The sequence below is a fragment of the Coffea eugenioides genome, chromosome 2, assembly GCF_003713205.1.
Source record: "Coffea eugenioides isolate CCC68of chromosome 2, Ceug_1.0, whole genome shotgun sequence".
Lineage (NCBI taxonomy): Eukaryota > Viridiplantae > Streptophyta > Magnoliopsida > Gentianales > Rubiaceae > Coffea > Coffea eugenioides.
This window is the reverse complement of record NC_040036.1, coordinates 12,283,588-12,353,083: the sequence shown is the minus strand read 5'-3', so window position 1 is coordinate 12,353,083 and position 69,496 is coordinate 12,283,588. Positions and strand designations below refer to the sequence as shown.

At 35.6% G+C, this 69,496-nt stretch overlaps 9 protein-coding genes across 12 annotated transcripts in view; 4 read left to right on the top strand and 5 right to left on the bottom strand.

Moving 5' to 3' along the window:
* LOC113761273 (katanin p80 WD40 repeat-containing subunit B1 homolog) overlaps nucleotides 1-1,898 on the top strand; it is an 11,588-nt gene extending 9,690 nt beyond the window's left edge. For all 3 annotated transcript variants that reach the window (XM_027304181.1, XM_027304179.1, XM_027304182.1), the window contains 3 exons: nucleotides 798-914; nucleotides 1,028-1,096; nucleotides 1,386-1,898. In XM_027304181.1, the coding sequence (XP_027159982.1) occupies nucleotides 798-914; nucleotides 1,028-1,096; nucleotides 1,386-1,446 (247 nt within the window). In that variant the 3' untranslated portion in view covers nucleotides 1,447-1,898. The remainder of the gene's footprint in view (nucleotides 1-797; nucleotides 915-1,027; nucleotides 1,097-1,385) is intronic.
* A 471-nt stretch (nucleotides 1,899-2,369) lies between these two features.
* Nucleotides 2,370-4,236, bottom strand: LOC113756623 (pentatricopeptide repeat-containing protein At4g02750-like). The gene is made up of 2 exons (XM_027300257.1): nucleotides 2,688-4,236; nucleotides 2,370-2,545 (listed from the first exon to the last, which is right to left on the bottom strand). The coding sequence occupies exons 1-2, from the start codon at nucleotides 4,234-4,236 to the stop codon at nucleotides 2,370-2,372; spliced, it is 1,725 nt and encodes a 574-aa protein (XP_027156058.1).
* Nucleotides 4,237-6,467: 2,231 nt separating this feature from the next.
* LOC113762153 lies at nucleotides 6,468-12,285 on the top strand. Of its 2 annotated transcripts, XM_027305460.1 has the most exons (5): nucleotides 6,468-7,323; nucleotides 8,972-9,021; nucleotides 9,415-9,492; nucleotides 10,781-11,390; nucleotides 11,497-12,285. In XM_027305460.1, exons 1-5 carry the CDS (start codon nucleotides 7,162-7,164, stop codon nucleotides 12,031-12,033), a joined length of 1,437 nt encoding a protein of 478 aa, XP_027161261.1. In that variant the 5' UTR covers nucleotides 6,468-7,161; the 3' UTR covers nucleotides 12,034-12,285. The 2 variants fall into 2 exon arrangements, with proteins under 2 accessions (XP_027161261.1, XP_027161260.1); XM_027305459.1 differs by lacking the exons at nucleotides 6,468-7,323; nucleotides 8,972-9,021; nucleotides 9,415-9,492 and adding an exon at nucleotides 10,560-10,650.
* A 10,393-nt stretch (nucleotides 12,286-22,678) lies between these two features.
* Nucleotides 22,679-31,639, top strand: LOC113763953. The gene is made up of 16 exons (XM_027307954.1): nucleotides 22,679-23,195; nucleotides 24,440-24,534; nucleotides 24,671-24,778; nucleotides 25,175-25,210; nucleotides 25,346-25,456; nucleotides 25,593-25,676; nucleotides 25,757-25,875; nucleotides 26,423-26,524; nucleotides 27,131-27,247; nucleotides 27,331-27,396; nucleotides 27,568-27,634; nucleotides 28,123-28,176; nucleotides 28,691-28,780; nucleotides 30,885-30,911; nucleotides 31,008-31,034; nucleotides 31,217-31,639. Exons 2-16 carry the CDS (start codon nucleotides 24,475-24,477, stop codon nucleotides 31,361-31,363), a joined length of 1,215 nt encoding a protein of 404 aa, XP_027163755.1. The 5' UTR covers nucleotides 22,679-23,195; nucleotides 24,440-24,474; the 3' UTR covers nucleotides 31,364-31,639.
* A 2,876-nt stretch (nucleotides 31,640-34,515) lies between these two features.
* Nucleotides 34,516-40,903, top strand: LOC113761510 (secretory carrier-associated membrane protein 2). The gene is made up of 13 exons (XM_027304529.1): nucleotides 34,516-34,939; nucleotides 35,908-35,952; nucleotides 36,486-36,596; nucleotides 36,684-36,746; nucleotides 37,571-37,604; nucleotides 38,101-38,223; nucleotides 38,939-39,001; nucleotides 39,100-39,193; nucleotides 39,666-39,711; nucleotides 39,796-39,863; nucleotides 40,129-40,177; nucleotides 40,345-40,410; nucleotides 40,537-40,903. The coding sequence occupies exons 1-13, from the start codon at nucleotides 34,880-34,882 to the stop codon at nucleotides 40,621-40,623; spliced, it is 909 nt and encodes a 302-aa protein (XP_027160330.1). The 5' UTR covers nucleotides 34,516-34,879; the 3' UTR covers nucleotides 40,624-40,903.
* A 3,923-nt stretch (nucleotides 40,904-44,826) lies between these two features.
* On the bottom strand, nucleotides 44,827-45,258 carry LOC113756615 (zinc finger A20 and AN1 domain-containing stress-associated protein 9-like). The gene has a single exon (XM_027300250.1). The coding sequence runs from the start codon at nucleotides 45,256-45,258 to the stop codon at nucleotides 44,827-44,829; it is 432 nt and encodes a 143-aa protein (XP_027156051.1).
* A 666-nt stretch (nucleotides 45,259-45,924) lies between these two features.
* LOC113761188 (glycine-rich cell wall structural protein-like) lies at nucleotides 45,925-46,852 on the bottom strand. The gene has a single exon (XM_027304056.1). The coding sequence runs from the start codon at nucleotides 46,681-46,683 to the stop codon at nucleotides 46,225-46,227; it is 459 nt and encodes a 152-aa protein (XP_027159857.1). The 5' UTR covers nucleotides 46,684-46,852; the 3' UTR covers nucleotides 45,925-46,224.
* A 5,362-nt stretch (nucleotides 46,853-52,214) lies between these two features.
* On the bottom strand, nucleotides 52,215-56,842 carry LOC113760420 (protein ALP1-like). The gene is made up of 5 exons (XM_027302985.1): nucleotides 56,581-56,842; nucleotides 56,406-56,481; nucleotides 53,217-53,723; nucleotides 52,909-53,134; nucleotides 52,215-52,830 (listed from the first exon to the last, which is right to left on the bottom strand). Exons 3-5 carry the CDS (start codon nucleotides 53,706-53,708, stop codon nucleotides 52,274-52,276), a joined length of 1,275 nt encoding a protein of 424 aa, XP_027158786.1. The 5' UTR covers nucleotides 53,709-53,723; nucleotides 56,406-56,481; nucleotides 56,581-56,842; the 3' UTR covers nucleotides 52,215-52,273.
* A 2,902-nt stretch (nucleotides 56,843-59,744) lies between these two features.
* LOC113761609 (PAP-specific phosphatase HAL2-like) lies at nucleotides 59,745-63,539 on the bottom strand. The gene is made up of 3 exons (XM_027304678.1): nucleotides 63,057-63,539; nucleotides 60,300-60,987; nucleotides 59,745-60,208 (listed from the first exon to the last, which is right to left on the bottom strand). The coding sequence occupies exons 1-3, from the start codon at nucleotides 63,457-63,459 to the stop codon at nucleotides 59,905-59,907; spliced, it is 1,395 nt and encodes a 464-aa protein (XP_027160479.1). The 5' UTR covers nucleotides 63,460-63,539; the 3' UTR covers nucleotides 59,745-59,904.
* Between the last annotated feature and the right edge of the window lie 5,957 nt (nucleotides 63,540-69,496).

Sequence of the window (69,496 nt, the reverse complement as noted above, 5' to 3'; positions counted from 1 at the left end):
CAATTAAAAACTGGATAGTCTCATTAAAGTAGAAAGTTCAACTTCTTGCTATGCTTCTATTTTCCTTTTCTCTTGTTCATTTTTCTCCCTTGTAGTACGCTCTTCTTGGTTGAGTTAGCCCCTTTACTATGTTTCTCAGAATGTCAAAACTTGGATGCCAATCTGTTTCCATTTAAGCTGGGTGAAGCCCTGTTTATATTTCTAAATTTTGGAGCTGGTCCACGATATAGCACTGCTTCTGCTGGCTAATGAGTGTCTTAGTACTCTTTGTTGACAATATTGCAGGTTGTTGGCAAAACAATGATCTGAGAATGGGATTCACTCAGATTTTCTTCTTTTAACTAGTTCCTAAGCTGTTAATATAAGAAATAAATTGCTTGCCCAAGAAAAAAGAAAGATTACATATAAGCGTTCTGGAAGGTGATAAATGAAAAGAAACTGATATTTCTACCGGAGAAAGTGATTGACACTAAAATATCTTGGAATAGTGAAGAGTGGTTTCCACAAATGGAATCTTTTATACATTAAGTACGACAAAATGTAGAGGGAAGGATGTCTTTATTGGAGAATAAACTGCTGTCATTACAATTGTCCCTATTTTAGAGAAAGCTTGAATTTTGCTTCTTTTTGTTTTTTTAGTTATTGCTCTTGGAATTGGTGCATTAGATACTCTTACTAGTTAAAATCATCTCTAGATCCTTTGTTAGCTGGGTGAGTCATAGGTCCTTGTTACCTAATTTTGATATATTTTGCAGCTGAGAATTTGAATATTCTTATTCACATGTAATTTCCACTAGGCATGCTAGTGTTTCTCTGGAGATGCTCTTGAAACTCATTGCCGTCTTCGGACCTTTAGTTCATTCAACCGTTTCAGCACCTCGTGCTGTTGGGGTTGATCTTCATGCAGAAGAAAGGTATAATTCTCGACCCTATGCGTCAAATGGAGCTTCAGTTTGCTCTTGGCAAGTTTGCAAGAAAAAACTGAGCATGATTACATGCATCTAATTTATGAATTGTATGATAACAGACGTGAAAGCTGCAAACAGTGTTTTGTCCATCTTCAGAATGTTCAGAAAATTCTTCCGTCACTGGTTCAGTAAGTTTTATGTCTTTTTCTTTGTGTCTTTGTTGGAGTTACACGTTGTAATTCTGCCCTGTTTTATTGTTGTAAAATATGGCCAATGTTGCTTTAATGTTTGCCACATGACATTGTCAAGGATTGTGTCTCTCCTCCTTATCAAGTTTTAACTCTGTAAGGATTCCTTACATTAAATGTAGTTTATATTTCTCCTTTATCCTGTAGTGTCTCTGCTCTATCATCGCATATATTATTGGTCCTAGCCATTAGCTCATCATCTGTGTTCTTATCTGGATCTTGGTTGTAGGAGGGGTGGTGTGGTGGCAAGATGTGCACATGAACTAAGCCTTGTTCTTCGAGAACCGTAATATACTTTTCTATGTGGTATTAACTTCAATGAAGAGGAAATGTCCTGCTTTTTGCTTCCCCTTGGATAAAATTCTTTCAGACCGCCTCTTTTCACACGAGGGAAGCATCACAATTTTGTCATGCTGATGTCTGTCTCTGGCTACCTTTTTTGAGTCCTTTTGGTAGCTATGCATACAAGCTTGATGCTCCATGCGGTAAAAAGCTTGAGGAGGATTTTGTTCAGCTGCAGCCAATTATCCCTGGTTCAAGGTGTTAGTCCTCAATATAAAGGTAGTAAATTTCATTTAGTGATGCCTTGGAAGATGTTGCAGCTGTAGCATACATACATGTATACTTGTGGTCTTACTTAACCTGTAATTACAAGTCAATTTATGTAAATGCGCTTGTAATATTTAATGATATGTATACAGCCTCCATTTATCAATGAAATATATTTCCTATCTTGTAGTCTCACGTGGAAGTGTGATTCTGACCGTCCCTCCCCTCCACATTAAAAGAAAAGACCAAAACAGCTACCTTACACAAGTCCTGCTTGCTTTGACATTTTTCTTGTAGTATTAGGCTAATCTGGTATCACCCAAGGACAATTAATCAAGCCAATGTAATGGGCTTCAACTTTCACCTCTAATACAGTATGAAAGTCTCCAAGATTCATACTTAGTGGAACCTGCTCTTCAAAATTTCCGTCAATCTCAGACCAGTAGTGCGGACTGCGGAAGAGGTTGTACGGGATGGAGTTTCTTGTTTACTATTCATGGGAAGAAAAGCCCTTTCATCCATATCATTTAACAAGAGTCAATGTACAATGCGTTTGCTTTAGCAAAAAAATACAAACAAGTATGTCATGCCTAGTTCAAACCAAAGCAGTAGGCATTGAAAGTCGCAGCTCTCTGACCCGAAATACTTGCATCAGGGATGAAAACTATGGTTTGAGGCTCAGGATGCGTTGCATGGAATACCAGGAAACTGAAGAATGTGTATCAGCTATTAAATGTTTTGTTCTGTCTCCATTGAACAGTAGGGATCTTAAAGCTGGAAAAGAAGATGGAGCTGGAAATCTGATGCGTCTAAGTGAAAACCTCTGCTGCTCGACAGGCCCTGAAACCACAAACACAGCCCTAACTCAAGCTACCACATCCCCTTGTAACTGATTCACAAGAAGCCCAGAAATTAACCCAAATAAACCGGAATTAAAATGTGAAAGGACAGACTAGACAAGTTTAAGATTCAATCCAACTACCAGCCTTCTGTTTCCTAGCACGCTTAACTCTTATCATCTTCTTCATCTGAGCTACAGTATTCCATACTTCATTTTCACCGTGCATCTTGGATAGCATTGCATATACAGCAGGATGGTCTTGTTCCAATTTATAAATTCTGCTGGCAGCAGACTCGCCAATTTCCAAACAAGAATGTAGGCCACAGGCCCCAAGCAATGCCCCCCATACAACCACATCAGGCTCGAAAGGCATTCCCCTAACAAATTCCTCTGCTTTCTTGAGCTGCCCAGCTTTTCCATACAAATCCACTATGCAAGCAAAATGCTGAATCCCTGGTTTTACTCCGTATTTTGAATTCATGGAGTTAAATATCCGTTCACCCTCTTCAACCATTCCTCCATGCCCACAAGCCGAAAGGACATTAATAAACGTAATTTCATCAGGGTTGATTGATTCCTTCACCATTCTCTCGAATTCTTGCAATGCTCTTTTGGCAAGGCCGTGCCTTGCATATCCACCAATTATAGAATTCCAGGAGACCAGATTCTTTTCTGACATGGATTGAAATATATAATACGCTGCCTCAATATCCCCGCACTTTGCATACATGTCAAGAAGGGAAGTCGACAGGATGACATCAAGCACTGTACCAACCTTAAGTATACATGAGTGAACTTGATTGCCTATGAGGAGAGAAGAGCAGCCTGCACAGGCATCTAGCACGCATGAGAATGTGAAGTGATTAGGCCTAGGCCCCGAGTTTAGCATCAAGATAAACAATTCCAAAGCCTCCAAAAAACCTTCCCACTGTACATACCCTTTTATCATTGCAGTCCAACAAACAACATCATTTTCATTCATCGTATCCAAAACAGAGCGGGCTTCACTTAGCATCTTATTCTTGACATATCCATTAATGAGAGTACTCCACGAGAAAGCATTCTTCTCGGGCATCAGATAAAATGCCCTCTTAGCTTCACTGGTTAGCCCAAATTCCATAAAACCAAGAATCAACACGTTCCAAGGCGCCACGTCTTTCACCAAAATCTCATCAAACACTCGACACAACCCTTCTCGATCGCCCAAGTCTAGGTAACCTCTCATCAATGCTGACCCAAGAGAATAATTCAGATTCAATCCCGAAGAAAGCACTCGACAGTGAAGCTGAGGGGTCAAGAAACTGTAACCCGTGTTCAAGAATGCGCTAATCAAGACTGCAAAAGTAAGTTCATTGGGTTTCTCGCCGGCCCTGGTCATTTTCATGAAATACTGGTAAGATTTTTCTGGGTGGTTGGCCTGGCGGAAGCCAGAAAGCATGGTGTTCCATGAAACAACGTCCTTCTGGGGCATTTGGTCGAACAACTCTTCGGCACGTCGCCAACGGTTGTGCCTCATGTATCCAGTAATTATTGAATTCCAGGAGACAATGTTTCTGGACTCAGGATTTTCATCGAAAACTTGGCGGGCAGCGTTTAAATTTCCGTTACGGAGGTAGCCGTTGATTGTATTATTCAAATTCAGTGTGGCACGAGTGGAGAAATGGTAGCGGGAAAGGGTACGAGCGAACATGGCATCCACAAAATCAGCTTAGGGTCCATAGAACTTTACAGAAAAGGTGAAATCGAAATCGTCCTTCTTTTTTCAACAAACGTCCTTCTTTTTTTTTTTTTCTCGAAATCGTCCTTCTGCTCACCCGGATTTTGAACTTGCCTCGTTTCTGCAACTTAAAATATACCAGCAATTTGAATTTTTTTTTTTTTTTTTTACTGTTCTAGAATGAGCTCTTTTCAATTGGTAACATATGTTTGAAATCGTATAAAATACAACCTAGTAAGAGATGAAAATAATCTATGAAACAAATACATATAGCTAATATATTTGGATGTCACTTTATATTGTCTTTTTTTCTGCTTGTTTTGGAAGCTGGAAGATACCTAAAAAAGGAACGGAATAAAGAAGCCAAAGGAAAAATGCATTTTCTTAAAGATATGACCGCATAAAGGCCTCAAGAATACAGGCACGAGTATTATCCACCTTATTAAGTTGTCGTTAAAATTTACGTCTGGGTGAGGTTAACTAGACGTGCATTTTAAGACAGTTTAGTATAGATTTTAAGACAGTTTAGCTCCAGACGTGCATTTACGTCTGGGGATTAATTTATAGATTTCACAAACACGGGAGCGATTTGCTACTGCCACCTAATTACGAAGGGTCAAAATTTATTTAAGCCTAAAATTGCAAGCACGCTGCCAATGACATGGCTTTATATTTTTTGGATTTGGAGCAGCGAACGTGGAAGGCTTGACCCCGTGTGCGCCGTACCAAATAATCGACATCCAAAAGCACGTGCTAATGTCGTTTAGGCTCGAGTTCCACGCAGGAGTTTGCTCCTAATCTTTCATTGGACATGTTAACAGTTAAAATGCGAAAGATATTCTTTTTTTTTATTATACTATGAGAATTGAGAGTTGATTATGCTATGACATATCAAGTCAATGACATAATAGTTGCATTAGGTCAAGGCTCGAAGATTCCATTCAACTATTAGTGTTCAAATCCTTAAAAATGGTGGTTTAGAGTGGTAAACAGAGTATTACTATTTATTTATGTGTAAGTCAAGGAATTTTGTATTCTAATATTCAGACTTTTCTGAAAATATTTTTAGTTGCAACTATCAAGGATGTAAGTATTTGTAATTTGAACTAACTATCGAAGGTGTTGGCTTATGGGTGTCTTAACAAAATAAAAATAAAGTTAGAAAAAATGTTCCACAGAGACTTTCGAGGAATATTAGCCAAATTAATAAAATCTTGGGCCAATTCATTCATTCATTGCAAATAAAATTTGAGATGCAAGTTCGTTTTTTTTTTTGTACACAATTCAAGAGTTTTTTTTAAAAAGTTTTAGACTATGAGAATTGTAGGGCAGAAATTCCAACCGTCTTAATTAAAAATTGGGTTACTTGATTTTGAGATGTTACTTTAGGTCCGTGATAGTTTTAAAATTTTATCACTTAATTATAGTTCACGAGTTTAAGTAACGAAGTTTAGAGCTTTACTATCTCTTTTGTGACAATTAAGAAGGTATGTTTACTCGATTCTTAGTTATTTATTTGCTTTGGATGCTCCATCACTTGTGACACATAAGTCCACGAGTTTAAGCAACGAAGTTTAGCGCTTTACTACTCATCTTTTGTGACAATTAAGTTTCTTTTTATCTTAGAAGATATATTTCTTAGCAGAGAAGTAATTGATTGATAATTAGAAATATTTTTGGAGATGAATTACAATTTCAATATACTACACTTTCTATGTATGTAGCTCCTGTACTTTTTTTTATTTCAGATCTTACATAATTATACCTTAAAATTGAAAGCTGAAAACCCATTAATGATTGCTGCTTCTCACCGTTTTTTTTTTTTAAAAAAAAAAAAATTTCTTGTGTTTTCATTGGATTTTTATTACTACAATTACAACTTTTACGTCTTAACGTCCCCTCCAAGAAAAGAGAGTTAACTATAAAAAAAAAAAAAAAAAGACAGAAAAAATGGTAATTAATTTGCGTCCCTCCTTTTATCTTGAATGGCCAAATATTAATAATATGTGCCACCCTCCCTCCTAGTCGGCAATCTTCTTCATTTGAACTGGGGATATGCATGTCATTAAAGATTATGAGGGGGGACAAATATGGTAAGAGAATCTACATGTAAAAGGCACCATTATTGATTGATTATGCCTCCCTTCCCTCGTACTAGTACTAGAAAAAGACAGAGAGAAAAAAGAGGGGGAAACGAAGAGAATTTCCAGGCTAACCCCAACTCAAAAAAATCACACACCACCACCCTCTTTTCGCACACACACACCCACACCCATCCAACATTTCCTTCATCCATTTCTTGCTTCTCTCGATGCCCATCTCCGCCGATCATTCATTTCGCTATAATAAGTACATCCTTTTCTCCTTCTAGAATTCGTCGTCTCCTTTTCTCCCCATCATTTAAAAGTTTTAATTATTATTACTATATGCTATCTTCTCTTTTCTTTTCTTTTTTTGGAAATCGAGGGAAAAAAAATTCTGGCCGGAAAACCACCTTCCATGACCAAAACAACCATTTCTCTTCTAAACCACCTCCACAAAACCACCCTTAGCACGCTTCACGGTCCTTTTTATGTCCTCAAGTTTGTCGAGAACCAAACGCGCCCTTATCTATCTCCCTGGCTTTTGCCCTTTTAGCCTTTGTAGAATCCTGGAAATTTCGAGGTTGTTTCGTCTCCAGTCTCTGTCTTTTGGCTTCTTTTTTTTTTTTTTTTTTTTAACACCGGAGAGAGAAGGGTGATTACTAACGTGCGCCGGTGGTGCGCATGTTAAGAAGTTGAAATTCGAAAGCTTTTAAGATTTGAGAGTGTGTGTGTGTGTGAGAGAGAGGTGGGTGTGCGTTTTGTTTTGCTTGGGCGGCTAACTTTTGATCGTGGTCGTACACGTGGAGGGCGGGAGATGGGAGCGGAGGCGATGGTGGTGGGCCCCGATAAGAGGTGGGGCACATGGGAGGAGCTTATCCTAGGAGGCGCTGTGTTGAGGCACGGTACCCAAGACTGGAACGTCGTCGCTTCGGAGCTTCGTGCCCGCACCCTCTACCCCTATTGCTTTACCCCTCAGGTCCTTTCATTTTCCCCCACACATTATTCCTTTTTTTAATTTTTTGGCTTCATTTTGATTTTAAGTTATTGAAATGTTAATGATGTTTTTTCTTGTAATCCAGTACAGTAAGTGCGTGTTAAGGAATTAATTATGATATTTACATTTAGTTAAGAAGTTAGTTGCTTGATAGATTTTGTAGGGCCATGTCTTAGCATTTGATAATATGAAATTATTCACTTGGCTATAAAATTATTAGGTAGAGGATAAACATAAGTCGTGATATGCCTTGGGGCTTAAGAAAAGGGGACAGAGATTAATATATTAGCAGAGTATTTATTTATGCTTGCTTGTACCACGTGGACTGAGTCATTTATTGCATATTTCCTTTATAGCCCTCCTGATTTCTTCTTCTTCTTTTTTTTTTTTCTGCCCTTTATGGAGTTTCAAATTTACTCTTTATTTGGTGGTGGTTATGGTTATGTGAGAAATGGGGAGGCAACCCGTAGCTTCCCAAGTCATAAGTCATGAATGATTGGTCAATTTGGAGTCTTAGTTTTATGGAAAGGTCCAATTTGACTCTTGGGCGGTTAGGGAATGAGGATTAAGGAATAACTTATTGCGATTTAGAGTAATCATTAGCTACACATGGTCCAAAGTCTTCTTAGACCACACATAATTAAAGGTAAATGCAATTTGGTCATATTATATTATGTTGCGGATGGTATCAAATGTGAACCTTGTTTTGTGGCAAGGAATAATTAGTAGTTCAAGAATTTGTTGAATAACTAAAATATTCCCCATTAACGTCACCGTTGGCTGTGGTTATGGCTTAAATTTTGTGCCCACCTTTGTAAACAGTGATAATCATATAAATTGTTGTAAATTTTGTGATGAGACTTTTGTTTCGTTTTTGTTCCTTTGTAATTGTTGACGTGGAATTTGTTTTCAAATTTGGATGTGATGTAGTAATCCATTTTGTTGGTGGATGATGTTATTTGAAGAAATTATGGGCCTGATCTTCATCTCGAGCTTGATGATCGATGTGGTTCCACAGAAAATTAATATGTATGTTGACAAATTTTCTGAGACAACATTCTTTTTTTTTGGGGGTGGGTGGGGGAGGAAAAGAAAAGAAAACCCGTTAATGAAGCCATTTATAGCAGAATTGTAGGAGGAAGTGATTGGATAGACTTAGGCTGGTAGACCAATGTCGTGAATGCTTGTACCCTTCTCAAGAGTATCATCAATCGTGCACATGGTAGTATATCCACTTGTAGCTATTGGTTTCTCCAAACAAAGAATTTTTACTTTGAAGAAACTCACAATAACCAGGAAAAGTTTAAAGAGTTTTTGGCTTTTGCGCCATAACCCCTCCTAGAATTAATTATCTCTTAATAATAATTAAACAAAGAATTTTATATGCTCTGATACCAAACACGCATTTATCACAGTTAGTTGCATTTATCATCCCCAATAGATATCAGTTTGATAACTAAAATAATTGTGTATTAGTGGAAGGTTGTTGGCTAAAACTCATTAAATTTGTTGTTCTCATGGGTGTTACTTAGATGCAATGCATTATTTCTTTCAACCTCGTGTACATGTGTACAGTTTAGTATGATCAAGCTTATGGTCGATCTGACAAAAATTTCAATTTGAAATGCAGGCCTGCAAGGCCAAGTATGAGGACCTAAGAAGGCGTTATTCTGGTTCCAAGTAAGTGGGACTCAGCTCTTTTGATTTATTGAATAATGGTGATTCAATTTATTGAATAATGGTAATTCAGTTGTCACACACAGATTTATAACTCTGGAGATTGCTACTAAAGTTTGATTTATTAGAAGTAACTTTTTGGTGTGTGTCCTTGTTTTCCTAGTAAATAGAGGTTTGTTTTTCTGTAAAAACAGGCTCTATTATTCTTGCAACACGTTTAAGCTTCTGGGTGTACGGCATTGAGACTGTTATCTCCCTCCTTTCTTGCTTCCAATCTGTCTCTTACATTTTCACTTTTTTTTTTTTTTTGGGAAAAATAAGAGCAGCTAGGAATATAATGAGATTCATATTCGGGTTTTGATTTATTTCTATTACTTGTTGGGTGTCCTGTATCAGTGCTTGGTTTGATGAGCTACGAAAGAGACGAGTTGCAGAACTGAAGAGAGAATTGGAGAAATCTGAGGACTCAATTGGGTTAGTGAACTTTTTTCTTTCGATTCATGTTGGTGCTGATGAAATTGAAGTCTAGTAACCAAACTACTTTCTAGTCAAGTTTTCGTCAAACAAAATGGGTTACCTATATCCTCTGCTGCACGGCAAGCAACCAACCCCCCCCCCCCCCCCTCTTTTTTTCTCCTGGTGAAAAGATAAAAGAATTGGAAAAGGAAAATTTGGTCAAGTTCATAGACTTCTTGTACTTTTTTATGGTGGCACTTGAATTACATAATAAATATGAACTATTAAGAACTTTTCGGACCAAATTGTGTTTCGTTACTTTCGTACTTTGGTTTGGTATTGGTATTATGAATAGTTAAACACATAGGGCAGGTCATCGAGAAAGAGTGAATACGTGACTCCAACACATAAGTTAAATTTAACTGAAATTAACATGTGGGTCCACTTATTTTGGTATATAATATGAAAAAAGAAGCAACCTTTACTAATAAAGTTCGTGCGAGGAAAATGAAAGTTATTTTGAGAGGAGTTTTAAGACATTTAACTAGAGTTGGAGGCAGTACATCTTGGCAGTCAATGGCGGAGCCAGGATCCTATGGTGAGGAGATGCAATGGTTAACTTTAGCATAAATCATGCTTTGAAATTTATATAAAAAATGTACTTTGTACTTCGATTTGAAAGGCCAAATACTTCTTCCTCATTAAAGCGGTGTCAATGTTTAGTATGGAATAGGTCCAAAATTCATTTTAGAGGTAATAAGTAAAAATCTTATTTTTTAGGTGGTCAATATAGAATAAGGGAGGGAATGTATAGAACTCAAAAGGATCTATCCATGTATAGAAAGGAATTTTCTTAAATCTAAGGAAGGCAATGCAACTAAAGGTAATAATTTTATAAATTTCAGGGGGTGCAAACTTGAAAATTTTAGAGAGTTTCGAGGCCATTATATAATTTTATCAAATTTGAGGGGGGACAATTGCCCTCCCTCAGTTCCATGTGGCTCTGCCACAGCTGGCAGTCCAAGTTGTCATCTTACCTGAATGTTTCGTGTTGATTGGGTGCTTCAAGTTACAAGTAGATTGCTTTACAGAACAGGTGGTGTAAGCAGAGAAACTGCACATCTGTATATGATGTTTGATGTATTTTTACATTTTCAGAAAGCATGTGATGTTCAGGTTTAGTTAGTGTCTAACTGAAAATTGCTCTCTCTCTCTCTCTCTCTCACACACACACACACACTTACACTCGTTATCATCATGTTCATCATTATCATAGTATTAAATTGGCTTTTGTTCTTAACTGCAGATCGCTTGAGACGAAGATTGAAATTCTCAAGGCTGAGAAAAGACACTCCAGCAAAGCTGATTGTGGCTCTAATGGGACTGAATCACCTGCTCCTCTTTTAAGATCAGATGGAAACGAATCTTTTGGCAAGGAGACATCCAAGGATGGACTCTCTGCCAGTAGCTTCACCCAAGATACAAGCATTAGCTGGTCATTGTATCGACAGATTCCAGTCTTAGTATCATGTGCAGGGACAGATATTAAGCAAGAAGTTTCAGTATCTTTGGAGGAACAGAAGGATTTACACACAAATAAGCTGGTAGAGACTGGCAATAGAGAGGGAGGGACTCCGAGGAAAAGAAGAGGTATGAGGAAGAGGAAAGACTGTAACATAGAAGCCAAAGAAGGAAGCATTGGTGAGAGTGACAACCATGGGTCAACTAATGTAGTATCTAGTTCTCGCTGTAAGGAAACTTCTACAAGTGATTGTGATCAGACTATTAGGCTTCCCGGTAGAGATGGTAACACCAAAGGTGCATGCCAGATGAGAAGTGATTGTTTGATCGGCATTTTCAATTCTATTGCGGAGTACAAGGTAGCTTTTGTCTTTAGACATCGGCTTGATAGTCAGGTAATTGCTTTAGTAAATACTCAAACTTTGTTGGTTATGTCCCAAACCCTATTGCGCAAATCTTCTATAATTTTTCAAATGAATTTGTATCTGTGACCCACAACAGAAGAGAGCAAGATACAAGAAAATCATCAGGCAACATATGGATTTTGACATGATAAGATCTAGATTGGTCAGCTGTTCCATCCACTCAGCAAGAGAGCTCTTTCGAGACTTGCTTTTGCTTGCAAATAATGCCCTGGTGTTTTACTCAAAAAGGACACGGGAGTATAAATCGGCAGTGGCGCTGAGAGATATTGTACTGAAAGCATATCGACAGCACTTCAAGGGTTCTTATAACAAAGCTACTTCTGCATCTCTTCCAATGCGATCATTGTATAATCCTCCTGTGAAGCCACGGAGTGCCCGTCGTCGCCCAAGTCAACCCAAACAATCAGCTAAGTTGGACAAAGCCGAGAAATTTGTTGTTAACGCTCCCAAGGTACATCCTAAACCAAGTGATCCTGATGCTAATGTTCCGCTTCAGTCGTTATTGACGGCAAAGAAAGGTGTAAAACGCCCTCTGAAGGTAAAAACTGCATCAGCTAAACCACAATCCAAGACTCCACTGCCGAAGGACAAGAAAGCTGCTCGACAACGGTGAATATGTTTTTAGTATTTTTGTAACATCTTCCCGGTTTTTTGCATTAACTTCTTGCTGTACAGATGCTCTTCTTTTTGCAAATGAGGCTAGGTATGTCAACTAGGTTAACTAGGTTGTATCTGCTGGCCATTCAAGTGAAGAAACACAGTAGATGTGAATGAACTGTTCATAAATAGTTTCAGAGACTCTTCATCATGCGAAGCTCTTGGCAAAATGGTGCTTTAAAACTGGCCTTTGTGAACTGCGCTTTAATGGTTGTCTTGCCTATTTTTGAGCGATTTGTTCCATAACCACAGAGTCCTAGCAACCAGGTGTGCTTCTCTTCCCCCTTTCTTGGCGCTTTCCTTTTGACATCGACATCCCTCGAGAGAGGGCTGAGAAGCTATATGTATATACGGACCTGAGTGGCTGAATACTGTATATCAAATCTCCATGCAAGTTAGTCCATACTTTATCCAAATGTATTTGAGTCTTTATTTATAACAAAAGAAACAACGGATTGTGGAGAATATTTCTGAGTTACAGCAAAATGAAATTCATATTAGAAACATAATTTAGTATAAAACTATTGAACTTGAGGAAACTCTGCGATCTGATTGGAGAACCAATCTCTCAATGTATATGCATCGATAAAGATAGTGATTTTATATTTTAAATATTTGATATTTTTATAATCTAAAAGTTGAGGTCTTGTTTGCATTGTAATATTTCTTCAAAAAATTTCTATAATTTTGACAAACATATTTTTTAATCATTTTTTTATTTACTTCATATGCAAAACATTTTTATAGTTTTTTTTTTTACAAAAATTTTAAAAAATACCAATTCAAATGGACTCTAAAATATTTATTTCACTATTTAACGGTGAATTTAATCTGAGAGTGCTATACCAAAAGGGATTGTAGAATCTCATGAACTTGATTGTGAAAATAATTTTGCAATTTCATTGAATATCTACCATTTGGTTCAAAAAGTTGGGAGTAATTAAAAAAAAAGAAAAAAGAAAAAAAGAACGTCTTGCTCAGTTCAGCTATGGTATAAAAAATCGCCACTGCTTTGGTCTCTCAGTTGGGCTACAGTATAATTGGTGTTGGATTAACTGACAAGCGTGCTGGCCTGTAAATGGTAAGAATCATCAAACCCAGACCGACCATTGAAGCCTGGGTCCAGCAGTTTGCGTGTGGACATGTAGGCCTGGGTAGAATTCCCTTGGGCTCCTAAGGAACTTTTACCTCTTGCATCTTTCGGGGCTGATCTGCACTGTGTGGGCAAGTTAAGTGCTGTTGTCGGCTAGCACCCCTCATGTTTTCAAAATCACACTTAGCAATGACAACTTTGGTATCATTGTCAACCCCTCATTATTTTTGTTCCACTTTTACCCTCCTTGTGAACTCTATTTATGTAGAGTTAATTTCGGAAACCTCCCTTGAGGTTTTCCCTAAATTATGTAAAACTATTCTGTAATTATGTAATATTTTTTGTACAAAGTGTAACTCTAATTGAACTATTTTTTTTTATCTCCGTTCAGATCAATGTAACATTTTTTAAACAATGTGTAATTCTATGTGAATTATTTGTAAAACTTAATAACAGAAACACAATCTATTATAAAGATGTACAAGAAACTTACATAAAATTACAAAATGTTCAAAATATGTTACACTGTTCGGACACGATTTTGTTGTGTTACCAAAGTTGGTGGGATGTGAGTTACATAAATAGAGTTCACAAGGAGGGTAAAAGTGGAACAAATATAATGAGGGGTTGACAATGATACCAAAGTTGTCATTCCAAGGGTGCTAAGTGTGATTTCGAAAACATGAGGGGTGCTAGGTGTGATTAGAAGAAACCTCAAGGGAGGTTTCTGATATTAACCCAAGTTTTATTGCTTTCCAACTTTATTAGCTTCGATTCATCATCTAATTAATTGTCTAACAACGCTATAGTAATAGCAGAATCAATAACTACTCTGTGTGGGGGGAAATTTAGTTTAAATCTTTAAGTTATTGAATGAGGTAATTGTCGAATAGTCTGATCCTACATATGAACCAAATGTGGGCATCTCATTTTAACAGATGGAACATACTCCTGTGTTGTAAAACTATCTACTCAACCCTTACAGAAAATGGAAAGAATAGTAGTGTTCTTACTTGGTACTTGCATCGTATCATTTTCGGTTATGTTAGTTCTATTCTATCATCCGATAGATCCTATTTTACTCTGCAGGGAAAACACTTAAAAAAGATTCTATCAACCCTAACCACTCATAAAATACACCATCATCTTTAGAAAAACACTCGATTTCATGATGCCACGGTTTTTAATGCAAATTTCATTCAGCGTTGAGGCGTAAGAATTTAATTTCATGCTTCACTAAACCGATGCCGATGCTACCGCATAATTCAATGCATGAACTATGCTATTATTTTTTTGAGGGTGGAGGCCATTAGGAACAGGAGGGAGGGTTGAGTTGAGTGGTAAGATGAAAGGAATTATGAGTAGAAGGTTGAATATTTGAAACCTCTCATTTATACGAAAAAGGAGAGAAAGATGGAAGAACTGAACTTTTAATCTTTCCACAGTAACCAGTAGAGAGCATGTATTCTAATGAATACATTGTCTAGTTTAACTATGATTTGTTAGCAGGGGTCTTTGCTATGTCTCTCTAACATCTAGAATCATAAAAGTGATAGTAAAAAATGTATTTGGTTGAAATTGAATGAACAAAATTAGGTACGAGACAAAATGAATGTATTTGGTTTCATATTACCGACTTCTGTCTCATATAGAATGTCATATTTGGCAAAAATGTGTATTTTATAGTATATGTCTTGAGTCATACCATTCCAAAAACATACATAGAACACCTCAAAAAACTTGAGAACATCCCGAGAAAAGTTTCGAAAACTTAAGAACACCTAAAAAATCTCGCATCAAGAAAAGTTTCTTGAAATACATTTACAGTAAAATTGTTAAAAGAGCACAGATCCTTGTCATCTACTTTTATCGTGTCAGTGCGTGCATTATTACGTAGGAATTACAGAAACTGCAAATTCCAGAATTTAAGTGACTTCTTTTGGAGTTGCCGCAACCGAAAACATGAGCCAAGCGGGTTCAATCAGGATCGAGACCTCAACAATGACCCGTAACAGTGCAAATACTACCAAGGGAGGTTTCTAATAGTTACATTCACCTTTTTTTTAAGTTTCGAAAATAATAATACGGACCTCTTTTGAACTTAAAAGCTAATGTAAATACTAATATAAAAACACGTAAAAAAATATAATAAAATTTTCCACTCATTAAAATTTATGTATAAGACTTTGTTATGTTAGTATATATGTATTTATTATTTCAATACCCATATATTTATTGTGCTAGTATTTACGCGTAAAGGCAGAATAATTGCTACTGGTAATTGCAGAGACGTAGCTACCCTTTCCAGATACAAGCCACGTGCCCCAACAAGACACCGGTCTACCGCGTACAACAGCGCAACGGATCTTCTGTCCCACACTCCACTTACTATGTACCATGTACCATATCCCAAGGCCGTAACTGCAGCAAATTTGGCTCTTATTCCGACTTTTTTTTTTTTTACAGGGCATTGGAACTACTTCCCCACCTCCACCAGCGATCTCGTACGAAATACATAAACTAGTCGAGAAGATAATGGAAGAAACGAATAAAGTATAATCGTGAGTGGGATCCAAATGTCACTCAATCGTTTTCGTGGGACAAAGAAATTGCACCAGCTGTGTATACGTTATGTCCAATGGATTGGCATTAAGAACTTCATTTCCATTTAGTGGTATGAGCACCACTAGGATTAGCAATTTAAACCACATATGTATTAATCAAGCCAAGCCAAGCCAAGCCAAGCCAACCACTTCTTTCAAAGCAGATTACTTCTGGGGCATTATTGATGGACCACAAAAGTTAACCTTGTGTGGGCAGGCATGATGAGCCAGAAGCAGTAGTGATTAGTTCAACTAAGCACATACTTGGTTGCCCTACTTTGGGACGATTGATGGCATGAGACGTAACTCTGACCAGTATTGCAACACTTCCGATACTTGGCGTAGTGGTGCTGGTGGCCGCCATAGGATAATTCAAGAATTTAGTGGTCAATACTCAATGCCAATTAGCGGTGCTAATACATTTGGTATGCCTTCTTGTCAAGGTGGCTGACCTAATACATGGACTGGTTTTGGATTCCAACAACTACTGTGCTGAGTTAAGAGTGACTCATTGAAACTCACCATTATGCTTCATTTACATCGAAGAGAAAAACACGAGGGAGAGAGAAGCAGGAGCAATCACTTTTGAAAGTTTAAACAAAAAGATGCAAAAGCAAATTTAGGCCCGCTTGCAAGTGAATTTTTTGGGTATTTGTCCAAAATTTTACTGTAAAAGTTATAAAAAAAATTTTTAAAATGTGTAAATTTTGGATATTTTGAATTGTATAATTTAAAATTTTTGAGAAATTTTTTGAGATTATTATAACTAAAGTTGTTAAAAAACTTGTTTGCAGATAAACTTAGCAAAAAACTTGCTTGCCAAACAAGCCCTTAATCCAATGCAAGGCCATCCGATGCTAAAGGGTTTACAACCCAAAAAAAAAAAAAAAAAAACCCCTTCGTGTAGAATTTATACATGTAACGTATATATACGGTCAGCCGAAAACCCCTTCGTGTAGAATTTGCCTAGCAAAAGAAATGCTTAGGTTGGCCTCTTCCCTTGTGCCAACTGGGGATTTTTGTCGGAGTCCATTTGGTCTTTTGCCAATTGCTGCTATGTGATCTAAGCGGCCGCATGCAAAGAAGCAGCTAAAAAGTATGCCCAAAAGTCACAAGGTTTAACAAGATCACGATCGTAGCTTTCCCCCCAAAAAATGAAAAAGACCATCATGATCGATCGTACACGCAAGGCTTCGGTCGTAGACGTGGGCATTTCACAGGATTTATGCGGACATCTTGTTCTAAGTATACTTTGGACTTCAAATGCGAGATCTACAGATGAGATAGATTTATTACCGCGCCATGCGATCAAGGGCTCTGGTTCCTTCAATCTTTTCAAGTTAATGCCGGTCTAAGAGATCTGTTGCTCACACGGTCGACATGATCATCTTTTTTGCGTCGCTCTTAGTGACTTCAGCTTTATTTATCTTTCCTAGTTTCCTGCCGTCAATGCTCTGGTCAGACAACCTCTTGTTTTAATGGAAAGAAAAAAAGAAAAAAAATTGTAAAAGGATTAAAGAAAGTGTAACGCAGATAGACGTTTAACGACTCATATTGAATCAATTTTTATCATCATACACATTCTTATTAGTAAAGATACATTGGACGCACATAATTTTTTTTTTTATATATATAAAGAATAGTACTCTACATAAATTAGTAACAATATCTTTTATGCCCATATATATATATATAGGTATTAGAGGGTGTTAAATAATTATTTTATAATTATTGTTGAATTTATCGATCCAAAATTGTTAAAGTAAGTTTTTATGCATCGTCAGGATACATTATTATTATTTTTTTTTACATTAGTAGGTTTACATCATTGTCATATGATATGAATTTAAATTTAAAATTCAAATCATCCACATGTGATATACATCCGTAATTATTAGTATAAAAAAATCACCATATTGTCAGTACATAAAAAGTTAATCCAAATTATCAGATGAGTTATAGCGGTGGAGGAGAATTTGTAAAACCATGCGTCCATTTGGTTACATCTTTTTTGAGTTTTGACTAGTTTTTTTCTCTTTTTTTTATGTCGTCGATAAGCAAAAACATTAATCTAACACTTGAGATATTAATTAGAGGCAAAAGAAAGCAGAAGACAAATAAGTTGATAGAATTCACTTTGTTTGATTTTTATATTAATACCAAAATCTGATGGGATTTATAATTTTAGGACGTTTAATTGTATACGTACAAGACAACTTATCCGCTGGCTTTGGTCGATTATGATCACAAAGCTAGTAATAACTTCCTTTTGAAATAGGCCCCAGAAATTTAATTCAAATTTAAATAAAAAAACATCTCAATCTCATAAATGGTTTGGTACTATCATGATTTGATGAGGAGACCCTGGATTTGGCTTGAAGAGACCTTCTCTGCAATTGGTCGGCAAACCTAATATATAGCCTAATAATGAAAATCATTGATCATACAAGGCCAACCTGATTTTTGGCACATTAACTATTGGTGTATGTGCAAAAACTTCCAATGTGCTGTGCCGTGACTGAACAGGCGATGAGCAGCTCATGCATTATCTATTCCTTTCGCGTGCATGATCTAGATTATCCATTTGCTTTTGAGTTTGATAAGACCTACTACTACTAGTTGATTTCTTGTAAGTCGAATTGTCGATTTCTTTCGATTGAAGTGGAAATGAAGACTAGTTCCATTAAGTGGGAAGATTATTGGAAAGTAACTACGGTTAGTTTCTGCTGAATTAAGTGGATTAACCTAATGGAGTCCCACTCCCTTGTGCTTTTTACGTTTGCTGTTCATATTGCGTCAGAAGCCTATCATCCAACAATTATTGGTGTAATGGCCCCTAAAAGGTGTTGTTGCTAAAGTTTACTCTAATCAATTTGGGCAGCTACCGCTAGAAGCTAAACTCTAAATTTGTTTTATTTAACACAAAAGCTCTTGTTTGGGGTGGGGTTACCGAGTGTCTTTCCAATCTTTTATTGCATAAAAAAAAAAAATGTCTTATTTTAGTCGAACCAAAAAAGGTGTATATCTATTTTAAATAAAAACAGAAACCTAACTAAACTTCAGACTATAACAAGAATACGTAAATTATGAATAACGTATTCTTATACGTATTATTTCTAGAAGCAATTTGATAATATAACAACCTTGACGTACTTTTTTCTCCTTTGGTTGATGAAACAAAAAAAGCTTAATCATTAATGTACCAAACGAAACAAAGGTCAAATAACACTTTGCCCCCCTCCCCCACACCCCACGGGAACCATAGCGAAGTCCCACTTTGGCCACCTAAACCAAAAAAGTATACGCTTTACCCTGTATCTTAGTAATTGTTAGATCCTCAAAATATATGAAAATTTTACTTTCAAGTTGTCCTAAGTATTATTCACGCTTGCCCACTTCAACCAAAAGGATTAACACTTGGATTTAATAATTAGTAACTTTGTATATTATATATTGAACTGATACGAAAGTTATAGTATAACTATAATACACCCACCCCCACCCCTTCCCTTTTTTTTTTTTTGTAAGTGGGGTGTCTCGAATTCAAGATCTCTTACTTACATGCCTCCTCCTATCACTCAACCTATTACTCCTCCCCTCCTTTTATAATACATAAAACTAACAAACTTTACTCCAAAATATTATTGATTAAAAATACCCCATATGTGTGTGTGTATATACCTATATATGTTGATAGTAAAGTGATTGCATATATAGGGTATAGTTATAACCTATATAGCCTAGTCTGATGTGCCGTAATATCTTTTGAAATATGTAACAAAACTTTCAAATCTTTAACCTCAAAAAAAAAAAAAAAGAGTTATGTAAAAGTTTAATAAATTTGATATGAATAAAATACGTATACCATTTCTTATTCTTGGAGCAAATATTGTAATTTGAAAACATATTTATATCTTTTGGGTTAATTAAGTAAAAGCATGTAATTGTTATTTTTTATCTTTAAACTTGTATTGAACATTATCTTATAGAAAGTTTATTTTGTAGAACTATTATATATATGATATTTTTTCATCAATAATGTTTTAGTAGAAAGTATGTTAGTTTTAAATATTAAAATCATATTATAACTTTTTGACTGATTCAATAAATTATATAAAGAGTTACTAATTATTAAAGCAAAGTGTATGTTTATTTTTAAGTAAATTTTATATACACTGTCAGTTTATACACTATCATGGTTGAATGAATAATGCATGAGCAAATTTTTTATTTTAAATTCAAATTTTGCACATGTGTCATATATCTAACCGTGATAGTGTATACACTGATAATATGTATAAGATTAATCCTTATTTTTTTGGTTGAATAGAGGAACAAAGTGTGAATAATACTAAGCACAAAGTTGAGAAAAAAAAATTACATGTTTTGAAGGCCTAACATTTACTAAGGTAGGGGCCAAAGTGTATACCATTTTTGTTTAGAAGGGCAAAGTGTCATTAACCCTAAAACAAAAAGGGACGTGATAATCACATCGTAAAATATTATTTGCACTCCCATTTTTTGTGATCACATTTCCACTATCATTTTAATCATATAGTATTTATTTATTACACTATATCATAAACCAAATAGTGAGAGTGCACATAACAAAAAATATAGTACATATAATATTTTCCTATTTACATTCCAGAAACTAGAATTATCACTTGGATCTCGACTTTCCTTCAGGTAATAAAATATTAAAATGAAGTGCACATATTATTTGTCAAACAAAAATATGCTTCAACATATTTGGAATTCAACCAACATGTTAGTGCCTCGAACCCAAAATATCTCCAATGGCTTGAAATTTACTCAAGAACATGACCCCCTCAGTACCTACAAAGCCCTGTTAAGTTGTCACTTTGTGATTCTGAGGTGATCCTTACGCCTTCTGTAAACTAAGCTCCCAAGTCCTAAGACGCGATATTGATAATGAACTCTTTTCTGATTGGTCGTTACCGGCTTCACTCCAACTCCTTGCCTTTAGGATAAAGAAACAGACCCAATTATACTAATCAACAGACGATGGATAAAACGATAGATTTTCAGTCTTTGAAGAGTTCTAAAGAGACACGTACACAAAACCGTAATTACTAAACATGCGTACCAAAACGACTTGCTATAACTATAAACTACTGCAACATAAACATATTTGAGAAGTTTAGTTGTTAGTATCAGTCAAATTCCAAAAGGGTAGGTGGATCTGGTGTTTAATTGTCTTGAAAGGCTTTGAATTTTCGATCCAAGGGCATGTGATATGAATTGCTATTTTTAGGAGTTTTTGTAGAAAAATTTACTATAACGACTAGATGTATGTAAGTTAAAAATGCCATTTTCACAAAAAAATATAAATATATTTTTTTTTTTGTAAAAAATCACAATCCAAATAAGAGTACCTCAACTTTGCATGCTTATCCCGGGCAAGCAAAGTAGAAAAAACAATTTGAAAATTAAGCAGAATAGAAAAACCAATCTGAAAATTACATTAAAAATTATTACATTTCTTAAGCTACTAACCAAGTACTAGTAATAACCAAGTGTTATTATTTAAAGATTCCTCATTTTAGAAAAATGAAATCTTAGTTATTTGTGTGAAAAAAAGTAAAGCTACTCAACAGTAATAAGCACTCTTCGGATATTCTCTTTTCCTCTCTGTTATTATTATTATTTTTTTGTTCCACGAAGAACAAGCTTCTATTATGAAACTGACCGCACGAAAATTAGTACTGAATCACCACCACAATAACCAAAATAAAAAGGGAAATGCACTCATCTTGTTAAACACAGATTTAAAAAATAATTTGGATTGCCATTTTTTTAAATTTTTTTTAAAGTTTTTCGTAAATATAATATTTAATTATTTTTTACCTTACATATATCAAACCATTACAATACATCTTTCTATAAAAACATCAAAAAATAGCAATCAAACGGGTTCTAATATACTAATGTAGTAGTACAACACTAAATGTACCTGCAAACCACATAGTACTAAACAAAAATTAAGGTTAGATTAGCTACGTGTACCCGTCGGTGGTACACTGTACTGTAATATACCACTCGGTATTATAATAATGTATAACAGAGAAAAGTAGTCAAATAAAACGTATGCATTATTATACTATAGCACTCATCTTGCTAAACACAGATTTAAAAAATAATTTGGATTGCCATTTTAAAATTTTTTTTTTAAGTTTTTCGTAAATATAATATTTAATTATTTTTTACCTTACATATATCAAACCATTACAATACATCTTTCTATAAAAACATCAAAAAATAGCAATCAAACGGGTTCTAATATACTAATGTAGTAGTACAACACTAAATGTACCTGCAAACCACATAGTACTAAACAAAAATTAAGGTTAGATTAGCTACGTGTACCCGTCGGTGGTACACGGTACTGTAATATACCACTCGGTATTATAATAATGTATAACAGAGAAAAGTAGTCAAATAAAACGTATGCATTATTATACTATAGTATTATTATCCATCTATTAAAAAACGTAGATATACATATTATCCGGGGAAGGGTGCAATTAGGCCAACGGCATGGTGGACCGGTGCCCCCTGCCCCTGGCTCTAAATTCTACCGTTAATAAATATTTTGCTTGTATCATAAATATATTTTTTAATTTACTTTTTTATATTTTTAATTATTTTTTTATTTTATATATATCACATTACAAAAAATATTATAATAATTATTTTAAATAATATTTCAAATAACACTCTGTCCAAACAGATTAATTAAATGTTTTATGGCTCTTTACTCGTTCGTTTTCTAGTACGACGACCAGTTTTCTTTGCTTACGTCGACAGTAGTAAGATTGAGATCGGAGAGACCTCGTCGGCGACGAAACACACACACTCACACACTCACACACTAACGAATGTGCTGACACATAATATTCTCTTTTCTTTTCTTTTTTTGTTTGCTTCTCTTACTGAATACTTCCCGCTTAAAAGGTGGCGATTCCTTCTCCATCCCCTCGTCTTCCTTTTACTCTTTCCTCCTCCCCCTTTTTTTTCTTCCTTCTCGTTCTTTGTCTATATACTTTAACATATTTATTCCCTTTTGTTTAAATTTTTTTTTTGAGGTAGAAAAAAGCCAGTTCTACTTAACTTTAATAGTGAAACTTAAATTTAGTCATTTTCAAGTCTCTCAATTACAAGTACACTAAAACACACGCACTAGTACGACTGAGTGTTAATCCAGTTGAATTGTTGCAATCTGGCTTTTGCCGGCCATCGGAGGAGGAGGAAGAGGAGGAGCTTCTTCAGTTTTCCAGCTGAAAAAAGTTAAAAAGGGGAGAAGGGATTCACTGACACGGTGGTGCAGAACTAGTCACGTGTGGATCGCGCGTTTTCTCGCTCGACCAATTCCATTCTTCTTCCTTTTTTTTTTTAAAGGTATTTATTCGCTATTTTTGTTGGATTATTTTCTTCTGTGATTCATTTTTTCCTTTTTTTCCCCTTTGCCATGGCGTGTTTCTGATATTGGGATGGAAATGTTGATTAAGTTGAGATCCATGGATTAATTTAAGAGGGGGGGGGGGGGGGAGATTAAAGCTATCTCCTTTTTTAGTTTCTTATCAAGTGGGAAATGAAAGGTTTTATCTCTTTTTAGTGTTTATCTTTTTAATGAAATGTTTTCCATCATCTACTTGGTGCTTCCTTTACTGGACGCTAGCTACAAATGTGTTATATACTGATCACTCAAATTTATTAAACGTCTTCATAGAAAGATGGCTTAATATTGAATTTAAACGCTTCATTTTTGCTGCTTTTGTGCTACGTGTTCATTTTTCTTTTCCCTGCTTAATACTAGTTCCCCCTCCTCCTCCTCCGTGGTAGTAGTATCATCTTATTTTATTAGCCGTGTAGGAGGCAAATAATAAAAGGGCAAATATATATCTTTGTTATTTGAAGGTTTTTTTTTTTTCAATTGAAATAGCAAAATTGGAAGTGGTCCGACGAAAGTTGAAAACTTAAGCAATAAAACACAAGATTAAAAACAAGAGAACATAGTCAATTTATTATGTCCCTGCCACGTTTTGATCTTTGAGATCAATACACTTGAACATCCATTTAGGCTGAACAGTTTGGAACATTTTTGCTGCCTCTTGGTAAGTGGTAAAGATAATGCCCGGGGTAATGTATTTCTGCCCTCCCCCCTTTCAAACGTCCATGCGAGCTTGTTGTTCAGCCTGCAGAACAAAGTTGTCTTGCGAACAGTTTGACTAGAATTGCCTCGTGAACATTGAAACACATTGTAGGCTTGGAAAGAAATTTAGATGCAAATTTGGATAATTTTGGGCTCTTTTTGCAGCTTGAATAAATAAAGACATGCAAAGGTAGGGAGGAATAATTAAGGACATTATTCATGTGTTTCTGGTTATTTCTTGAATTGCCATTCCTCCCTTTATGGTTCTTAATTGTTCTAATTTGACTGTAAGCTGTGTTAAAGGGTTTGAGTTTACGTGATATGCCATCTTGCAAATTTGGGCGATTGATTGTTTTGAGAAGTGTAATCGTTTGATGTAGAAGGAGAATGGAATGTCTTTAGCTATTGTAACTGAGTTAAAAGTTGTGCTGTGTTTTTTGGCTTCTATTTTCTTCCATTGATCCTTCAGCTTGATATGCATTTCTTGCAGTTTGTTATGAGATTCTTTAAAAGTAATAGTTGCCTATGAGGGCATCTAAACCATGGTGGTGGCTGCTGAAAAAAAGGCTCGCTATGTTTGATGGGGTTGGTTCTATGATCCATACACTTCTGTTCAATTCACCATAAGCTGTGTAGATGTGATTACAGATTACTTGAGCATTGTGCTTTGATGACCATGTAAGAATATCACAAGTTTTAAACTAATGAAGTGGTGATGCAGGGAACATGTGGAGCAAAGATGAAACCACTGCCATTTATGGTAGTTATCTGTACATTAATGTTGTTCGTGGTGTATAGGACCACTAATTATCAGTACCGACAAACAGAGGTATGTAGAGATGTTGGCTTAAATGATTTTAAACCATCACTGCCATAATTCAAAGCAACCACCCACAGCACAAGCATAATTTGGTGGTGCTATAAGCTCGAGGATGAACCTATGTGAACCTAATCATATTGCAATCTCTAAGTCTCTGTTCTGGATAAAAAAATTAATTGAAAATTTTATGTGAATTAAGAGTTGCAATGATCAACTTCTTGCTCTCCTGTTCATTTCAAATTGCATATTTTGTACCAACCTGGCTGCTAATATTACATACTTTGTTTTGTCGTAAACTGAGTTTTACTTCTATAGAATCTTTACAGCTAAGGACCACCTGTGTTCAGTTTTCATGTTGCCTTTCCTGTGCACTTACTCACTCCCTGTTTCCCCTTTCCTTATCAGATGGAGTCAAGATTAAGGCCTTTTTTTATGCTAAAGGTATAAACTTCGGCATACGTCATGCAATTCTTTTCAGTTGCTTGCACTTGATGGTTGTGTTGCATCATTGCATTAGCAGTTGGAATTTCCTTGAAGTTTATTAACTTAATGAGATCTGTTTGGTGCTTTTTCTAGGATTCTGGTATACCTACTACGAGTTTGAATGCATTACCTCGTGGCATCATTGAGGCCAGATCGGATCTAGAGTTAAAGCCTCTATGGTCAAGCGATAGTTCAAGAAAAGAGGTAATTATTCTTGAACTATAATTCAGTATTTCCTATTTCTTCTAAATTATGACCGCTTGATTTATCATAAACTGGTCATTATTCATGTGCTTAAGGTAGATCCTCTTTCTATGCTGAACATCCTATATATTTGCAGCTCAATACTCCCAGTTCTCAGTGCTTATTGGCTATTCCAGTTGGTATTAAGCAGAAGCGCAATGTTGATAGAATCGTACAAAAGGTATTACATTTTGTTGGTGCTTGATTCCTGGAAGTTTAAACTCTCTGGATATATTTATTAACTTATGTTTTTGTATTCAGTTTCTTCCAGAGAATTTTACAATTGTTCTTTTCCACTATGATGGCAACGTGGATGGTTGGTGGAACCTTGAATGGAGTAAGAAGGCAATACATATGGTTGCCTTCAACCAAACCAAATGGTGAGGATGCTTATAATGAAGTGTTTCCTAATAGAGCATTGTAGCAAATAAGAGATACAATTGTTCTACCCATTAAGTGCTAGAAATTGTTCAGTGTTAATTGTGGTATTTACTGGACCAAAGATTGTAGTTTTCATGCCAAACCTTGTTGATGATTTATGCCTCCAGTGTTGCCTCAAATAACATCTACGTATCAGTTCAGCGAGACTTGGACCTAGTTGATCATTAAATGGCTTCCTCTGTCCAACTTATTAGCACTATTTATAGTTTGTGCAACCTTGTGGTGTATACAGAAACTTGAACAGGATTAAATCTCCGGATTAAGGGTATAGATAGACTGCCTCTTCCAATCCTGGCGTCGTCGTAGTAGTTGTAGTTGTGGTAGTAGTACTAATAATAAGAAAGAAGCTCTTTTGATCCTGATATTTTGCCGGTTGAACTTTGAATTTCTGATTCCATGGTCTTTTATATAGAATATGTAGCAAAGGAGAATTTGCATAAAAGTTCTTTTTTGTAGTTCTCAGTTAAGCATCTCATGTGATTTCAGGTGGTTTGCAAAGCGCTTCTTACACCCAGCTGTTGTATCTGCTTATGATTACATATTCTTGTGGGATGAAGATCTTGGGGTGGAGCATTTCTGCCCAAGAAGGTACAGTAGTTACTCTCATGCAGTATCTTTTGTGCTTTCTTTGTAGAATGGGCATCCCAAGAGAGGTTTGTGTTTTCCCCCCCTTCCTCTGATCCTGAGAGGAAGAAAACAAAAACAGCCTGTGAGCATCTTTTGTGCTTTCATTGTAGAATGGGCATCTATCACCTATCTTTTAGGATCACTAGACCCATTTTCCTTTGGTTCTTAAACTCTATTTACTAAAAATTTCCATCACTTTTGTTTGTGGAAACATTTTTAAATGCTTTCCCTCTCTGTCAGTGCCACATATGCTTCTTGCATATAGGGATGAGCAATGCTTAACTCCTCTCCTCTTCCTGTGAACTATGGTCTTGCTTCAGTCTGCATAAGATTCATTTGACTTCTACTTAGATGTTTCTAATTAACTATTTTTGGAGTGAAGACTTCAAATGTGTAATACAGCAAAGTTCGGACTATAGCATTGCAGGGGATGGGAGAATCCATTGTTTTCAAATTTAGGCTGCGCTGTAGTTGTATGATGTTCTTGGTGTTCTTTGAGCAATGCCTGTAACCTATAAAAGAGGTATATCGAGTTGGTTTTTACTTGCATTTCTTTTTTCTTCTTAGATACTTGGAGATTGTAAAGGCAGAAGGACTGGAAATATCTCAGCCAGCTTTAGACCCTAATTCTACCGGTATACATCATAGAATTACAATACGACAGAGATCAAAGAAGTTTCACCGGTGAGTTCAATAATCGCTGTGATATGATGCTAAATTCACCTTGTAGATGCTTTTAAAGGTGCTAATGCTTTAACTTAATGCAGAAGAGTCTATGAAACCAGAGGCAGTACGAAATGTTCGGATGCAAGTGATGGGCCACCATGTGCTGGGTAATTTTTTTAGCTGTCTTCACCAATTGCTATCTTGCAATTAGCCAGTATTCTCACTTGTTTACTAATTTATGAGTACCAATGTGTATTGGTTTATTTGGTATGCTTCTATCAAGAAGGTTTTTACAAATTGTTCAGGTTGAAGTTGAATTAATTGGTTCAATTTTGCAGGTTCGTGGAAGGAATGGCTCCTGTCTTTTCAAGAGCTGCGTGGCATTGTTCCTGGCACCTAATACAGGTGAGATATTTTAAAAAATCCATCTGCTTGGTATAGGTTTTACCTCAACATATTTTGACACGGTAATTCATAGCTTTGTGGCAGTCTGTCATTGAGAATCTAATGATTTATCTTGGTATGCATGTGAATTATGTTATACTTGTGGCTGTGGCTGTGGCTTTTTGTCCTTTTTTCATGTTGAGAAAAAGAACTAATTCTAATGATTGTTTTAGATTGTGTCCTCCTAATGTTAAGCAATTTATGAGTCTGTGTTTGTCTTGTCAAGGTTCATATAATTCTTTGAGTAATTTGTGTGTTGAAACAGGTGACTAGGAATTTTACTGTGTCTTTTACTTTTTCTTAGGCCTATTTTTATTTTTTCCTGGTTTCCCATTTTGGCTGCTATTGTGAGCAGAGATGGATGATATAAGCCGTTTTTATTAAGCTTTGAAACTTTAGTTTTTTCTTTTGATTTACTAAAGTTTTGCTTCATTGCATTTTTTTTGCAGAGTGATCTTGTTCATGGATGGGGAATGGACATGAAACTGGGATATTGTGCGCAGGTGAGATATTAAATTGGGTTATCCTACAATGTTTAGACGTGATAATGTTATGAACTTCATGTTCCTTTTTATCTATTCATTACATATGCACTGTTATACTAAAAAGAACTTTTGTGTATGTCTATGTAATTTGTAAAAGAATCCAGTTTCTTCTGGACATGAAACCTGCAGAACTTTTTTTACTGTTACTCCCAATTTTTCTTACCTGTTTGGATTGGAAATTATGGCCACTTCTTACAATGTTGAAGTTGGTTTTTTTTGTGTTGCTTCTCTATTGCTGCAAAATTGGATGTGCTGGCTAGTCAAAGTGGCTTGTTTGAGTCTGTCGCTGTAATGCTTAAGTTACAGGATGATGGCATCTTTATGCAAAGTTATCACCAGAGAGAGAGAGAGTGTGTGTGTGTGTGTGTGTTTGTGTGTGTGTGTGAGAGAGAGAGAGAGATCTCTCCTCTCTGTAATGGGGTTTGGTTGACATGTTTCCTTAGGGATCTGATGACGGTTTGCATTCTTACAGGGTGACCGCACGAAAAATGTGGGAGTGGTTGATAGTGAATACATAGTTCATCAGAGTATACAGACATTGGGAGGGAAATCTGCCAAAAAGGTGATCTACCTATTCACTTCCTTCTCTTTTCTTTTAATGTACGAGGTTGTTATTTCATGGCATGGCTACACATATGCGACCATTTTACTTGCTACAGCTCACATCAATACTATGTCACTAACTTTTCTAATTCTGTTTAGGGGGCAGAAGTTTTGGTCCCTGATAAGCTACTTCATTATTGATATTTCACTTCTTAGATGTTTAAATTGCAGATAATGAAAAGCTTTAAGTTTTCTGTCTTTTTATTTTTCCTTAAAATGTTTAAAATGTTTTTGTTGGATTCTGGTAATTTGGGTTATATGCCTTTAACATTTTGGTTTTGAATCGCAATTAAAGAAATATTTCCTTTTTTTTAATCTATGCAAAAATCACCTTAGAGGCTGTCTTGGAGAAAGTGACTTCTGGTGAAACCCAGCCGCAACTTCTGTTAAAATTCAGCCTTGTTTAAAAACAGAGAAGTGGATTTTGACCTTAAAAGTTTTATGAAACAAGATAGACTGCAATATCCCTGTGGGGAGAAGAAGAAGAGGGGCACATTGTTTTCCGGATTCCTGATCTTTGATGCTTGGTACTCGTTCCACTGCAAAATCCTCTCTGAATGAATAATATATAGATACTATGTGGCCATTTAAACTTTAAAATCACTTCAGAATTTTACAATGACAAAGTCTTCGCTTGATGTTTCTGGGTCTAGCATGACCTCCATTATTTCCAGGTTCTTTTCTTACCTTTTTGTACCAAATCCCAATTTCAATGACCATTGTTTTATACAGCATTAGCCAAAAAGCTGGATCAGGGTGGTAAAACCTGCACCCATTAGTGCAAGCATATGCAGTAGTTTATCAATCCACCTGTCTTTACAAAGAGTCTGCTGCAATAATGAGTATGACAATAGACAACGGAAGGTTTGAGGTAATGAGACTGGCCAACTATGGCGGAGGAAGAAGGAATAGAATTTGGAAGTAAGGAATGGAGACTCCTAGATAAGTTGATTTCTTTAAAATGGGCTTTGGAAAGTTGATTTTAGAGAAATCGATTTCCACGTTTTATGGAAAATGAATTAAAAGGACAATATTTTTTGACGTTCTTCTAAAAATGAATTCTTGGTAAATAGCCCCTGAAGATTTGCATACCTGCCCTCAATTATAAAATAGCCAGCCACCATACAGAAAAACAGATACCATCAAAGATCAAATTCCACGAGGCACAAGGCTTAAAGGCTTAGCCTTATAATGACCTAGTGGAATTAAACTGCCTGCGTGTTTTAGGATAATTCTAGTACTTAAGTTTTCACTCGATTATTATGCCTTTAGTTCGCCACCATCTATCATCAAAGTTGCTGGCTATTTGACTGATTTGCAGTTTCCTTTTTGTATATTGCTACTAACTTCAACAAGTGAAAACACTCTAGCAGTTGCTACTAACTCCAGTAAGTGAACACACTCTTATGGTTGCTGTACAGAGGTGGTTGACTGAATAATTGAAATATGCCAAATATATGAATCCAACTCCCACATCTATGTAGTCGTGGCCTGCATGTGAGGGGACTCTTCTTCAAAACTTAGTTTCTCAAAGCACTGTTGGGCTGATTAACCTACCCCCACCTATGTATCTTTGAAAAGACAGATAGTTTCAGATGGTTGAGCTAGCAGTTGAAATAGATATAATGTCAATATTAAGTAGCTGCTAAGGATACGAGGGTTCCATTAAATAACTTCTAACGCTTACATAATTTTTGCTTCGTCACGTATTAAGGAAGAGAAATCTTCAATTACATGGGAAACAAAGCTATATAAAGCCAATAGCTGCAAGAAGCCTTATTTCAGAAAAACCAAGGCACTGAACCAAAAGATTACTTTTCCTGATCCTGAAGTTGCTTGTATATGCATTGAAGAATTTTGACATATTGGTAGTGCACCTAGTTTTTGCTCGCAACTCAGTGCTAGGTTTTTGGTCGGGAGGAGCTTACGATTTCAGGTCTTGGATCCGTGCCTGATTTGCTTACCATGTATACTCCTCTGTGTCGGTGCTTTTTAACAAGTTGATGACAAGGTAATGATAATAAAACATTGACATCCATTGACAATGTTTGATCTTTGTGCAGACCTCAATTGCTGGAGGGTCAACAAAGGTATAGACTTTATCTTATGGTTGCTTCTTTATCTTGTCCCTCGTTCTTTGTGCTATGCGTCTTGCATTTACACATCGGGTTCTTTTTTTATCTCAGAGGCATGAAGTTGATGTACGATTGGAGGTGAGGCACTGGATCACTGATGTGCTGCTTTCATCAGTTGTATTCCTGTTTCTCTTGAACCTTGTAGATCTGTCTAGAGAAAAAGACCTTAAGATCATACACATTACCATGAAGTGCTTTTCGATAGAATAAAAGATTCATGCCCCCCTAACGCTATCATTCTTCTTTTGCACTTTGTGCAGGTTAGGAGGCAATCAACATCAGAGCTTCAGACATTTGAAGATCGGTGGGAGCGAGCCATTAAAGAGGACAGATACTGGGTGGATCCATATAAAGGAAGCCAAAGAAGGCGGCGGCGATACAGCAGAAGACGGCATCATAAAGCGTAGCCTTAGTTTGTCCGATCACTCAGATTCACACCCTGTAGTTCTTAGTCTCTGCAGGCTATAATGATCATCATCATTAATTCATTGTTTCAATAGTGCCATTATTTATTTGTGCCTGTAATTCATTTTTTTTTTTTTACTAATGTTACAAATGACTCCTCACTAATTCCCCTTCCATGTTTAATGCTTCATGAAACGGCCTTTGTGTCATGGGATATGTAAAATCTGTGTTTTGATGCATATTTTATGACGTCAAAACCCCATCATGCCATTGGAAAATCATGACTCAGTTAATACTACTAGTGGCTGCCATGGTTAGGGATGGCGGTCTTCAGTTACATCGACCATGTTGTTGCCATCTGCTTGATCTGTCAATGAATGCTTTCGGATGCAATACCAATGAAAATTGTTTCCCAGTGTGTCTCTAATACGCCGTGGATTCTTGAGATGCTGGAGTAGCCAGGACTATGGCGTTAACAGCTCGTTTTTCCAACCCTGAATATGTTGGGTCAGGACCTATTTCCAACCCTGATGACGGTTTGGTGAAACTGTGGCCTTCTAGATGGTACTGAATAATATCGCAGGAAAAATAGTCAAAGGGCCTAATTGACAAGTGATTTGAGGATAAACCCAAGTGCTCCCCACGGCTTCCGCTTTGCCGGTCAAAATTCAACTATCTTTTTGTGGCTGCCGCTAACTTTTGCGTTGACTGGTTGGATTGTAAATTAGTAACCATGGATTGTAAATTAGTAACCATGGGCTCTGTTTGGATTAGCTGTTTTTTGGGTTGTTTTTAAAAAACAGCACTGTAGCATTTCGTTTTTGAAATACAAGTCTGTTTGAATTAGTTGTTTTTTAGGTTGTTTTTCAAAAACTATATGAAAAACTTTTACTGTAGATATGTTAAACAGAGTATCATTTTTTTTTTTTTGAATCAACAATCACAGTAGTGTTACTTCATGACCACGCATTTTGACAAAAAATTGAAATAAAATAAAATAAATTTCGTTTCAAAAAGATTGATTACCTTTTAATTGGATTTTGCAACTGTTCCAAAATTAGTGTGTTGAGATATAGCCCTAATTTTAGATTAGTTCCCAAATTTTCAACCAAAACAAATGTGGCAAATGTTACATCTTAAAAATGTCAAGGCTAAACAAATGGTACACTCATTTGCCCCATATTAAAAGTTTTGAATATTTTAACGGGATGTCTAATCGATATTTGTTAATAGACCTAAAATTAAACCTAACTTATCACGTGAATATACACAATTATAATTATTATTGCACTTCTACATTTAGATACTTTTTTTCAAATTAATTATACTTTTTTAAAAAAAAAAACTAACACTAGAGACCCATTAGCCAAACTCAGGAAAAGTTAATTATATATTATTGATTAGGCTGCTTTTGGACATGGTTATACTTAACGCATGATCTATCTATATGTACATTAGCCAAACTCAAGGGAGGTTTCTGAAATTATCCCTTGAATATACAACAACTTGGAGATCATGTCAACTGCTATATCATTATTTAGTTGATTGATTCCTACATGCAATGAAGACTAGCTTCACCTCAAAACTCCCATAGCTAATCCCATTTTCTGAACTCTGTGGCATCTGCCTATCATCAATAATGATCATTTCGTAGGCACCTATTGGAGACTCCCGTTTGGAGACTCATTAACACGACTTATAACTATCTAACCACTTCGTTATCAGAACGAAAAAAGAAAAAAAAAATGGTAAAAAGCAGTTCAACGGGAAGACAGGTTTATGAAATTATTCAACTTAGTCTGCGTTTGATAAAAGATAACTGAAATCTGAATCCATTAAATTATTAAATACTAAATTTGATACAATTGAGTTTATATCACATTAAGTGATAAGTAAATAACATTTAACTTAGAGGATTCAGTACCATTTAATTAATTCAGATATTCTATTTTGTTGTTATCAAACGCAATTAAATATATTAAGATCTGAACTCATTAAATTTAAGTGCTGAGTTAAGTTATCAAACAGGACTTCAGTTTTTGTAGTACTAGATTAGCCACAGTAGAAGTTTTACATTCCAATGAAAATACAGCATAATATACCGAAGAGTTGGTAGACATAATAACGTATCCAAAAATATATTTCGAGTATAACTTGCTGTTTTTTGAGATCGTCACGTAATTATCTTATCTTCTTTTTTTTAGGTAACTAGTAAATTGATTATAAGAAAGCATTCACTGGTAAGAAATTTTGGAAATCTTAAAAGTATAATGCATTTAAGATCAGTGGATCGCACATGAAACGAAAGAGCTTGAAATGTTATTTAGGTAAGTTTAATTTGCCTCAAATGTACATGTTGAGTAATGCACCTAGATTGGCTCTAAGAAACACGAGTTAGGTAAAATTTTCTAATGGGAAAAATACTTTGGTCGAACTTTGAAGACAATTTAGATACGCAAATCATATAATTTCTAATGGTACAAAAATGAATATGAGGCTAAAAAATCATTTCCATCGTTGAAAAAGTTCTTGGACATCTTGATTTTCCGTTTAAGCTCAAATTTCATTTTAATTTCCATCCAAACCATGACATGAGCCCTTTTTTTTTACCATGATCACTTGGCCAATCCTAGTGGTTAATAATTTACGAAAAACTTTATGAACTACCAAATTAACCCACCAATAGCGTATGGAAATTCATGTATGAGATTTAAATGCGCATAGCATAATCTTGGCCAATTCTTTTAATAGTTATAGTTTGGTAAATTATGGGTTCGGAACAAAAAGATAAAAAGAGTAGAACGGTTAATATAGGATCACAATTTGCATCCAATTTTATAGGACAATGTTCTCAAATTGTAATATCCATGTGTATTATTATAGTATTTTTAGGATTTGATGTATGATAAAAAGGTAATTGAAAAATGTATTATGAAAAAATAGAAAATTTTTCTTGGAAAAATAGCGATGGAAACAAGACCAAGACAAAATTAGAATCAAAATATTTCCGGTGGCAAAGTATTTCTTTCCCCAATATAAAATTTAAACGGTTCTCCTTTCCTTTTCCAGGTGGCAGTAATTTTATCGGACAAGGCAGAGAAGAAATAGGCATTAAATTTCTAATGTCGTCTTAAATTCAAAAAAAGCACTCCAGGATTGGCTGACCAACAAGCCAAGGGCGGAGGACAAGTCTTTCATTTTCTCTTTCTACGTTTTCAACTTTTTCCTTTCTTGCTTTCTTCCCCAATTTCACATCTGGTACTAGTAGTACATTATATTCTCCATTGTAAACTTCAATACTAGTTGTAAAAAAAGCCAAAAGGGTCTTCTCCATCTATCTCTCCAGCACTTAGACACCTCATATATTTTGAATCTTCCAAAACTCTTCTCCTTAATTTCTTGCCTGCTAAGCTTTTTGCTTTTCTCTTTTTTTTTTTTAATTAGAAATTTTAAAAATATACTTCTAGTGCTACTATTATCAGATCTCCGTAAGCCCAATAGTAAACAAACTCTCTGCAATGGCTGGCCGTTATGATCGGAACCCTTTTGACGAGGAAGAAGAAGTCAATCCCTTTGCTGTAAGTTTGCTTCTTACTTTACCGTCTGATTTTGTACTAATTTCCCGTTTTATGTAATTATGCTTGAATTTTGGGTTGCTTGGTGGTTAATCTGTATATCGGTATGCGGGCTTTGGGTATTATGTGCTTTCTTAGCCGTGAGTTGGGTGGATTTATTGAGGTTTTTGTGGACTGTAAGATTCTTGGCGGTTGATAGCATGAGCGGTTCTATCCTGAAATTTGGAATTCTGTTATAGTGTTTCTCATAATTACTTTTTTATTTTCTGAGTTTTTGTCCGGTCGATTGCCTGTTTTCAAATGGAATTTATGTACTTCTAACTAGGTTGACTTTTGTTTGACTGGCTGTACAAATTGATCTGCAATTAGAGCTGAAATCATAAGGGCTTTGGTAATTATTGATCTGCGAGACGTTTCAAGCGGGTGGCTGGGGGTTTCTTCTATTTTAATTTTTCACTTTTTTTTTGTTTTTTGTTGTGGGGGGGGGGGGGGGGGGTTGGGGAGGGAGACAGGAAGACTTATTGGTGCTCAAACCATCGATTATTGTTGGAGGCCTGCTGATTGAGGTTGGAGTATTATAGGTAGGATGAAAAATGATGGTCTTCCCAACTCTGATGTATCTAGATATTTGGTATACTCCTATTCTTTCGGTACTTGGGCGGCAACCCAAAAAATTTATGCAGTAGAGTGACATTTCTGATGCTGGAGTTCAGAGAAGTGTGATATTTTAGATTATTGGCTTAGATGGTTTTAGTCCTTTGAGAGTTGGAAAAGTCAGCATTTGATCTAGAAAAGTAACTTACAGTAATTTGTTGAGGATGAGGCTATGTTTTCTGATTCTATTAATGCAGTTCTAAGTATTAGCTTTACCATACATATTATGCATAGTTATTCAATATGATGCACTGAGTTTGAAGAGATGTTCAAATTTATGATTCTTTAAATTGCTTTTATTTTTGAATTTATGGCAGGATGGAGGGAAATCTAAGTTTAGTGGAGGAGCATTTTATACAACAGTAAGTACATCATTACGCCTGTAGTTCTTCCAGTCATATAGTTAAAATGGCCAGTTTTTAGTTTGCTTTAAATTAAAATGTTGTATTCCCCATGTTTTAGAGCGATATAGGCTGGATGATAGTTGTGCATTTGAACTATATCCTAATTTTTGATAAACGTAGTATTGATATATCATACTAACATGGCTTTGTCTATTTACATCACAAAGATGCTTTTGGCATCACATTTAATGTTCTTCAATGCTTTAGAGGAAGGTTTCTAGTTCAATGGTGTTCTTTTGCCAGTGTTATGAACTCATTTGTTCATGCAGATGATTTAGATGAATGAATTATCTTTTAAGTTTTTTCTTTTCATTCTCCGTGTTTTGCTACAAGGCTGGTGATGTCGTCTCTCTCTCTCTCTCTTTAATACTTGATTCAATTACCTCGTATAATGTGTTACAAAAAATTTTTTCCTTCAAGCAGTTCTTCCTTTTCTCTTTTGAAGGAAGTAAAGAAACTCATTAATGCCATCTATCTTTCTCAAATTTCAGTCTGGCAGTGTCCCTGCAGCAACAAACTCAAGGCTTTCGCCTCTTCCACCTGAGCCTGCAGATTTCTATAACAGTACTGCCTCAATTGATATTCCTCTGGATAATGCTGCAGTAGGTCCAATCCTTAGAACTATCATATAATACCTTATGTTTTTCAACAGTATTTAGTTATGTCTAATTTTATTGTGTCCCAATTAGGATTTGAAAAAGAAAGAGAAGGAGCTGCAAGCTAAGGAAGCTGAATTGAGAAGGAGGGAACAGGTACTTGTTGACTGAAAATCATCATTTTGTTGATCTTTGCCTGATGCACTTTATATTTTTCTGCAAGATGACTTTTGTTCTATTACGTAGTCTAGGATTCTAAATAAATAACTTCTAATGTATATCGGTTATTGTGATTGCCCCCAAGCATTACCATTTATAATGTTAACAGTCCAGTTATGAAAGTTTAATTTCTATAAACGTGTTTCATTATTTTCAAACAAGAAGAAAATGGGATTTATATTGCTTTCTTCTTGTTTGTTTCATTATGTAAAGCCTGGATCTCTTGTTAGCTTATGACATGTTTGGGAATATGTTGGTTTTGTTGTAACTGCTCATTATTGTGTCAGATTGCTTTGCGTAGTATGTTCTTCAAACCTTGAGAGCATCTTTAAGCCCTTAATTGTCCTGTATGATGCAACTATTTGAAAATTTTATCAGCTGGTACTAGAAGTATTTTGGCATGGCCTGATCAACGGGTTAAAGGATGTGAATTGGTTCTACCCAACCAGCCTTTTCTTTTACTATCCATGGAGTTTCTATAAACAATTTTGCAACAACTAAAAATCTTAGCTATATTCAAATGGCTGTTCAAGTTTTTAAACACTCTTAGAACACGACAGAGACCTGAAATTTCTCTTATCTAAAAGGTTCCATGTGTGGCTGTAGGTGCTGTCTTTAAGGCTGTGTCGCTTTTTGGCTGGTTGTCAATATTAACTGAATATCCTTCTGGCTCCTCGGAGAACATTCATGTTTACTTTCTAGTTGCTTCTAGTTTCACGGATTGCTAACTTGTAGTATTTTGATTTATTGATCCACTGCAGGATGTAAAGCGGAAAGAAGAGGCTGCTGCCAGAGGTTCCTTCTTTGCTATTCCATCTCTCTCTCTCTCTCTCTCTCTTCCCCCCCCCCCCCCGGGTCTTAATCACTGTTTTGGTGCTGTGTCCCATTCTACCTGCCTTTGCTTGCTTGGTGCTCATCTGGGGAGGCACCTCACAATGCTGTTGTGGCTAGTCCGCTAATATCTCTATATGTAGTTGAACATTTTGAGAGTCTTTTGAGTTGGCAGAAAATAAGCTTGTTCCTGATGGAAATCTTTCTACTTATCAAACAAGATTTTATGTTTTCAACCCCCACTAATGGGAGGAAAAATGAAAAAGAAAGAGGTACAGAGTGAAAATTTAATGAAGTAGAAGAATGGATATCATTTTCTCTTGATTTCTCTGTTTGCAACGTCTTTGACAGGTGGTCTCATCTTTAACACTTTCTCATGGATGACAGATGAAATTTATCTGTCACAATCTTTGGTTTCCCGATATTAATAAAGGGTTGACTTGCCTTTATTGCCTTGCAGCTGGTATTGTTCTTGAGGAGAAAAACTGGCCACCGTTCTTTCCAATTATCCATCATGACATTGGAAATGATATTCCAATTCATCTTCAGAGAATGCAGTATGTTGCATTCACAACCTTTTTGGGTATGTCGTATTTTGGTTAGCCTCCATTGAAGTTTAAAAGTGATTTGCTTAAATGCTCAACGCCTTCATGAAATTATTTGTCATCATTCTCGCCAATGCTGGGATACCTTTCCACTGCATGTGAAATTTATCATTCCCCCTTTTATATCCTAGGGAGGGGATTTGGATTGGAGCATATCAGAAGCTTATTGGAATCATAGATATCAACTTTATCTCCCATATATCAGGCTGGTTGAAATATTAAAAGAGGAAGATAGCCTATAGATTTCTTTTTAACATCGCTAGGCATTTATTTTCAGGTTTCGTAAATATTGAAATCTATTCTGGCCTGAAAATTCTTGATTGGGGATAAGACTGGTTATTCAATGGAAATTCTTTCCTGGTCATTGAAAGGATTCTGAAAACATAGCCTCTACCAATGAGGAGGTTGTATTACGTATCTGAATCTATTTCTGACATAAATACCATATTACAAGCTGGAAAATTTTGTAACTGAGCAGATATCCTTACCGTTGTTTTTTATATTCCTTTGTTTTTTGTTGAGATCTGTGGAAAAATTTGTAACCGTGCATCAATCAGCGTCTTTGCTATGGTTGTAACCTTTTAATGAATTGGGACTGGATCTCATTTGATTGTTCCATTTGCATATTTAAGCCTGCTATTTTTTTTTTGGTTATTACCTCCACTTAAGAGGAATTGTGTTTGTGGTGAGCAGGACTTGTAGCATGTCTTTTCTGGAACGTCATAGCCGTTACCACAGCATGGATTAAAGAGGGAGGTTCGTTCCTGAAATTTTGGTTCCTTTCATTTCTTTGGTCGTTTGTCTGTCCCCTCTGTGTCCTGTGGTGTAACCTTTTCAACATTCCTTCTTTGTAGACCCAAAAATCTGGTTTCTTGCTATTATATACTTCATATCAGGTGTCCCAGGAGCCTATGTGTTGTGGTACAGGCCACTATATAATGCCTTTAGGTATGCATTTTTGTTATTGACTTTATTTTGGCTGTAGCATTACCATTTATTCTGTTGAACTTATGGGGTTAGAGGGTATAAACATGTTCTTATTTGTTTCTTGACATTGTTAGAAAGTTATCCTTCTATATGTACTGGTGATATGGGTGGTAGTCAGTTTTGACTTAAACCAGCAAAAATGTAGGGTATTAGATTGGATATATTAGTTATACTATAGCTAGCTTGATAATTCTCTCTTTGTTATGAAGTTATGAATGTTCTTATGGTGCTGTTACATGAGGTTTATCCAGTGCTTAAATGAGGCAATTGGGAGGGTTGGGTCCGTTACATAATGTTTTGAGTTTACCTGGATGGATTGGTTGTGAGATTTGCCTTTCACATCAATAACATCTGGGACCTTCATTTTATTGTTAGTTTATTGATTTCACTTCAAAAGTTTTCTTGTAATATTAACAGCACATTCTTATTGCAGGACTGATAGTGCTATGAAGTTTGGGTGGTTTTTCTTGTTTTACTTGGTCAGTGCGTTTACTTGTTTCCATGATTCTGTTCCGTGTTAGCTGGTTATGTAAATATGGCTGATATCCTGCCCTTGTTTATAGCTTCACATTATCTTCGTCATCTTTGCTGCGGTTGCTCCTCCAGTAGTTTTCAAAGGAAAATCTCTAGCGTAAGTTCCTTATTCCATGTTTGATTTCTTGAACTTGTCATGTTAATTATGAGTCTCAATGTTTTTTTGCTAAAAATGGTGGAGATAATGACTTAAAAAAGTTAAGATTAGTATGATTATTTCAAAATTGAAAGCTAATCAATATGGCCACTCATCACTCTGTTGATTCCCCTCTCCTTCCCAGAAAAGAAAAAGGATATGATAAGTTTATCAGTATATAAATTCTAGTGCTGACAATCTAATATTGTGTGGTTTTTTGGAACAGGGGTATCCTGCCTGCTGTAGACCTTGTCGGCAAGCAGGTCTTAGTTGGGGTAAATATCATTCTTATTTTGCTCTCTTGAGCATGACTTGCAACTGTGTAACTCTGCCTTAAAGTTCTTTATGCATTGTATCCACATCTCAACATCTGGTTCTCTAATTATGTAATATTAGCAACAATTTTGGAAGATATTCATATTTGCATTTTCTCCTTTAACAGGTTTTCTACTTCATTGGGTTTGGTCTGTTCTGTCTTGAATCAGTTCTCAGCGTTTGGGTTATTCAGGTCTAAATTTGTTGCTTGTGCTTGAAGTTACTCGGTTATATTACATTCACCCTTCTCCTCCTCGTATTCTACCTAAAAAGTTTGTTCTCATTTCTTTTTGCTGGCTCTTGCTTTCTCATACTGCAGCAAGTGTACATGTATTTCCGAGGCAGTGGCAAAGCTGCAGAGATGAAGCGAGAGGCTGCTAGAGGAGCGTTGAGATCTGCAGTGTAATGCGTTCAACTGCTCAGCCGACTGGCAGTCAGGTGTTGGTTGGGGTTACCTTGCTTTTATAGCTCTTGAGAGCAGTGGATCTTACATCTAGTTGAGTGTTCATTTTTTGTTATGTTAGTCATATTTGTTTGTTACAAAAACTACACTTAGAGATTGATCATTGGACATATGACAAGGTATACCAGATCTGCTGTATGCTTAAACTATAGACTTTGCCCCTCTGTAAATTTGTCGCTGAGATTCAGTTTATTCAATTTTGTCTCATTGAGCGCTTTGGGTAGTTTGTTCTTTACTTTTGCTAGAGAAAGGTTGCTTTCATAATGCCCCTTTAAGGGTGCATCTAAACTGCTGACAACAGATTGTCATACCTGATTGTTTAACGCAGTAGCTTTAAGTTGCAGCATTTTCGCCCTCTGGTTCTTTCCTGCCACAAGCTTTGATTGCTGAATGTGTTTAGGTACTTTGAGCACATTGCATGTTTATCCTGCCAAACTGCAAGGGCGTGACTAAATCTAGGCGCTTGAAGTTTATGGGCCTCTGATTCATTCTGTCGAGAGTATTGAAGGTTGGAGTTGATGCAACTTCAGGGAGGAGGAGAGAGAGAGAGAGAGAGCAATGCAAGTGATCCTTTGCAAATGAGTTGAATCAAAGCTTGTAACGACCACGAAAGCAGGAGAAAGTGAGTGGCAAAACGAGTTGAGTTGATACCAGCAATGGTGTATAAAAAGTGGGAAGATTGGAGAATGGTTGTGGGGATGGTGATTGTTTGGAAGATGGATGGGTATCGATTTAAAGTGCATCAATCCGCCGATGATCATGAATAGCTGTGTCCAGAATTGGGACCTTTTGCCCGTAATAATACGCACTCCGTACAGCGTATAATCCAGTAGTAGCGGTTGGTTGTGATGATAATGATGCAGGTACGCGAATGCTCAAGGACGTTACTGGAGTATTTTAGTTCATAGACATAAAACACAGGTGTACCATGCGCGACATTTCACGATGTTTCAGTTGAGATTGGTGTAGACGCGTGCACAATGTGATGATCGGGAGGCGTGACCATGCATTAGCATGATTTTCCGTTGGGGCGTAAACTAATTGAGTTGTTCGACTTGGGTATGCAAGTAGAAGCTCGTTAAAGATTCGAATCGAGCTCGATATTGATTGAATTCGAGTCGAGTTCAAACTACTTGATAAAGTAATTGAGTTGAATTCTAATAGAAAAATTAAAATTTAATTATTCATCAAGTACTATCAAATAGTGTATTTATGATCTAATTTTTAATTAATCAAGTTTGAAAATTCGATTGAGCTCAATTTGTTAGGATAAAAGAAGCTCCAACTTGAGTTCAAACTTAATTTTGAAGAACTTGACAAGTTTGAGCTCGAGTTCAAACTCAAGCATTTTTACACGGGTAGAGTTCGAGTGATGCGTTACTCGAAATGGACAGTAACCCTAATTTTCTGCCAAAGGCCAATGGTAATTATTTTTATTTATTTATTCCTATGTTTTTTGGCTGCAAGTGTGGGAATATAATTGTGTTTAGTTCAGTTAGTAAATACTCATATTATACTTACACAATACACGTGCGTACATATCGTCCAAAACACTTCCATATTTTGTACATATCAAAAATATTCTGAAAAATATTTGTACTTTTCAATTAACCATATAAAACTCATAATAAATTTTTAACATAGTATGCTTCACAATTTATACTTCAATTTTTTTGAGAAATTTAAAATTTGAACGAGGATCATGGTATACTTCTTAGTCATATACAAAATAAGAGCAATAGATCTTATAATAATTTTAGATTTATACATATATAAGTAATAAAGTGATAAAATTTTAATAAATTTAACATCTTGTATGCAATAATGAATTTAAAATTAGTATAAATATAGCATAGTTTTTGAAAACTACAGTAAATTTGTTTGCATTTTTAGTTACATAACTTTCAAATATATTCATATTCTTTACATACAAATTTATATGCGTAATTTTGCCAAGCACATACTTTTACGTCAAATTTTTAAGTATACTTTTGAAAAAGATTTCATGTAGTATGTATAATATCTCATATTATACCCGTCCTATATTTTACTAACTATGATCCTTATATAGGGGAATAATTGAATTTTTTTTTAAAAAAAAAATGATGTAGTACCTTTTTTTAACAAAAATTTGATACATGTGAGACAACAAAGTGATTGAAAAACATATCTACGATACAAATTTTTATAAATAACAGGATAATCATACAATCAAGGGGAGACAATAGCAGAGAGATGCGAATACAAACAAGGCGGTAACGCAGACCGTCGTCGGTAGAAATAGGCAACTTACAGTGGGCACTGGCCAGTGGTGGAACAATTTCAACGCAAAATTCTTTGTACTCTCTAACAAGAAAACGCGTTTCTTGGGGAAATGCGATGTCTACAAGTCTTTGTGCTGGCGGCCCATGTCAAGCAATAGCGCCATTTTAGCCGTGAATGATTGACAATCTTGCCACCTATCATCGTTTCCGGAAAAAAAAAAAAAAAGATTGACATTCTTGTGATGAGAAACTTTTAGGAAACCATCAAAATAGTATATAACGTGCAAGTCAAAAAGATTATCTTCGGCATATAATATGATTCAGGGACGGTTGATGATCTTATCCCTTCCTTGGATTCTTCATCAGCATTTGCCTATAAATGTGTGGTTTGTTTTGTTGTCAATTTGGAGAACTTCTTATATAATAAACTAAATGGTAATGCTGACTTCCTAGTTTCCAGCTTTACTGACTCTCCAAGACTCCAATCATTGATGTTTTTAATTTTCCCCCCCTTGAAACTGCTTGTATTCCGTTTGCGCACAATATTATACCAACATGGATTGCCGAGACTACAATTTCCGGATATTTTGGATTGTTATTTTCTAGGGCTTTTATAGAAAAATATATTGTAACGAGGTAAAAATATGACTAGAAAGTGCTTTCATTAAAAATAGAAAATGTTTTTTTTTGGAAGAAAGATTGCATTCCAAAACTAAAGTTGATTCCCCTCCATTTGGTATTATGAGTCTTAAACCAACCCATCAATCTTTAGATGTGCTCAGGCACATTCATCACGAGACACGACTTTTTTTTTTCTTTTGAGACCCGAGAAAAAGCAATCAAATGTGAAATCACACAAATTATCCCAATGAAAAAAGATAAAAAAAAAATACATATCATAGATTCACAACTTATTGGAACAGATAGATTCACATTTATTATGACGTTTGTGTTTAGATACTTTCTCCATTTAATTTTACTATTTTCCCCAAGAAAAAAAAAAACTAATACTTGAACATTCTATTGTTCAATATTCCTCGCGCTCATTACTAATTTAAACGGACCGTGCTTTTAGTTACAATGCCAAAACGCACAAAAAGTTAAAAGATGTCAATAAGTAATTTCCCATCTTCTTGTCGTCGTTCTTTTATTTTTCTTTTTTAAGACTCAAAATTTCCCTTTTCTTCTACTTGTCGATCCCAACTTCTTCAGAAAAAGAAAACAAACATAAAAAGTACTGGAGTATTCTAAAACATTTCAAGCAGTCAAAACATACTCGTTTTGTTCAAAGTATAGGACTGATAAAAAGGTTATTGGTTCTACCATTACATGGACTCTTCGTATTGCCACGATAAAATAGATGGGCAGTAAGGTGGAAATAACAATAAGTAGAAGTTCTGGATTCAAGGGTAAAGTCTTAAATAGACCCGATCTTTCATCTGAAAATACATCTTGTGAAAATAAATAAGTCACATCGCCCTTTTTACTCAGCAATCTTCAGACATTTTAGTAAAGAAGTCAGGTAGCGAGATTTTTGACCACACGGTCCACAATCCGGTGGATTGAATTTATCCAAATACTTGTCAGAGTTCAAGACCTCCAACTTATCAAAAAATACCTTTAAAACATTTTCAGTCTAACCTCTGTGATCTTCAAACCTAAACCGTTAAACATGAGCATACGATGGATATAGTCTAGAATGAGCTTATGCTCTGCTTGGTGCAAGATTGGAGAGAGTTTGGAGTCCAAAAGTCATCGTTTCCTAGTTTGGTAACGTAATCTAGATTGAAATGCAAAAGATCTGGTTCCTCTACACATGGATATAGTGAAATTCTAGTCTCTAGCATGGGCTATAACCATTGATTGAATGCGTGGGCTCTAATCAAATTCTAGTCTCTAGCTTATCCGATTTGCAAACGGGATTTTGCTTGGCCAAAACTGCACGACCAAAACTCTTGAAGTCGAAGTTGCACGCGTGCTCCTCTGGATACCTATGAATGCCGCAGAAACTCCCCCCGCATCTGCTGCTGCAATCAAACCCGATTACTCCTACCTTCTTGTTGCAGCATTCGCATCTTTTCCTAGACCCAGAAACTTCAACCTTTGCTCTTTTATTATCAGTAGTGTCACAAACCGTAGAACCAACTCTTGCTAAAGGAACAGGCAAAGCAGGGACAAAATTCTTGGCTGCTGCTGCTTCTGCAGCTTCTTTTTCTTTTTCTTTGAGATGACCTTTGTAGCACTTTGAACACAGATTTTCGGTAGCTGGGCTTCCATAGAAACCGCACCCTCTGTCACACAACGGTGGATCCATAGCTTTACACTCAATCGAAGTATGGAACGGTATGGAGCTATTGGTGATGATGCTGTTAATGATAATATGTTGGATTACTTCTCTTAAATTTGTAGGGGTGGACGAGGTCTTGATTTGTTTATACATAGCTAAAAGAGCTATTTCTAAAGAATGATGGGATCAGGAAAGCAGAAATCGTCTGGTTTGTTCTGGGATTAGGCGATAATCCTTTCTCTTGTAGGATTTTTTAGTTTTGAAAGTTTCCAAATTATCCATTCGATAACAGAAGAAGTGGAGTCGGTGAGGATCCTTCCTGGAACGCGGATAAACATAACCCAAATCAGGGTTTGGAGAGGATACCCCCGCAATAAAGATCTCACTGGTCTTTTGTCGTCTATCTATCTATCTTAAATTGGAGAGTTGGTTACAATTTCTGGTTAATATCATGGCCCGATCGAAAATTAGCTATGAAAATAACAAGTCAACAACACCACCATCCATGTAACCATCCATAAGTCAGCCTTGTATTGCATCCATGTAACCATTAAACTTGTTACAAAATCAAGAAAAGATGAGTGAATCAAGAACTAGACCAAACACCCAACAGCTAATCTCCATCATCACTTCATCCTCGCAGGTCAAATTAAATCTTCAAGAATTAAAATTGTCAAGCATAAATCACCCCAAAAAAAAAAGGACCAAATTCACACCCAAATTACCATAATACCTCACAATATCTCATTGGCTGCATAATTAAGCTCACATACTCGCACATTACACCAAGTAACAATACCATAAGTTACATCACATGGCGTTTTTTCTTTATATAGTCATATTAATACTTAAAATACTTCTGTAACTATAGAAAACTCTTGCAACAAAAGCAGCCACCATACCATTTTCTAGTTTAGTAGTCGTAGTAGTAGCAGTAGTAACCAAGAACGCCGAGCCCAACCCAACCATAGAGGAGCCACCAGCTTTATGTGCTTAACAATAGGCAACACATTTCTTCTTGCAATCCATGGTGCAGCCACCGCCACCGCCACCGGCGCCGTACCCTTTTCCAGATCGGCTAAATGAGCTGAAGCACTTGGCGGGACAAATCAGCTTCTTCTGGTAGCAGGGGCCTTTTTCCTTGCACACAACAGTTGGCCTTATGATGCCACCTCTGCCGTACCCTCCGCTCGGACCTCCATACCCGGCTCCGTACCCTCCGTACCCACCAACAGTTCCGTACCCGGGTATGTTGAACCCACCTCCGGGTCCGAAGAACCCTCCATACCCACCGCTGTCATCACCACCCCCACCTTTGCTCTGGCTCTGGTGGGGCTTTTCATCTGTGGCGTGATCGGGGTGATTCGGGTCGGGTCGGACTGCGGAGGAAGAGGAGGCCGCGAGAATCAAGAAGATGGCTAGGATGACAGAGGTGGCAGCTATGGAATTCATGATTCTGAGGAGAGAGGTTTCTTGTTTTGTGGGATTTTTTGAATTTGACGTTATAAGCTGTTCAGCTTCAAGGAGTTGGAAGACAACAATAAGGAGAAGAACATTTAAGTAGTAAAAGGAGTTAAAAAGGCAAGCATTTAAGATGGGGAGAGCAAGAAAGCTGACAAGTGGATGGCAGTTGGGGGGGGGGAGTTCTTTGGCTATTGCCACTTTTTCTTTGCATGAGCTGTGTGCATCTGTGCGTGTATGACTGTGGGCACTTGGTGCAAATACCAATTTGGTGCCATTGTGTTGAGTCTGGTGTATTTGCCGTAAGAATTGATGTACAAAAAAATACCAACTCCTTTTTTTTTTTTTCTAGTTAGATACCATAGATTCTATTCTATATTTACTCTTACTCTATACTAGGAAAGGGGGATTCAAAGGGATTAAGAAAGAAATTTGAAGGGAATTGAACCACTATTAATCCAGACGAACGTCTAGCACCTGCTAATAAAATCTTTTAAAAAATTCTAAATTTTTAAAATACAGAATAAGAGATTTGATCTCTGAACAAATATGTACTAACTCGTGTATGAAAAATGTATAATTGATGAGCATTCAAAAACGTAAAATTGACAATCGCTGAATTTAGTATTGATTTGTACATTAAATCTTATAGTGCTAATTGAAGACAGACACACACACCAATCGTACATGTTCGGACCAACCTCGAATTGGCAGTGTGACCATATGTGCGTCAATGAAGGGTAGGTTGGAGAAGGGATGCATTAATTATTGCACATTCCTGTAAAGAACCATCATCCTAATAAATACGTTGACGTTTGTTGGATATTTTCAGTTCCTTTTCACTACTGTCTGTTGTGCTGCGCGTTGTTTGGATATGATCCAATAGACTTTTGACACAAGAGGGAGGGACTACTTGTGGCTGGGACATTTGGATTGGTGGTGGGAGTGGTCTAAGTGTGCACTAGTGGAAGGATGCGCTGTTATTTATCATCCAAAATGTGTAGAACGGACCTTTATGGAAATTTCATTGGTATTGGACGGTCGATTCTTTCGTTCACTGTTCTTAGAAATGAGGATTGAGGGTTCGATTCATTGTCTGGATTTTGTTTTCCTCTTACTTTCGGCCCTTGCATTCCTTACTAGTAAAACGTTTTCTCGCGCAAAAGACTAAAGTTTCTTGAACATCGGTTTGGCTGGATTATTTTGTTGTGTAACGTTACATGTTACTTATAATTCCTATCATCGTATCGTCCGACTGAATACTCCCCATGATAAGATTAATCTAGTCGAGTATTTTATGAATTCGCAACAAAATCCAAGAATGGCAAGTCACTATTCACTGCTAATTTGTAACGCAAAATGAATCGAACCCCACAAGCCACCTTCGTTACATTTGTAGCAGCTAGTTCTAAGTGAGATTAATCAGGGCATGCTAGTTGTCGAAGAAATCGCATTTCATGAATCTTTAGATTGATCATATATCTTTACTGAATAATATGTCTAAGCACCCATTTTTGTGCTTATGACTTCTAATCTATTCATAACATTCCACGAGACAAATATCAGCACTCTGAGAATCTCAATTGAACCAAAAACAGAAGAGGGGAAAAAAAAACAACAACAACAACAGGAGGTAACTTGACTACTCGTCTTGGTTCTTTGAACCAGCAATTTCTTTTAAACTACAGTGAGATGTAGATAGCATGTATATATTTATGTTACTTAATATATAAAAGGTGAAGTGATGCACGGGCAGACGCTTCCAAGTTCCAGGGTCATTACTTGTTTGAATGGTCTATAATGTATTCATGCACTCATGCATCGTAATACTGCAGACCAAGGCAAAACTATAGACTATAATGGTATAAATCCTACTCTTTTTCTTTGGCTACTGAAGATGACAATTTTTTTCTCTGATAGTACCTTATCATGAGGTGCAAATTAACATGAGATCCCTCGGTAACCTCAATAGATTGCTGGCAGCTAGTTGCCATTAAAGACTCAAAGGTGACGGTTATCTCGACTTGAATCTTATTTGAGGGTGTGTGTGTATGTATGTATATATATATAGCTCCTGAAACTGTTTAAAAATTGTCAAAATAAAAGGCAGAAGACAAAGGTTATTACATGCCTTTTTTTTTTGTAGTATAAATCAGTAATTCTTTCTTCAATGACTTGGTCTAACATATCTCCTAGGGTTAGGATTAAATGGGGAGTACATGTTTATTTTTCGTAAAAATGAAATTTAGTCAGGAAAGTCTATTAATCGATGGAGATAACATTTTTTGAGTATGTAAACAAGCAAAAATCCCTTTTAAAATTTGTTGTGTATTTGTACCTTCTTTTTTTTTTTTCTTTTTAAAGTGGGATGTTGTAAATCAAGGATTTTCTACTTTTAATCTCTCACACCTTAATAACCAACTCAACCCTCCTCCTGCGCACCTGTACCTTGGACAGTGTTTAGAAAAATTATCTTTGTATTATTTTATGTGCAGTTACGTACCTTAAATAGGTAGTATTAATTTCCTTCATGTGTTTTAGCATCAATCAAAAATCTGAAGAACTTGTATATGTGAAAGTAAAATGTAAACGTAACATGAAAAAAAAAAATGGAAATATCAGGAGCCATGAATTATCATAGCGATCTAAAACTCTATACTGCCAACGGAGGAGGATCAACAAGAGAACTAAAAAGGAGAATCAATGCACCTGACATAAATTCGATACTTATAGCGTTGTGTTAAATATTTGTACTTTAAAAGGTCCACTGTCAATGCGCTTGACATAAATTCTAACCTAACATCGACAGTGCAGCCAAGATTTCCTAACGAGTAATTGGTCAATGGGTATCAAGAATTAATTGTCGGGCAGACCATTAGGAGATCATTCAATGAAAATCAAATTGGTAGATGTTGCCCTCTGTCCTTCGCCATTTGTAGCAAGTTCTTGTTTGGATTGAAGTATTCTGCCAAAAAAAAAAAAAACTTTCACGCTTTTCATAATCATATTTGTTAAATATTCTTTTACCTCACATATATTAAATCGTTACAGTATAATTTTTTATAAAAAAAATCTAGAAAATAGCAATCAAAACGAGCTGAATTAATCATTCGTCTCGTTTCCAAAGCAAATATGATTCCGATCCCAATTCTTCCTCTGCAAGCAGGAATCGCGTAATCGAATAACAAGAAGGGCGCGGTAGCTAGGGACTGGGGAGATGGAGGACTTGGACAACCGCGCATTGAATTAAGCATCAGGTCAAGGCAGATAAGGCTCCAAAATTTTCATTTTTTCATCAGAGCATAACTGTAAGAGTCCACATGCATTTGATTTTTTTTCATGAGCCACAGCCAGTCTATGCGGCTCTATGGTTACGGTCAAATCAGCTTTTTATCAATGGGCTTTAAATTTTGCACTGGTGCTACTACTACGTACCAACTAGACCATGGACACGGTTCCAGATTACGATGAGCAGATGAAGGATTGAAGTCAAGATTGTCGGACCCCATTAATGGCCATCTCTGAATAAACAAGTAGTAGTATTATTGACTTTTTTCAATTTGGTTTGTTTGACTAAACCAACTTGCTGGAGACATCATCTCATCTGTCATATCATCTGTGCATAAAATTTCAATTGCCATGTCGGTTCCTTTACGTGTTTATTTAAGCAAATTTGATCAAAAATTAATTCCACCGGCACCGGAATCTTGTTTGAAACGTATTGGATGAATGTGACGTAGGCAAATCCCCCAGAAATTTTTTCCTATGGAGTGATTATTGGCTTTCTAGCTGGAATGCAGTATTTTGGTTTGTGTTGAGATAGACATTTTTCCTTTTAAATTTAATTTTTTGGGTCGAATTCTTGGTGAATCCACTATTATAGGCATGGTTGCATTCCCAGATGACAGAGACAGAACACCGTTTGTCAAATACTTTGTACGGTTACTGCATGGAAATGAAGTCTTTTTTTTTTTTTTAGCTTTAACGGCACATCTAGCCTAGCCTAACCTACTCCTACTCCTAAGGGGAGGAGAAACCTACTCTATGGGATGGCCCCAACTGAGCCGGGGAACCTGATGGAGCTGAACCACCATCAGACCAGACGGGTGCACCTAGGGGTGTGCAAAATCGAAAAATTCCGATTTATACCGGACGAATTCGAATTGAATTCGGAATTTCGAAATCGGTAAATCGGAAATCGGAATCGAATTCGGATTTTCCGAATTCATATATTTCGAATTTTGGTTCGAATTCGGTAATGGAGTTTTTCAAATCGGAATTTCGATTTCGAATTCACAATTCGAAATCGAATTCGAAATTCCGATTTCGATTTCAAATTCGTTTTTAATATATAAATATATTTTTTATACATGTAATATAAAATTTATACTATATAATTATAATATATATTTTATATAATATAATATAATATAATATAAATTTATATATTATTATATATTATTATTAATTTTATATTATATAATAATATAATAAATTTTTCCGAATTCGGTGAAATCGGTGAAATCGGAATTTACCGAATTCCGAATTTGAATTCGGTACGAATTCGAATTCGGAATTGGTGAATTCGAAATCGAATTCGGTCGAATTACCAGGTACCCAAATTTCGAAAATTCCGAATTCAAACTTTCCGAATTACGCGAATTCGAATTCGATGCACACCCCTAGGTGGCACCACACACCCGTATGGATTTAGAACAAACCTCATATTGAAGGACATTGATGGGGAGGCAAGGTTTGAACCCTTGACCTCCCACCCCACAATTAATGTGGTGGCCAACTCCAATTAAGGGTACGTTTGGTTCTACAGAATTAGAATTGAATTAGAATTGAAATTCTATAGAATTGGAATTCTATGAATTGGAATTCCAAGTCATTTCAATTCTTTCGTTTGGAAAATGCATAGAATTGATACAGAATTTATTTGAAATTCCAAATTCTTTGTTTGTATGAGAGAAGAATTCATTAGGAATTAGAATTGTTTCCAACTAATATTTCCTTACATAAAAAATTTCTTTTTTTTACTATATAATAATTTTTTAACATTTAGCTAATTGTTACTAAAGCTTTAAGGAAAAAACCAATTAGTACCTTTAATAATTTATTTTTTCTTGCATTTAACTAATTGTTAATAAAGCTTTAAAAGAAAAAAAATTAGTTCCTTTTTTGCAAAAATAAAAAATTCTTTTTTTTTTAAAAAAAATTAAATTAAATTAAATAAAAAATAATTGTATATTCTAACATAAAAAGTAGTTAATATTTATCGAGTTAAAACCTTGATACGTTTTTAAAGTTAAGAACTTTAAATTTTAGAAAATCAAAAGCCTACTCTATGATATGAATTGGGAGGAAAGTCATAACTTGTACCTATTATAAATATTTGAATTTTGTATCTTACAAGAAATTTCAATATAGGAATACAAGAAATAGAGGAATACGCAAACAAAGTGTTTTTAGCCAAAAAAAAAAAAGAGAAAGAAAAGCACAATTATACATTGCTACTATTTTTCAATAAATGGCCATTCTAATATGAAATTAAGTTCGAATAAATTCCTATCAAATTTCAACTTCCATGATGGCCTTGTCTAATTTGATAGTCAATAAACATTGCTCGTGCTAAAGCATTCCTAAATTGTGTCCACTCGCTAGTTGGTTGTACTGTTCGAATTCGATTCTCGTTAACAGCATTTACACCACCATCATTATTTGGACCATCATCTTCCATTCCATTTTCCTCATCTTCATCTTCCATTTCATCTTCATCATCAACCTCATGTTGTACTCTTCGCATCTCAGCATCAACTTCATCCAAGTAAGGGTCATTTGGTTGTTCTACTCGAATAAGGTTATGAAGGATGGCACATGCATTAATTATCATGACATGAGTCTTAACATCAAAAAAAGATGCATCTCTCAAAATGGCCCACCGCTTCTTGAACAAACCAAATGTCCTTTCAATCACATTTCGAGCAATTGAATGTCGAAGGTTGAATAACTCTTTAAAATTTTGAGGCTTGCTCCCATTAGCAGACCACTCGCTAAGATGATATCTAACTCCCCTATATGGAGCTAAGAAACCGGAGCTATTTGCATAACCCGCATCAACAAGAAAGTACTTGCCTGTAATGTTAGACAACAAATTATTACTCATTTATAGTTAAAAGAAAAAAAAACACTTGATATCTAATTGTCACATACCCTTGGGAACAATTAATGGATCTGATCTAACTAACGCATCCCGTAGAACTCTACCATCTGCTGCAGAACCTTCCCATCCAGGCAATACATATGTAAATCTCATGTCACGGGAGCATACACCTAAAACATTTGTTGCTATCTCATTCTTCCTATTCCTATATCTTCCTTGATCTCTAAGAAGAACATGTACTTTAACATAAGTACCGTCTAACGCTCCAAGACAATCCTGTATTATAAACAAAATATCATAAGTTGATGAATCTTGTAAATATTATCTTCATTAATAAATATCAAAAAATATTGATTACCTGAAACCATTCCCACTTTTCATGCTCGTAACCTTCCATTTCCGATTCAGGCTGGATAAGATAGTGTCTCCCCAATTTTATGATAGCACGTAGAACTATATTAAAGTATCGACTAACTGTCTCACCTGATCTTATGAAATTAAAATTGACAGTGCGATTCTTAAAATTATGAGCAAGAACATAGAGAAACATTGCAACTGCCTCTTCAACAGTAATATTTCTAGTATCCGTCAACCCACAATGCTCTCTTAAATTTGTACATAAAACAGTAAAACAATGTTTATTGAGTCTAAGTTGCTCTACACAAACTCTATTGTTTCCATAGTAAAGACGCCTTAGATATATTTCACGTGCTACTTTAAAGTCCAAGTAAGGCTCCTTTACTATATGTTTCTCATGCCACCAAACTACTAATGTAGCTATTGTTACCATATAATTTGCAACTACCGCTTTTCTCTTTTTTGCTTTTTGCTCGTCTCCTTCTTTATCCATGTCAATATCCAAATTCTGCAATTCAAAATCATGACAACAATAAGAAAAGGTAAGTCAAAAGACCAAATCATGCCAAACTAGCTATTAATTCAAAAGACCAAATTAGATATTGGAAAACTCTCAAACAAAAATTACAGCTATACCTATCACTGCAAATATCCCAAATCATGCCAAGTTCCATGCAAAATAATGCATAAGAAAAGGATGTCCGTACTTGAATTTTTAATCATATGCTTTAATAAGCTCTACTGCACTATGGTAAACAGAGATTAAAAGTAGGGATTGGATTATATATACCAAGCAGAAGAAAAAGGCTGAAAATTAGGCCCTGCTCGTTGATCAAGACGTCAATGAGTTGGTCCCATTAGTCAAAGTTTATCCACTACTCAATAATACATATTAACTTGATGGAGCTTTATCAAGCCTCTACAACTTTAGCTTTGTCCTTAATCAATGCAATGGCACTTTCAACCGCAGAAAGTCCAACAATAATCATTGGGTTCCTATTCTCTTATTCTATCATCGAGATTAACTGAAGTGATACCCAAAAAAAAAATATTGCAAGAAATCGAGAACACAAGAAGACAGAAAATAGGAGCTGTATGTATCTCCTACTGCTGAAAGAAAGAAAGATATATAAACAAGCTATCCGAAACAAGAAAAGAACCAGAAAATGCTAAAGCCCTACTTTTGTCAGATGACCAATTCACACACAGTCAAGTACTTGCTAAATAGAATAATATCTGTCATCCATTCTTTAGTGAGTGTGCAGACTTGTGGAAGATAAAAACCAACAGAATACAGGAAGAGCACTTATACAAAATCTCCTTAACTTTGAAAAAGAATGCAAAGGTTCATGTAACTCAAGGACAAGTCAGGGCATCAACACAGGCAGCTATGTTAATCTCAATATCTAAAATGCTAGTTCATCAGACAAAAGATCCAATGTTCCATTCTTATCATCTCAAAAACAGAGAAAATAGCTGAAATACGCTCTAGAATCTTTCTATAATCTTGTTTTGATCCATTACATAAAAAACAAAGAACTCATCAGAATTTAAAAAGTCATGGATACACGATGGAGTAGTAACAACTTCTACTTGCTCTACTTGGGCTTCCAGCAATCAGCTCAACTTCTTCTACAAAAACAACTTCAACTGGAGATTACCCAAAAAAAAAATCAATTACCAATGTGCATCAATAGCCAATCCTTTTTTAAGTCATCTCCGAGACCAGAAAAAGTGTCATACTTTGTCCTGTCATTCATAAGTAAGTCAATACCCTTCAACAATTGAAATCTATCCAATTCAATTTTAGATAACTCGTCTTCCACCATTTTTTTTGGTGTTTACAATTAAATAACTAATTTGTTATATTAATGTGTGCTCTCAATTTTCTTTTACCCTTAATTATAAGCACTTCACTTAGCTAGCTAGCGCTTTGATGTATTGCATTGCATTAATTTTCTAAGGCTAATTGTGTTGCATGATCGATGTCTTGACTTGGACTGGTAGATAAGACAATTAAGTTATGGATGCTTTCTATCATGAACTCAGGGCTCAGTTTAATATATATTCTTTTTAAGTGTACATGTTAATTTTGTGGATATGGAGTTATTAATGAATTTTGTTAGTTGAATGAGGAATTAATATTGGGGCATAACATATTATTATTATTGACCATGTTCATGCATGCATGGTCCTTAATTTATTGCCTAGAAAGAAATCAAGTGTTGATTGATTAAAGCAAATAATAATATGTACAGATTCCATGCACCAGGATGCAATTTGTTCCTATTTGCATATTCCTGTGAATCTGAAATCCAGCTAGCTAGATAAGCATTATCAAGAAATGAATGAAGTATCCGAAATAAAAGGAACTAATCTTATATACAATGACAATATATATATACTAGCGAGAATGGATATACTAGCGTAAAAATCGAAATCAAGTTGAAAAGAAGTAAAATAGTATATACACAAACAAGATTAACCCAAACAAACAAAAATGAGGAATGTAGTTAAAATTGAGGCTGATCAGGATAAGATTGAATGGGGGTGTGAATTACTGAAAGGTTAGAAGACAAGCAGGAAACTAAAAGCCTATATACATGTACTGATCCACTGCATAGAAATCCTCTCTTTTTTTTTGTTCTTGTAGTTAAAATGGAGGGAGGGGGGGATACAAAGAAGTGATTTCGTTATGAAATTGGTATGGTAAAAAAAAAAAATTAGAAAGACAATGGTCCGGGTAACAAGCGGGAGCAAATGACGGAATAATCCTAGCTAGGCAGGTTCATTTCATGCATTAGATTAGAGAGGCTTGTTCTTCGACCTCTGGAACTATATATGAATGAAGACACTTAACTTGGTGGGGGTTAGTGCAGTGAATTTATCAAAAGATCAAATTCCTTCTTAATTTCTTGCAAAAACATTTGATAAAGCTTGAAGCCAAAACTCAAACCATATGAGAAGGGAGTTATAAAAGATTTGAGTACAACAACCCCCAAAAACAGCAATAACAAAATACAAAATGAAAAAAATACAGATCAACAGGCAGACCAAAATGAAATGGACAATCGCAGTAAATGAGGTGAATTGTTTAAATTGTTTTCCTGCTTCTATATCATCACAAAGTTGGGTTCCCATAGCAGTATTTGGACGTCATAACTTAAAGCAGTATGAAAGTTGGAGATACCTCTGCTGTTGGGGTCCGCTCCAAAATCCAGAAGCAGTAGCACACAATTCTCGTTTCCTTTTGATGCAGCTATATGCTGAGTACAAAAAAAGGATGTAGAATGAACAAAAAGACAGAATTGCATTCTAGAAATAATTTTTAAGGAGTCAAATGAGAGTAGTATATATATACACACCAGGGCAGTTCTCCCATCGTTGTCAGATTCATTTGGATCTAGACCAAATGAGTGGCCAGAGAAACGGAAGGCAGGGGGGAGACGGTGGTGGGAAAGGGTTGCAGGTGGAAGCGATGGTGGAGAGCAGAGCACCTGCGGCTGAGGAAAAATGGTGAGTTAGATAGAAAGAGAGGGGTGCCGATACCCTTGACCCGATTTTAATTTTTGATCCATATTAGATCCGCGTTTGGACCCGTTTAATTGTGGAATTGGAATTAGAATTCTTTTGATCTGGTAAAGAATTCAATTCATGGAATTGGAACCTCTTGGAATTGGAATTCAATGCTAATTCTATGGAAAAGGCAGCATCCAAACACAAGAATTAGAATTGGGGTTCCAATTCCAATTCTAAACCCCAATTCTATGGGGTACCAAACATACCCTAAAGGAAGTTGGTTCATGGAAATGAAGTCCAGGTGCACAATTTGCATTGTATATGTACTGCTGCTAGCAAAGAAAACTAGGATGATCAAAGTTGGTGGGGTGGGAGGTCAGGCATAAAACCCTGCCTCCCACCATTGGCTACAATAATGTGGCAAGCCACTTCAAGTGACTTCGATAGGTGATTCAATCTTCTCCGATTTTCTTTCGACCTCTTCAGGTTCTTCCTTCCCCGTAGCATATAATAATTGTAGGTCTATCATATCGACAAAAAAAAAAAAAAGGTCAAAGCCTTCGACAGATGGAGAACTTGAAAGACAGAACAATTTGGACAAGTATTTCATTTTGCTTCTCAACTTCAGTTGTAACCATGTTTTGATACTTTCTCAACTTCAATTCTTGATATTGAAAGGTATTTAAAAGTAATCATTCATATGTAAAATAGTTTGTTTGGATGAAAAAAAAAAAATCTTGCAATTTGACTGAGAATTAGGGCTGCAAACGAATCGAGCCGCTCGCGAGCGGCTCGAGTTGAGCTCGATTAATATCAAGCTCGAGCCGGCTCAAGTCAAACTCGAGCTTAGAATATTAAGCTCGTTAGCTCGCGAGCCGGCTCGCGAGTTTGAGTATATATATTTTTTTATTTTTATTTTTTATTTAATAATAAAAATACATATATTATATATATTTTTTTATTTTTATTTTTATTTTCATAGTAAAATTACGTATATATCCTTAATATTTTATTATTTATTAAGAAAAAAATATTATTTTTTTATTTTTTTAAAAATAAAATAATTATTTTTTATTTTTTTCGAGCTCGAACTCGGCTCGACTTGATTCGAGTCGAGCTCGAGCTTGAAAATTGCGGGCTCGTCGAGCTCGAACTTGGTAAAATTCAATCGAGGTTCGGCTCGATTAGCTCAAAACTTGACTCGACTCGGCTCGTTTGCAGCCCTACTGAAAATAAGATATCGGTGTAATTATAGAATATTTGGTGGCAGCTTCAGACGAAAAATTATGCATATTATTTATTTCTCAAGTATTTTAAGTACAATAATTCAAAGTGGTTTTTTTTTTCTCTTCCTGATAGAAGAAGTCAGACGCCCGTGGTTTTGTGGAACAGAATTAAAAGTACTGTATTAAAACTTAGCCCTCAGGAAAAGACTGAAAAATGGGCCCTCAGGAAAATAGTACTCTGATCGTCATCGTTCCAAGGATGGGTTGCCCTTGAATTACATGATTGACTATTTGCTATGTAATATGACGACTATTTGTCAATAAAATCCTCTAGTGTCCAGGCAATGGCAGGTGAGAGCAACTTTTAAAATATTGCCAATTCAGTTTTCTTAGTTACTCTCCTTTTCGATTTTTTTTTTTAACACCCCTCGATTTGAGACATACATGTAGATAACTCTCATCCAATTATGTTTTCTCTTTCTTCCGACAACTTCTATCTAATTTAATAAGTTTGAATTATTTTTTATCCATTTATGTCAATTGTTACATTAGTAAGTTTATTAACTTTGCTAGAAACTGAAAAAATTATTCATGAGAAAATCATTGCTGCAATTTTTTTTTATTTTGTATTCAATTGAAAATAAAATACACAATTGCAGGTGAATATTCATTTATTGTTAATCTTAATCACTATTTTAAAGATTACCTGTTATTTCTTTTATTATATGCAATATACTATTTGATGAATATTATCACATTATGATAAATTAGTACATAAAAGATTTTAAAAATTGATAGTGGTTGAATTTTTTGGATACAATAATTTTTTGAAATAAATATCAATAACTATGCAAGGATATTATTATGAATTATTTATGCATTTTATAGGTTCATGATAATCATATTAACAACTATTATTTCCTGTTAATGCATGGCTAAACACTAATTACATACTATTAAGTTGAACTAACGGTTGTTTGCCCTGCATTGACAAGTTCCAAGTAGGCTTTTCACTTGGGCCTCATTGGCCGGGTTGTGCACTGTCCAAATTTGGAGCCCCATTAAAAACGAAACAATTGGATTCGGACTTGGCCGATTCGAGCTTCAAATATTCAGCGTGGCCTTTTTATTTCATTGGGTTCCAAAACGGGCTTTCCCAAATTCAACAATTTCCCATCTAAAGAATTACTGTATTTTTCTACATGTACAAGATACTAATTAATTAAAATCAAAGCTTGAGATTTTAAGAACAAGATTATTAATCAAAGCTCGCCCCAATTGACAGTCCTTGTTCCAAGCAAAGGCAGTCCTCTACTTCCACTTTCTTGGACCCCAAGTCCCACACCAATTGAAGGCCATAAAGCAACGCCCACTATTCGGTTGTTAAACTATTTGCTACCCCAATATGAGTTGTTCAAGTGCAGCACACGTGCTCCAGCTTACAAGACAGGTCCGGTGTAAGTACCAGATTGGGTCATTAAATTTGAAAACAATTATTTTTCCCTAAATTTGAAAGGAGTGGCCCAAAACCTAATGCGGCCCATCTGGGCCACAACCCATGCGCTTCAGTTTTGCAGCAACTGGAGATGCCCCGAGTCTAGACTGGACAAGGTCTGGATTTACAAGCTAATTAATTAATTAATTAATCCGCTATAAGATTAAAATTGCAATACCTGACATTAACTGCTCTGATCTGATCTGATCAACAACCGATGGATCAGATATCAAAGTTTATATATAATACATTTTCATCCGTTTGCAGGATAACTGCCATGAAACAAATATAGTAAGAAATGTGAAATCTTCACTATCTTTTGAGAAACAGCAGCATTACAGGCAAAGCCATGCAAGCCTCCAGGAACAAACGGTAACTTCTGCTATCATTTGTACAAAGTATCCCAAGGTCTTTTTAACTTTTCTTGATCCACTCAATTACAGTACATATTAAAGACTAGAACTGTTCCAGCTATCTTCCACAGCGCTCAGGATCTTCTCATGCAGTCCAGCTCCAGCACAGGCAATTATACCCCGATCAAGACCTTCCAAATATATGCCTTTCGAGAAGTCTAGTGGCTGTCCTCCAGCATCAGTTACCACACCACCAGCCCCTTCAATGATTACCACTCCAGCTGCATGATCCCATATCTTCTCCTTGTAACCAGTCCTGGCAAACTTCATGAAAACCTCAGCGTCTCCTCGGGCTATGGCTGCATACTTCACCATGCTATACAGACGCAACGGTTGGTTCCTAAATTGATTAAGAAAAGAAATTTCACAAGATTTATCAGCCAGCATCGCATTTCACAATGTAACTAAGATGAATGGGAAAATGTACACACCTCATTCCAACACTATGAGCTAGCCCCGCTGTGAAGGAATGACTAGAATTTGCCTTCTCAACTGGTTCACAGAAGGTAGCCATTGCAGGGTTGCCAATGGAGGATACTTTAATCTGCCTTGCAGAGTTTGGCCAAACAAACTTCTTATCTCCATGGAGTAATGTCTGCATCCAGGCTTTGCCACTACCCTTCCTGGCATAGATTACAGACCCCTTGGCATAAGCTTCTGATGTTGGTGAGGTCAATCTAGATAAAAGTCTGCGGTAACCATTTTGATAGCTCAGCCAATCCTTCTTCATTGGGTAATTTGGACATCCAAGTACTCCTATGACAGGTTCTCCATCTTCTATCAATGCCAGAGCAATGGCATACTGATCCCCACGTACAAAGCCCAAGGTGCCATCAACAGGATCAAGAACCCAAAACCTTCCACTTTTGCCACCCCTTGAGTTGCATCGACTGATTGCATTTAGAACCTCTCTCATATCAAGAGGCCTCGAGGGAGCTTCCAGTCCCAATAGTGGGGCTTTGGCTAAACATTGATTCACTTTCTTTACCACATTTTTAAGTAGGTCAGCTGAACTAGCCTTTGACAGTACCTCAACATCTTCTTCCGCAACAATTGAAACATTTTCACTGCCAAAAGCCTCAGAAAGGACCCAGCTCACTGTTGCTTGGACACTCCAATCTGTTTGCAAGACGCAAATAAGACACTAGTTGAATTAGCAATCCAAAGTTGGAGATCAAATATCTAGATGATTTATCCAAAATTGGATAAAAATGATGATGGCCTGATGAAACAAGAGAAATATATACTTGATAGAAAGTAAAGGGCAGAAAATTTTTGGAAATAATTACATAAGCCTGTGCAAAATATTTACTTAACGACATTAAGACATAGCATACCATTAAAGGTGACATTGGCAAAAGAACATTGAGTTTATCAGCTTTGAATAGGGATATTTTTGGTGGTTTTATAGATGATGACTGTAGGATCTCAAGAATTCCAAATTATGACCTCCAAATAGAACACAATCATTAAATCTGATGAACTTTCAAATGATTAACTAGGGGGGAAAAAGAACCATAACTTTGACTGAACCAGTCATGAGATGTGTGATATTTGCTTCCATATTACTCAGTAGTTGCTTCATGGAAAATTGATTAAGCATTATACAGGAAACTTGACTTTAAAAGAAAATATGCTGATTTTACATGAATTGCTTTTCTGTGGAAGAGAGGGTAAATATGCGGGAAGTAAGAACAGCATATTGTCATACACATAATTTCACATAAACTCCTATACAAGAAAAGTTGTCCCTTGAGGCAAAGTTTCCAGCTATCTGTTGAACTGTGCTTTGTTCTCTGGTACTTAAAAGTAATTTTATTACTTTAAATGGATCTTCCAGTTACAAGCTGAACAAAACCACCAAACTACTCAAAACATAAAATTCACCATCGCAGCCTAGTAGTAACTTGGATATCCTAAAAGTTGGAGACTAAACCACAATATTTGAATGTGCTTTTCCCAGGAGCACAGGGAAAAGAAAAAACTTTGAGCATAATATTCATTTTAGCTAGCCACCGATTAGACTTTGTCAATCATGTCTCCAGCAATTGGTGATTTAACTAAAACCAGCACGTTTCTGATACTTTAAAAGAAAAATGACAATTTCAAGAACAGCAGAAATAACTGATGACTGAAAAAACAACAGAAAATTTGTAGAGATCATGAATAGGCTCAAGGAAAACTAGAGCTGTATTTGTGCATACGCCATTCAACACCTTATCTATTAAAAAGTAAACCTTGCAGCGAAATTGGCCAAAGAGATAGATGAGTCACGGAACCTTCTATAAACCAAAGCACATATGAAATCAGGATATCTGTTAGTTCTTTTACAATATTAACGAGCCAAGAACATGCCCTTCTTTTAAGTAAGTTAAAGAAAGTGATTAACAAGCAAAAGATTTGCTGGACATAATTTGCAGCTTGTAAACCCAAAACAGCTTCTTGATAAGTGGAGATAGCTCACAGCAGTTCCAGGAGTTTTCGCTACAGTTAACTAATAGTTAGAAGTCCATTCTATAACTGACAAATCAGAATTATTAATTCTGTAACTGATGAATCCGATATCAGTTTTTCTTTCATTTTTTTTTTCCACAGCAGAACAGACCTTTGACTAGTTCTTAAACTTCTGAATATATCCCCACATTAAAATTTTGAAACCTTTTTCACCCACTAGTACTACTGTCACTGTCACAGCCAATAGTTGTAGGTTGGGCCAAATCACGATCTAAAACACCAATATCCTCGAGAACATTGGATCTCTTTCGTTTTTCAGCTAAGAGAGAACACTGAAATTGAAGCTTGTTTGAGACTACAATAAACTCTTATACCTCATCACGTGTGGATTCCACTTAGCAATTAGAAAATGAAATATGCGGCAGTTGGGAGCAAAACAGTTGGATAATATGTTGCAACTTGACAGCCATATTGGCTCCCAATACATATTCCAAAATCCACCGAATATTGTGACCCATAACAACCCCCCCAACCCCGACCCCAACCCCCTCACGGTTCAAAATTTTGTCAACCTACACTTTTTAGCAGCCTCAGCAGTGTTTCAGTCCAACACAAGGAAGTTAATATTTTAACCATAAAGGACAATTCCAGCCAATGAAAGACAAGAAACACAGTCAACAGTCAACTTTGAACAACAGCTCACGTCAGTTAAGGATGGATAGAACATTTTGTACCTGCGACTGTCACAGGAGAATTGTCATCCTTGGAATGAACTTGTTGATCATTGGCCTCATGGGTTTCAGAAACCAAGCTTTCTTGAACTCTTTGACACAGCATACAAGCCATATGCACTGCTTTAACAGCAACTTCCAATTCTTTGGAAAACTCATCCTTTGTTTCTGATGAAAATGGTGTGTCAAACTCCAACCCGTTGATTTCTTCCATCGTTGAAGCAGAGTGATTATTCTGGTTGGACCTCGAGTTCAACAGACAGACGGATAAGTTGGTTAGATTCTGGCGGTTATGCTTTTTGTCAGAAAAGATGGGAAATTTTGTCAGGTGGCCAGGGAAGGAATTACTTCTCTGGACTAAGGCAAAGGGGAATTTGGCAGCAAAGCCTGAAGAAAAAGTCGGCATTTTAAAGATGAGATTTAGAGAGGGAAGTCTACAGGGGACCTTTGCCCCTTTCCTTCGGGAACTATGGGCTGAAATTTGGATTAATGATTTGATGTGGATAGACCGATGAGGGATCCCAATTTGCAACCTTTTTAAAGGGGTTATTTGGACTATTTGTCACCGTCTCGTTAACCTTCCTATTAAATGAAGAGTAAACTTTGTATGTACTATCAGTGTATGATTTATTTATTATTTATAAAAGAAAATTAATCAAATCGTTAGCCATTTTATTTTTTTCAAAATAAATATAAAAAGAGAAGAACTTTCAAAGTCTGATGATGATGGTTATTTGATTGAAAATGTGGTGTTATTTAATTGAAAATCCTATGATAAGGAGTACGCAAACGTGACACCACCATCTTAATGTTAAATATTCATTAGATAGCATTGTAGAAACGGTGTAGAGAGTAAGTGCATTTGGAGTAGAGTGTTATTTAAAAAATACAGTAATTTTTATTATATTATAAACATTTTAATTTTTTTTTATTTTTTTAAATTCATACATGTCACATTAAAAAGTACCATAATAGACGGTATTCTAACACAATTTTTGAAATAATCTTTATCATAACAAAGCTACCAACTTATCCACTTAATAGTCTTCCAAACAATTCAGCCCGATTGATTTTTATTTTGTTGTACAAGTGTTAGTCGGAATGGTAGATTGTTTTGATCAATGGAACTACCGTAAAGTATCCACTTTATTTTATATTAAAGGCACATCCCTGACATTATTGTTAAGAGATCGGGAAAAAACTCAAAACAGGACGTTATTGTGAAAGCAGCGGCAGGTATCAGAATAGTAGATGCATTTTAAGAGGCGGAAGCCAAAATAAGTTGGTTCAATTGGTGGGAACGGATTACTTCCTCGTAAAAGATCGTGTATTTAAAACTATTCAAAACAGGACATTATTGTGAAAGCAGCGACAAGTTTCAGCATAGTAGATGCATTTTAAGAGGCGGAGTGCAAAACAAGCCGGTTCAATTGATAAGAATAGATTACTTCTTCACAAAAGATCGTGTATTTGACTTTTACTGTGAATATAAAAATTGTGTTGGTGAGCGATCGGTAATAATTTATGTGAGTGACCTATGGTCCCAATTGGTGGACGATCGATAAGAATCTATGTAAATAATCTATGGTTTCAAAAACATTATCCTGATTTATGATGGTGATCGAAATTGAGCTCATCGAAACTTTTACTTGCTAAAAAAAATATGTATCCACTACGGTGGCTTAAGATGGTTTCTCTAATTTAATAGTCTGAGACTAGAAAGTTACAGTTTGAGAAATAGATGAATAAGATAATTCAAATGCAACAAATGGGGGGAGAGAGTGTAAGCAAGAGGTCTTGGGTTCGAATCCTCCTACTTTCACTAAAAGAAAAAAGAGAGAAACTAATTGAGACTTGAGAATCACAGGTGGCCATTTATTTACTTTGGTTGTTTGTAGCCTTCTACCTTTTGTTTAGAATCTTTATGGTTGGTTCAACTTTTTTAGATTCCAAATACAGCTTGATGCGACAAGCCAAACACCACGTAAGGGTGACTTCACTTCTTACGGCTCAATGATCCTGTTTAGAGTCCAAAACAAAAAAAAAAAAAAAAAAATTGCAAAGAAGAAAAGGGAGCAGATGTGGATATACTACTACTAATCAGAAATCAATTCATCGTACAGAAAAGGAAATTCACCAGACGTGCTATTGAAACGGAGGCCCTAAAAGTCCACTTAGACGGTGCTGTAAAGAAAGAAGATTAATGTTGCAGCTTGCCACGGATTTAGTTTTCAGCCTACAAATCTGGAGTGCATTAAGTTGTGAGATCTTGTTAATGACGCTTATGCTCCAAAATTATGTATCATGGATGATTTCACCATGCCCAATTGTTCAAGCTCCTGTTTTATGTTCTTACCTTTCAATAAGCAAAACCAAACACACACACACACAAATGTCTTTTGCTTTTTCTTCTTGTATTCGTCATGTTTTGGCTAGTTGGAATTTGGGAAAAAATTAGTACTTGATGGAGGCCAATCAATCACTAACTAAATCAGGTGCAATCTTCTCATCATCCCCATAGTGTGTGAGACTTTATTCTAATTGTGTGATATATGATTGACCGAAATGCTTATAAGCAGAGGTGTACCCATTGGAGTCATAGAAAAGTGTGAATGCTAGGGACAAAAGAAGTTACATTAAAATGGGCTTAAATACACTGTGCCCCCTTGTAATTAGTTGTTAATAGCAAATCATCTCCGGTATTCATGAAACCTACAAATTACCCCTAGAGGATAATGGTCTAATGTATTTGGGTAGTAAAAAGGTAATCATACACTCATTGTTAGAATATTATTCAACGGCCATTTGTCCTTTTCTCTTTCTTCTTGTTGTTTTTCTTATTATTGTTTACATTTCTTTTTCCTCGTTCTTAATTCCTGCAATGATATATAAATTTTCATACTAATGTGCTAAAGAATATATTATGAAAATTTTAATTGTCATAAGAAATTAATAAGTACATTTTATTATATGTAACTTCTACTTTATTTACAAATTCTTGTTAAGCATTATTTGTTACTAAAAATAAAAATTAAATATTTGGCATATATATTTTACTTCTATTTAATCTTTGTCTTCATCTTCTATTTTTCTTTATGCTTATTAGCAATTCACTTAATTATATCTAGTTATTTTTTTGTTGAATATTTAACCATCATAAATTATTATAAGAAACCAAAAAAAAATATATATATATATTTAATGAACGTAACTTGTATTTTTATTAACAATTAATGCATACGAGTGCAACATCAACATTTTGTCAACCATTAATACACAGCAAGAAATTATTAAAGAAAAATAGAAGCTACTTAAGTTTTATTATTATTACATACACTTCTTCTCATATCGTATAATAATTTATAATAGTTAAATATCTTACATAGCTGAATAACAATAAATGTATTTACTCATCAAAAGAAATTATTTACAAGAAAATGAAAACATATGTTCCATCAAAAAAAATTCTTTAGTATATTATTCTTAAAATTTGTATATCATAGTCAACATGGAGGAGGAGAAAAAGAAAATCTGTCTATAACCGGGAAAAAGAAGAAGAAAGAGGATCATCTACAATGTCTGATGATGAGAGTGTAATTGTCATTTTGCTAGAGACATATATTTGCCTAGTAGTTAATAAATAGGGGGTAATTTGTAGGTTTTGTAAATACCGGGAGCAATCTGCCACTTGGCCCTAATTACACGTGATTAAGCCATTAAGATTTCATCATAAATGTCGGAGACACCGGGATAAATAATTTCACCTCCATCATGGAAGTATTTTATCGAATACAGATAAGATAAAGCACTCGTACGATTCTACTAATCCACGTCAAGAAATTAATTGAATTCTATGAAGATATTAGTGGTGGAATACCATCTCCCACGGGTATCCCGTAAACCAAAACGTACGTAGTTAAGCATGTACACCCTTGAAGAATAAATGAAAGCCACGTCACTATACTATACCCTGTATTGACTTCATATTAATGTACATTTTCATGTTTGTATTCACACTCGTACATTCGGTATACAACTTATTTGAGCAGTCCAGTTGAGTTTTATCAGACTCTCTCTAATTAGTATAATTCTTGCAAGTACCCAATTTAGGGGCGTAAAAGGGAATACTATAGAGCATCCAAATTTAGGATGCTGGGGGATAATGTCAAAAAGTTTTATTTTCAGTGAAGCCATTCTGTTTTTTTTTTTTTTTTTTTGGTGTTTATCTTCTGACTTAGAGCATATAATAGAAAAAACTTTTGGACAAAATATGGTACAAATTCAAACAGTTTTGGTGTGATCGTGGATTTTGATTGTGTACACTTATAAAACACATACCAAAAAATCTTATTAAAAAAGAAAGACACTAATTAATTTCATCTTATAAGAATTTAAGTAGCTGGGCATGACAACGAAGCGAAGCTTAGTTGCTAACACGTTTTACCTGTAATCGATAAGTCGCGGGTTAAAGGCAGCAAGGAAATAAGTGGAAAACCCTTCTTGATCTTTTAAGGCAAAAGAAAAAAACAGTAGCCGCACATAATTAGATAAAACTCAAGACATCAAGTGGGGAATCCCTCTTGATCTTTTGAAGCAAAAGAAAAAACATAGCCGTACATAATCAGATAAAACTCAACTGTAGCTGCCCGTTCCCTGTTGTAACTTGTAACGCATTGATTACAAGGTACACTACGTCCAACTTGCCTAAGTTGGTCATGCACTTGCCTTTTTTTTTTTTTTGGAGCATAACCACATAATGGATAATGCATGAATAGCTATAATTCAGAAATGATGTATTGAATTATTGGGTGGGGGGTCAGGTTCATGCGCTGTCGTAAATAATGCAGTTGAGTCTAACAGTCATTTACAAGTTAGATTGCATGTTAACTTTATGCAAGTTTATAAATCTTCAGCGTGATTTTTTTTTTTCAACAGGTTAATTTTGCCTGAAAAACAGCAAGAAATGTGCAGCACCTCTAAGAACCGGTATTTGCAATTGTTGTGGAGATGATGACTCCATCAAGAAAGGTTTCACGGTTCTGTCTTAGAACTCTAAAGCATGTTCTTTAGGTCATTAATTAACCCTACATGCATGATGGATTTATTATGTGATAATCATCATGTCTTATTATGCCCTTGTGTGTGTGTGTGTGTGTTTATTTCTTTCTTTGCTTCAAATCCAATCCTGCCAATAAATAGTATATAACTAAAGAGCAAAATTCATATTACAGATTGAGGGCCGGAAGAATTGTGGCTTTGCATGATGCTGTCTTTTGATCATTACTTCGTCATCCATCCTGGTGAAACATTTGTCTGTTTCGTTCTTTAGCTCATGAAGATAACTCCAATCTAGAAAGTGACTTCAATCTTGCTCGTTTAGTCAATCAAACTATCACATATGGAAACTAAACCAACCCATTATTTTTAGCCCCCTAAAAAGGAAGTATCATGAGCTAGATTCTAAACTTGAATAACCACAGATATGAAATCGGCGGATGTGAAAAGGCTTCTTAATCTAAGAACATGAACATTCAATTATCTTCTTTCGTTTTCATATGGCCAGAGGAATGACAAAAAAACTGGTGCGAGTGCAATCGTACTATTCATAGATAGATACCCTTTAAATTGACTGCAGCTTTTATTTGATTATTTACTTACTGGTAGTTGTCACACTAATTAGCACCATGAGCGTGATTTGATGTCAGCGTGCTTACTTTTTCTTTGAACAAGACGGAGAAGATGCGTCTTAACATTCAGGGGATAATTTCAGAAATTTATCCCAATAGGTTTCTGACAGTTTCTAATAACATCCCTTATTTTTATATTTTCGTAGTTTAAAGAGAAAAAAACTTAAATTACTGCAAAAACTTTAAAATAAAAATTAATATAAAAACTGCAATGATCTATAAACCACACAATTTTACTTATGGAAGTCATTACTGAAGGAAGAATGATCAGAAATTAGTGAGCTACACCATCCACACTCACCATGCCCAATCAAATGCTTGTGTATAACTATTACTAGTACTTTTTTGGGGTGAAGTTTAATTCTAACCAGAATATAAATGCAATATTTCAACTTTGATTTAATTTTATATACACTGTCAGTATATACACTATCAGTATTAGATATATGATACATGTGCAAAATTTGAATTTAAAATTTAAAAATTACTCATGTGTCATCTATCAAACTGTAATAGAGTTTAAATTTACTCTTAAACTTTAGACAACCTTCTCGAAAGATATATAACTAAAATTTCTATTGAGGAAACGAGTCGAAGAGCCTCTTAGGCCAGATACTCTAGTTTTCGAGCCCGTTATAGGCTGTCCAGCCTAACATCATATCTCATAGCCTATGGGCCCTTCTTCCTAGACAGACTTAAGTTGTGTGGATTTAGATTACGAATCGCGCATGGGTTAAGTCTCCCTGCAACGTTTGT

Excerpts from the sequence above, each read along its gene's own strand:
- LOC113756623 (XM_027300257.1), bottom strand. The coding sequence starts at position 4,236 with ATGTTCGCTCGTACCCTTTCCCGCTACCATTTCTCCACTCGTGCCACA. Across the intron at positions 2,546-2,687 it reads TGCTAGGAAACAGAAGGCTG|GGCCTGTCGAGCAGCAGAGG; the intron begins GTAGTTGGATTG and ends TTGTGGTTTCAG.
- LOC113762153 (XM_027305460.1), top strand. The coding sequence starts at position 7,162 with ATGGGAGCGGAGGCGATGGTGGTGGGCCCCGATAAGAGGTGGGGCACA. Across the intron at positions 9,022-9,414 it reads AGGCGTTATTCTGGTTCCAA|TGCTTGGTTTGATGAGCTAC; the intron begins GTAAGTGGGACT and ends GTCCTGTATCAG. Across the intron at positions 9,493-10,780 it reads AAATCTGAGGACTCAATTGG|ATCGCTTGAGACGAAGATTG; the intron begins GTTAGTGAACTT and ends TCTTAACTGCAG.
- LOC113763953 (XM_027307954.1), top strand. The coding sequence starts at position 24,475 with ATGAGGGCATCTAAACCATGGTGGTGGCTGCTGAAAAAAAGGCTCGCT. Across the intron at positions 25,457-25,592 it reads GCGATAGTTCAAGAAAAGAG|CTCAATACTCCCAGTTCTCA; the intron begins GTAATTATTCTT and ends ATATATTTGCAG. Across the intron at positions 28,781-30,884 it reads GAGGGAAATCTGCCAAAAAG|ACCTCAATTGCTGGAGGGTC; the intron begins GTGATCTACCTA and ends ATCTTTGTGCAG.
- LOC113761510 (XM_027304529.1), top strand. The coding sequence starts at position 34,880 with ATGGCTGGCCGTTATGATCGGAACCCTTTTGACGAGGAAGAAGAAGTC. Across the intron at positions 34,940-35,907 it reads AAGAAGTCAATCCCTTTGCT|GATGGAGGGAAATCTAAGTT; the intron begins GTAAGTTTGCTT and ends AATTTATGGCAG. Across the intron at positions 37,605-38,100 it reads AGAAGAGGCTGCTGCCAGAG|CTGGTATTGTTCTTGAGGAG; the intron begins GTTCCTTCTTTG and ends ATTGCCTTGCAG.
- LOC113756615 (XM_027300250.1), bottom strand. The coding sequence starts at position 45,258 with ATGGATCCACCGTTGTGTGACAGAGGGTGCGGTTTCTATGGAAGCCCA.
- LOC113761188 (XM_027304056.1), bottom strand. The coding sequence starts at position 46,683 with ATGAATTCCATAGCTGCCACCTCTGTCATCCTAGCCATCTTCTTGATT.
- LOC113760420 (XM_027302985.1), bottom strand. The coding sequence starts at position 53,708 with ATGGATAAAGAAGGAGACGAGCAAAAAGCAAAAAAGAGAAAAGCGGTA. Across the intron at positions 53,135-53,216 it reads AAAAGTGGGAATGGTTTCAG|GATTGTCTTGGAGCGTTAGA; the intron begins GTAATCAATATT and ends TTTATAATACAG. Across the intron at positions 52,831-52,908 it reads TCCATTAATTGTTCCCAAGG|GCAAGTACTTTCTTGTTGAT; the intron begins GTATGTGACAAT and ends CTAACATTACAG.
- LOC113761609 (XM_027304678.1), bottom strand. The coding sequence starts at position 63,459 with ATGCCGACTTTTTCTTCAGGCTTTGCTGCCAAATTCCCCTTTGCCTTA. Across the intron at positions 60,988-63,056 it reads TTCTCCTGTGACAGTCGCAG|ATTGGAGTGTCCAAGCAACA; the intron begins GTACAAAATGTT and ends TCTTGCAAACAG. Across the intron at positions 60,209-60,299 it reads GCTCATAGTGTTGGAATGAG|GAACCAACCGTTGCGTCTGT; the intron begins GTGTGTACATTT and ends TAATCAATTTAG.